Source organism: Channa argus, chromosome 7 (assembly GCF_033026475.1).
Source record: "Channa argus isolate prfri chromosome 7, Channa argus male v1.0, whole genome shotgun sequence".
In the NCBI taxonomy this organism is placed as follows: Eukaryota; Metazoa; Chordata; class Actinopteri; order Anabantiformes; family Channidae; genus Channa; species Channa argus.
The window spans coordinates 7,743,000-7,803,947 of NC_090203.1; the positions used below are offsets into that span (position 1 = coordinate 7,743,000).

The 60,948-nt window shown below is 38.4% G+C and overlaps 5 protein-coding genes across 8 annotated transcripts in view; 3 read left to right on the top strand and 2 right to left on the bottom strand.

The window, feature by feature from the left end:
• The window catches only part of rspo1 (R-spondin 1), a 17,444-nt gene extending 16,201 nt beyond the window's left edge, over window positions 1–1,243 (bottom strand). For 2 of the 3 annotated variants that reach the window (XM_067511548.1, XM_067511547.1), the window contains exon 1: window positions 792–1,243. The gene's annotated coding sequence lies outside the window, so the exon portion shown is untranslated. The remainder of the gene's footprint in view (window positions 1–791) is intronic. The other variant, XM_067511549.1, reaches the window with a different exon arrangement.
• A 28,295-nt stretch (window positions 1,244–29,538) lies between these two features.
• Window positions 29,539–38,577, top strand: gnl2 (G protein nucleolar 2). The gene is made up of 16 exons (XM_067509850.1): window positions 29,539–29,759; window positions 30,391–30,475; window positions 30,578–30,672; window positions 31,643–31,782; window positions 33,050–33,234; window positions 33,462–33,528; window positions 33,627–33,785; window positions 33,885–33,998; window positions 34,699–34,827; window positions 35,758–35,862; window positions 36,232–36,390; window positions 36,696–36,803; window positions 36,900–37,366; window positions 37,714–37,796; window positions 38,133–38,212; window positions 38,385–38,577. The coding sequence occupies exons 1-16, from the start codon at window positions 29,696–29,698 to the stop codon at window positions 38,526–38,528; spliced, it is 2,184 nt and encodes a 727-aa protein (XP_067365951.1). The 5' UTR covers window positions 29,539–29,695; the 3' UTR covers window positions 38,529–38,577.
• Window positions 38,562–41,954, bottom strand: dnali1 (dynein, axonemal, light intermediate chain 1). Its single transcript, XM_067509852.1, has 6 exons — window positions 41,667–41,954; window positions 41,104–41,240; window positions 40,853–41,022; window positions 40,586–40,764; window positions 40,175–40,339; window positions 38,562–40,084 (listed from the first exon to the last, which is right to left on the bottom strand). Exons 1-6 carry the CDS (start codon window positions 41,745–41,747, stop codon window positions 40,049–40,051), a joined length of 768 nt encoding a protein of 255 aa, XP_067365953.1. The 5' UTR covers window positions 41,748–41,954; the 3' UTR covers window positions 38,562–40,048.
• A 133-nt stretch (window positions 41,955–42,087) lies between these two features.
• snip1 (Smad nuclear interacting protein) lies at window positions 42,088–44,729 on the top strand. Its single transcript, XM_067509851.1, has 5 exons — window positions 42,088–42,214; window positions 42,295–42,497; window positions 42,713–42,842; window positions 43,094–43,635; window positions 43,831–44,729. Exons 2-5 carry the CDS (start codon window positions 42,331–42,333, stop codon window positions 44,081–44,083), a joined length of 1,092 nt encoding a protein of 363 aa, XP_067365952.1. The 5' UTR covers window positions 42,088–42,214; window positions 42,295–42,330; the 3' UTR covers window positions 44,084–44,729.
• Window positions 44,730–44,924: 195 nt separating this feature from the next.
• Window positions 44,925–60,040, top strand: si:ch211-1i11.3 (mitogen-activated protein kinase kinase kinase 5). 2 transcript variants are annotated; one of them, XM_067509848.1, is made up of 28 exons: window positions 44,937–45,467; window positions 45,592–45,737; window positions 47,837–48,024; window positions 48,209–48,377; window positions 48,810–48,916; window positions 49,103–49,273; window positions 49,812–49,924; window positions 50,287–50,446; window positions 50,663–50,813; window positions 51,063–51,167; window positions 51,476–51,525; window positions 52,006–52,101; window positions 52,781–52,865; window positions 53,232–53,365; window positions 53,877–54,004; window positions 54,413–54,549; window positions 54,677–54,782; window positions 54,906–55,063; window positions 55,286–55,487; window positions 55,617–55,785; window positions 56,131–56,293; window positions 56,568–56,753; window positions 56,873–56,978; window positions 57,197–57,443; window positions 57,690–57,796; window positions 59,021–59,109; window positions 59,219–59,295; window positions 59,455–60,040. In XM_067509848.1, exons 1-28 carry the CDS (start codon window positions 45,134–45,136, stop codon window positions 59,549–59,551), a joined length of 3,981 nt encoding a protein of 1,326 aa, XP_067365949.1. In that variant the 5' UTR covers window positions 44,937–45,133; the 3' UTR covers window positions 59,552–60,040. The 2 variants fall into 2 exon arrangements, with proteins under 2 accessions (XP_067365950.1, XP_067365949.1); XM_067509849.1 differs by lacking the exons at window positions 57,197–57,443; window positions 57,690–57,796; window positions 59,021–59,109; window positions 59,219–59,295; window positions 59,455–60,040 and having other exon boundaries at window positions 44,925–45,467; window positions 56,568–56,776.
• The last annotated feature ends 908 nt before the right edge of the window (window positions 60,041–60,948 follow it).

The following is a 60,948-nucleotide window of genomic DNA, read 5'->3' on the forward strand; positions in this document are numbered from 1 at the left end:
TTAGCTTTCTGAACTGAGTGGAGAAACACCAGGCTGCACCACCAGGGCACACACAGAAGCCTCGATGCTTTTTGGTAATCGCTTCCCCAGCTCTGCGGCTTAGAGAGTTCAGGAAGTGAGAGGTCAAATGTGCAGCTGAAACATACTAAACACTCGGAGAGGAGCGTCGCTGGCCACCCCCCTCCACACAAACCACCACCTGACACTGTTGTTTAACGTTTTCATCTAGGTTCAAAGCCCGCACAGCTCCAGCAGTCAGAGGGTTGATCCTGTACAGGTCAGCTGAACCAAGTTCAACACACCATGCTGGATTACAGCTGTTTGCATTGCGTTGCTCTTCAAGGAGACAGAAAATCTAGTGCAGATCCCTGTCTTTCCCCAGTCCTGCACCTCTGCTGTCACGTCAGTGTCCTGTTGTTTTTCCGAATCCCTCCCTGTCTGCCCATCACTTTGAAGCTGGGGAGGCTGATATTTATCCAGCTCCAGTGGATGACCAGAAGCTATAGTCTAACGTGTGTGTTTAATATTAAGTCTGGTATTATTTCACTCCTTTGCCTAAATAGTAACATTGGAAATCAAAGAATAACTTAGACTCTAGCTGTGTCTAAGTGAAAGTGTAGCTCAGAATCTAGTTTTTTAAAGGGGCAATGTTACTGGTTGCAAAATCATTAATCATTTAAATAATAATAACAATAAGTTTGGGATAGAATAAAGTAACTTTGACACAAACTAATTTGTAGATGCAGATTTGTTTTTTGAAAATCACTGTTAAAACAAAAAAGTGAGCCTACCTGTTGTTCGGAGTCCTTAAAGCAGTGCTGTTCATTGAGTGGTCGGGACTCGGTTTCCTTTTTTACAAGGGAAAATCCGTTACTTATTTGCTCACAAAAAAACTCCTCCTACAGGATACCCCCATGCAACTTTTCTGTCATCACTTAAAAAGACAGATAATTTCTCTTTTTTTCACATCTGTCACAATTTTGAGGCAACTCCCCTCGTAGGCGGTGGAGAGGATGCATAATGTTCAACGGATTAAAAAATGAATCCCTCCAATTAAATATTATGACTGTGCATGGAAAAATATGGATGTATGCCGCTGAAATTTGCCAGTCTGACTTTTTGGTCGTCTTCTGGAATAAGGAAGCGTGTGAAGCACTGAAACTCCCGCGAGTTGCTCTCTTTAAATCCACTTTGCTGCGTCGAGCCGCATCCAGCTCCGACAAGTAGAGTCACAAAACCGTGATATTTGCATCCAAACCCCAGAGCTGCCAGCGGGCCTTAGAGGCCCCACCCCCTCAAATTCTCACTGAGACATAAAAAACCTGCGCAGGAGTTGCTGTTAAACAGAGGTGTCTTAAGTGCTCAGTCTCTATATTCAACAGAAGTGTGAGGAGCTACTTCCCAGGGGAAAATACTGCATAATTATCCATAAAGCTTATCCTGTTAGGGGTCTCTGGGGGCTGGATCCGATCCCAGCGAGAGACGGCATACACCCTGGATATGTCATAAGTACAGGCTCTGAAATATGCTAAGAGTATAAAAGTACTCCAGTACAAAATATATTAGAACAGGACCGAAGTTAAAGCTGTCAGTAACATCTTATTCAGATTTATTTCACAATCTTTCAAATGTGGGGGGGAGTTTTCTCACATTATGCTCTTCCATGTGATCAGTTCATAATAACACAGCATCATTTAATAGCTGATTGTGTTTTTTAATACCAGTTCACATCTGCAAAAAATAGTCTAAAAGAAATGTTCACATTTTGTATACAAATTGCAGTTTTATTCACACTGTTATTTGTCCATTATGCTAGAAAACGGTGGGTTAAAAATGTCATTAATTATGAGACTATTATAAGATTTAAGTGACTGTGTTACTGCAGTACAAATTCTGAAATACTTTAAAGCAGAGGTGATGAACAGTCAAATGGTGACGGGATTTGCTTAACATCCAATTCTGTAAGTTATTAGTGTTGGATTCCATGGATTCCAGGCATTTTGCTTTTCAACGTGTTTATGGAGCCTATCATTTTACACGTTGTACCTCTTCTATCAGTTTATCCGTTCTAGTAGGGAATTACTTTGATTCACACATTTAAAGAAGATCATATGGAAATCTTCAGATCAATATAATCATGTTATGTTGTGTGCTTAGCCCTGCATGCAGCTAATAGTTTTTTCTTGTAATTATTATTTGTTTTTAAAGTGATGAATGCAAAACCTCCCATTGGAGCATCAGAAGAAATCTCCCCACACTGGGAAGGTAACTGACAAGTAGCACTTCTTAAGTGGCCAGTTGGACTTTATTCTTAAAGCATTTTTGAATCACTTTGATAGACCATTAAGTCATGAAGACATCCACTGACTGCCAAAGAGCCGACCCAGGAGAGCCCTAAAACAGAGCCAGACAGTCTTTTCGTATTAGTTGTAAGATGCTTATGCATGCAAATATCGCACAGCAGACTTTATTAAGGTCATAATTTCTGTCGTACCCTAAAAGCCAAGTGTAGTTATGGGCAATGTAATACCTCCAGGGTAGACTGCAGAGCAGCCAGTTTAAAGAGAGACCTGGGGATTAATGATGATTAATGATAGGTTTATGACTCCAACATTGTGACTGTGCAGAACAGTGAGAATGTCAGAAAAAGATATACAGACCTTCATCATATCCATCATCCAAAAATGAAAATAACACTACTGTCCCAAAAAAATATGAATCAAAAAGAGCAGAATTTAACGGCAGTGCAATCAGTCATGGTTTAAACTACACGCAACACAGTTTGTAAAATGTACATGACAGGTTTAGATTTCACATCTTGTCTCACACATGGGAAAACAAATCTCCAAAAGGATTGCAAAAGATCATCTTGTCTTTCTCAAAGATGAAGGGGAAAGATAATGATGCATATTTCATACTTTTCAGACTTTTACATTTTCTTCTAAAATGCAGACTGCCTCAAGAGCACAGAGGACCTTGACTTTCATTTCAATCAGTTGGTTTTCAGTCTTTTTAACTTTATGTTTGCTCTTTTCAGGAGGGACAATGTGCTAGGTAGCTTAATGTCAAAATGGTTTCTGGACTAAATTTAAGGGTCACAATTATATAAACCTAGTTGAAGCAGTAGAGATGAAAAAAAAAACTCCCGGTTAATAATGGAGGTTATTAGAATGCAATTGGCACAAGGGTTTGAGTCTCAATAGGTTCTTTCTGCAGAATGTGTTAGAAGTGTGCGGCTGAGTTAAACAGGATTTTTGCATATTTTGTATGTGTCCCATACCGTGCTGTAACATGTCACAGGCTCCTCATCCAGCAGCTCTTTACCACACTGAGTTCCCTTTCGACTGCCTGACAAAACCACAGTTGGGGTTTGCTCCAAAGTCAATTATCTCTCCAGTCATCTGTGCAGAAATCCTCATGGCTCCAGGCTATTGTGTCCAGAGTACACACTGTATCTCAGTTATCATACACACATACACTACGCTTTAATGACCTATCTTGAGATGCTTGAGATAAGTCTTTTCTTTGCGGGAGAAAGTTATTGAACGTGGTTTTGATCATGATAGAATTAAAGACTCTGAACAAAATATCAACAGAAATATACAGCAAATATACAAAGCAAAATTCAATTCTTAGGAAACTCAAAAGTATGAGGAAGGTACTGTGTGCACTTTCCAATGTAATATTTATTATCAAAGCTGAGTCTTTCACCAGCATTTCATCCTGTCGGCAGCTTTAAATCGAAATCAAATGTGCTGCATTATTATACAAGCAGTACCCACAGTCGCCAGCTGCCCTACTTCATCAAAATGACAGTCTGGGTAAAATTAAAATCTAACACTGGAGTGGTGTTTTCTTTTTTTAAGAATCAAAAAAATAGACACAATTTTGGATGTAACTCTTACAGCTCTCAGCTAATGTACATTTGATGTAAATGGATGAAAGAAGAGGAGCAGGCCCAGACGCAAAGTCAGTTTTGCTCTACACATTTTTCACAAAGCAAATAGTTCCACCGCAGCCTATGTTTATGTGATGTTGAATGTCTAACTAGGTGCTTATTGGACAGTAAAATTGCATTTTTGACTGAGATAAACCAGTTAGTCAGCAGATGTTTGTCACAGCAGACGGTTAAATATTGATATTTCTTTTAAAGCAAAACATGCAAGAAATAACAGATCAAGTCAGCCGCTTTATTAATAGGCTAGTTTATTCATATTATACATATTATATCAGCAAGAGAGAAAAAAAATGTTTTATAAGAAAAGGGTTAAAAATAGTCTAACATTCAAACAACATATACAGCTTGAGAAAAGAAGAAAAAAATTGGATCAGTAGTTTGTTTTTCTGTCGCTGTTTCCAGGATAACATCACCACTTTATTGGACTGTCAGAAGTACTAAAATAATGTCAGAAATCGCTGTGTTTGACATACAGCAGAAGACAGAAAACTTTCGTTTCAAAATTAGAGGGATAATCACTGCTATGCAACTTTACTGTAACTCTATAGGTAAACAAAAGGCATCTCCTGAGCTGTTGTTGCCTGTTGTTTATTGCATCACCAGTCGTCTTGTTTACTTCGTCCTTGCGAAGTGCAGACACAATAATCCACCCTGGCCAAACACACGGCATACCTGCCATGCCGATGATAGATGACATGTTATAAACTTAGATTCGATCTATGAACAGCTGGAGAGCACAAACAGGTCATTCATCTTCAGGAATGTTGAGATCAACTGTAAATGCGTACGATATGTGTATAGAGCATGCATTCTGTTAGCATATGGTTTGTTGCCTTCACACTTAGAATGGCCAAAAACATAAACACATTCTATTCTATTCATATTGTAGAGTCATGCTGAAAGTCATGCAAATAGACCGTGTTGGTCATTTATCCTCAGCTGGTACTTGTGCAGAGTTTATGAATGTGCATCAAAACTAGTTAGAACAGAAGCTCTTCAGAGAAAGCATCTTGCTTTTGTAATTGTAATGATTCATTACATTCTCCACTGTAGTTTGCTGGATAGATACAATTTAACAGAAAAAAGAAAACTCTTAGTCATTGACAGAATTGTTCACATTCACAACACAACCAGCACGAGACGTATTTAAGCAATAATAAAGGCATCCCTCAGAATTTATAGCTAACAGTTATATTACTGAATAGAAAGGAAGAAAATAATAAGAAAAAAAACATTGATGTGTTAAATGCAATTCTTGTATTTTCACGATGTGTTGCTGATTTATTAAGTGGCCAAGTGATTGTATAAAGACATTTTTACATAATCTTTAAACTGGTAAAACATGCCACAGTAATATTTTAGATTTGCCCACATACCTATATATTATGTATAGTTGAGTTTTAGTTACAAAATAATTCTGTATTTCCACCTTAGTGTATATTCTAATAACAATCAAGGCCATGTTTACTAAGAAAAGGCAAAGCTTCAATTTTTGGACCTGCGATACATTTCTGAGTGGTCCTAAACATCATGTTATTTATTAAATCAATTTTATTTAGCTAATCATCAGATCAATTTATTCAACATCAACACTATGATTGAGAACATTTAAATAAAAGACATCCTGTGAAGTAAATAAGAGATGTATGTGTAGCTCAAATGTTATGGGAAGCTGTTTCTTTGAAACTCTTCCCACTACTTGAAAATAAAGATTGATCACATTTGAAACAACGTGCCCAGGGAGTTAACTGTTGCCAACATGTGTTTGCCATATTGGTCTTCAAATGAACAACCGGAATATCACCTTATTTTTCTACACGCAAGACATGTGTTGTTGTCGTTGTTTTTTTTAAAGGATGTAGAATCCCGTCGCTCTTTACAGCAAAGGCTATATATTGTATACTGAAATAAATCTTAAAAAATTAATTCCAAGCCATTTCCATTTTTATAATTAAAACTTTGAAGGGATATCATTTTCATAGGGTGCACATTAAAAATAGGTTCAGTTCTTCTCACTGTATTTAAAGCTTTCAGTGTTTGAAAGATTTAAATTTAGGAAAAAATACATTTAGAAAGAATTAGGCCTTTATATAAAATTTGTATTCTTTTATTTGAAATACCCCCTCCTCTTGGCAGATATATACAGTAAACCTTTGGAGTTATTCTCAGACAATTTAAACCAGGTGAGCTGCATGTTCTAAGATTTCAACTGAGAGAAAAGCCCCAAAGTAAACAAATTAAATTTACTCACTACAAAGCATTCTAAATACTCATCTGCAATTTGATCTCTACTCCGTACGATTTGAATTACGGTAAAGATAAAGTTTTACTTTCAGGAGATTAGCCAAAGTTAGCTCAGAACAGGTGAGAGACAGAGTCATGTCATGAAAATTTGAGGCATAACATCCCTGAGCCAGAAAGCAAAAGAAGTCCGTAATGTACGAGGCTGCAGCAGATGTCTGAAGCCTCCAGATGTGGGACTTAGACATTGCAAACACTCTGTTTAAACTTCATAAAACTGGAGTGTCCTTGTTCATGCTGCAGTGAAATTTATAGACTTTTAGTTATAAAAGGTTTCGATCATAACCAGCCTCTTTCTGCAACATGCAGTGAGGTTGCCTTTCATCAATGTCTCTCAGTTCTTCATTTTTAGTGGCAGAGTTTCTCATCCTCTGTAGGATTCGCTCCATACTCGCGCACCGACGAGTAACAGAAAACAAACCGAAAAATGTTCCGGACAAGTTGCACAAAAACTACTGCATGAATGCATTCAAGTATTGCAGTAAAAATACATCATCTTAAATACAGATTTACCAGGTTGGATAACATGTCAGCTGTTGTCTTTCTTAATAAAACCCAGCCCACAGTTTGTTTGGGTGGACTAAACTGTACATTACATGCTTGAAGTATAAAATAGAAAAAGCAATTAATACTATTTTAAGGGTAAAAACAGTTAAAAGGAGAGTGAATAGTGGATTTCTATTTGCCATGTGGTCAGAAAAATGTCTTACTGACATTTTGACCAATGCGACACAGAGGAAAAAGAAGTAGGGGTGTCATCCACGTTATTTTTCAATTTTGATTCATTTTTTAATTAAAATGATCATTTTTCTGATACGCTATGTCTCACTTTGTCTGTACAACGTTATAACACACTGACTAACCACAAACCACTGAGGTCATTCAGTAAGAGGTGAGATGCTTCTCACATCCAGCAAGTGGCAGTAATGAAATGCCAGCTGTTATACAACCTTGAAAAAGAAGAAGAGTGACTGGGCATGTGCACTGGGCAGTCTCAATTCAAACCCTTTCTGAACTGGTTTTGGTGGTGAAATTTGACATTTGGAACATTTTCCTTTTCTGAATAGAAGAGGTAAGAGGACATTTGTTTTTCTTTTACCAGCACCCATGGTTCGCAATATATTTAGTGCTTGTGATTCACCATATTGTGTTTTTTGGGCATGATGCGCATGCTTAGAGAGGGGGGGGGGGGGGGGGGGGGTCTTAATCATGTGCTGGGTTCTTTTTGAAATGTTGATTTGAAAATTCACAGTTAAAGGCTAATACAATACTATGCAGTATTCTGAAATATATGGTTTCACAACAAAAATAAACTGATTTAGTTTTTGTTTTGAAATTAGTTTTGTTTTGTTTTATTGAGTCTCCAAGCAATTAAAATCCTCTACCTAAACCACAGTAAATATTCTGCAATTCATTTGATCAGTACAGTAGTGAAGTTTTTCCTCTGAATGAATTGTTCTTACATTTTATGCTTTAGCTTATGGCCAAATATCTGCACTCTTAACTTATGATAACTAACATTTTCAAAGCTGCCGTGCAAAAGTTGATCTTTGGATTTGTTCTTTCTTTTTTCTTTTTCTTTTTAATTAATTTTTTTTTATATAAAGGATTGAGATGCCACAGCTGATCAGAGGGCGGTTGAACAAGCCCTTGGCATTTAGAGCACTGAACAAGGTGATGCAGCCTTTACAGCACTGTCTTTCCTTAATAATGACGGGTGTAGAAGGGTGATATCACCAGAGTAACATCGCCAGTGCACGTGCAGTCCTAATGACTGTATGATATGCACCCAGCCTCAGTTATCCTCAGCTCATCCTTTAACAAGATGCTTAACCACACTGCAGCATCCGCTTCCCTACATTCCCTATGAGTACACCTTCTTTCTCTGTAACTGTCCAGTAGATTTTTCTAAAGTAATTTGACTAATGTACTTGTTTAAGCTCAACAGAGTTAAGTGGACTGGTTTTCGGAAATGGCTCACCATGCACATGTACAGTAGTCCTTCAGAGGAGAACTTTCCAGATAAGACGGTGTGCAGGTTATTTGTGGGACAAGAAATGTTGCTTAAGCTCTAAGTAAGATATTCAAAATGAATAGATATTAGCCTTGTCAGCTACAGTTGAATTTTGTTCAAAACTCCATTTTAGCAGGCCACATTTGGCATCTGCAATGCTAAGTTGAAATTCTCTTCTTTCTTTTTAAATAACTGACTCACAAAGTACGTGTTCATTTCTCAACGTGATACAAAATAACTAATTTGAATTGTCTGTTACGTTGCAGCATTCACAAGAGACGACAACTCAGAGTTTGACCACTCAGTCTTTTCACTACTATTCATTAACATATTAAAATCTAAAATGAAAATACAGATTGAGATTCAGGTTAATATTGAGTATCTTCACGCTGTTGTACGTGTTCCTGTCTTCACGATTCTATAATGCTCCCAAATCACTCATTCAGCCTATTGTGTGCATGTACTGTTTATTGAGTGGCTTGCCTGTTATACTTTAGAAACATTTATATTAAATAAAGACCTGAAAACACATTTAAACACATTTTAGCATCGTAGTTTTTGCAACTGTCCTGCTTGGCTTAGCTGTAGATGGATGAGTGTGCAGATGTGCAAGAGGTTATGGTTCACAAATAGGGTTAGGGTCTTATGCTTTAAATGTTACCCATATTTGACTTTATTACATGCTTTGTTTTTGTTAAACAATATAATGTGCTTATATCAAGAAGCAAGTACTTACATCAAAAACACTGGATCTCTTTAAAAAAGGAATCTAGCTAATTGGACTGTTTTTTATTCCTCACAGGCTTATGACATTAGAGAGATGTAAACAGCTGTCCTGTGGTGCCTCATTGTTTTCCTAAAAAAAAATGGTAGGGAATTCTTTTAAAGCGTGTTTGGTAAGTATCAAAGGTTTTAGTAGTTTTAAAAGTCTTACAAGGAAAATACAAAAGCTTGTTGCCTGGAAAATTGTAATTTTATGTTTTCGTCCTCCTTTTTACCTGCAGGATTCCGATGTCTTCACAGAATTAAACAGGTTACGTTTGGGATTAACCCAAACCATCAATTAATGCAGCTTTGAGGAGGTCTTGTTACTTATATATTGTAACAGGATGTAAAGGAATATTATAACCAGCCTTCCAGTTGCATTTATAATAGAAAAGTACAATACAAAGCATTTTTAGCTAGAATAACTGGGTGCACCTTTATCTGACTGACAAACCAAAGCCAAGGTCGAGGTATTTCGAGGTGAGCATGGCCATGGAGGTCAATGCAATAAACCTGCAGTTGTAGTCTGGCAGGTGCACAAGAAGATGATCTATATTAGTTGGTGCAACATTAAACAAGAGCTCTCAGTGATTTTATATTAAATTCATGAAGGCAGAGATAATCGCTGGTTAACATTTACCCCATTGATCATAAAAAGAAACATGAACCGACAAGTTGGCTGCTGACTGTTGCCGAGATTCCACACAGCGTCGTATCACTAAATCATTTTTTTCATTTTTATACCCTCCAGTATCCAGCTCGAAACAACACGCTAAGTCACTTTTAAATGACTGTTTATTTTATTTTATTCTCTCCCTTTATTTCCCTGACTCCATAAAGGTAAATTCCACTTTGCATGTGTCTGAATTTATAATCTTAATCTATATGGCATATGTAAGCACCTCGATCCCTGCTCATCTGAAATGATTTACACATATAAGTGGAGGATCTTGAAAATGTGACATGAGTTTTGTGTTGATAGTAAATGGATTAGGTTTGATGTGACATGCAGCCACTTTACAATGTAGTTCTATCTACCCATTAAACAAATACATAAGGTGAAATGTAAGCCTCTGAAAGTTAATGCAATCTCCCTACATGTTCAGTTTTGACTGATTTTACTGGGGATCAAACTAGAAATGCAAATATCTGTTAGTTGTCCAATAAAAAAACTGATCTGATCCAGTTTTCTTTGGATGAATGTGGTTTAAGGTTGGCTGCAGGCAGAACCATAAAGTAGTTTTCCCTCATCTTTGCTACAGCTGAAAATAAAAATCAAAAAAATTAAAGAGATAAAATGGTATATTTGCTACACTGCTTCCTTAATTTGTCTTTTTTTAGAGTTGTGCCAATATCTGCTGTAAATAATCAGACAAGTCAGAATTATCAGCACAGCTGTTACATGGTGTTTTGTTTTAGATTTGAACTGCCGCTTGATTAGCATTTGCATCACTGTAATTTATAACTATATCAAAAGGACTATAATACTTCCCTTTTCTCAGTAGTCAGTTGCCGGATTGTGTTTTTACTTTCGAAGTCATTATGTTCCACTCATTTTCCGTGTTATGTTTGCCTGATGCTGATCCTGTTTGTATGTTTTTGCTGATAGTGAATCTACTTGAACTGAGAAAAGAGACATTACCTTCTACTCATCTGTTGTTGAGTGTTTGCGTATCACATGTTCTTTATCAAACTTAATATGTTTGCAGGTTTTGTTCTAACTTTTGGAAACTGCCAAGGAAATCTAGATAAGATTACCTAAAAATTGTCAAGCAATGGGGCCAAAAACAACAAGAGTGCTCATGTAATGGATCACTGGAGTGAACAATAACTGTTTTCACTAAAATAGCAATTAAATACAGCACAAAATAGTATTTAAACATAACAAATAAAAACATAACAAACACAGCACACAGCAGTGCCTGCATAAAAAATACGTTAGGTGAAAAGGAAAACAAATTTTCAGTTTTACGGTCTATTGTTTTACATCAAATCATGACAATCACAATAACAGTTTCCTTAGTATTAATGACCACTTTCATAACTCGCTGAACAAGAACCATTTTTCCTTAAACATGTTACAAATAATGTTTTTATTTTTTATTTATTTTTTAACCCCATGACAGACTATTGGCATATTCACTGAGAATTGCTGGATGCACTTAATGCCAAATGCTATTGTTTCTTGATGTACCACAAATGGTGTGTCATGACAAAATTGTGTTTCCAGATAAAACAAAATTAACTGACCAATTTCACAGACACACACAGATCAAGTCTAGCCTAAGCGATCGCTCCGCTGAGTACAAGCCCTGCAGCTGAAAAGGATTTGTAATAACCAAATATATTTATTTTCTTCCTGTCAATAAAAATCCAGATGTTGTGCAGGAAAGCATCAACATCACAGTTTCATTCTTCAAAATGCATAGAATTCCTGATTTTTAATGATATGTCAAATATATATATATATATATATATATATATATATATATATATATATATATATATATATATATATATATATATATATATATATATATATATATATATATATATATATATATATATATATATATATATATATATATATATATATATATAGAAGTTAAAGAAGATAATAAAGTTCTTCTCGATTTGGCTTTGCCCTTATGAATTTCTCCACTCAACTTTTCCTGTTACTCCTCTTCTCCTCTGCTGTTCTTTCTCATCCCCTTTCCCTGCATGGTGCATGGATTACACAGGTCCAGTCATGCTTCTTCTCTCTGAGCAATATTGTTTATGTTTCACTCGACCGTGGTACGTCTCCCACAGATGTTCTGGAACTGTCCAGGGTGTTAATCACAAGTAATGTCCTCCGTGGTGTAAAAGAGCTTGCTGTCATTTCAGTCTCCTCCAAACCTCTGCATAAGGCTGGTGTGTTTTTCTCATTCCAGAGGCTAATGAGTTCATTAACACTTGAAACTGAAAAGGGAGCTCATAAAGTGTCTACATGTACTAGACGAAGGGGTTTAAGTACTGGCGTCATTTACTTTGACACGCAGAATATTTCTACCCAATTTTATGAGTAAAAAAAGTACAGCTTTTAAATACATTAAAAGTTGTTGTTGCTTTTGATTAAAAAAAAACATGACTCACATCCTTAATCAGTATTCGACATATAACTGTTAATCCGTGAGCGAATCATTGGCCACATGTGTGCTCCTTAATTATGGGACAATGTGAATAGAATCAGCATGTAGAATATGTTTATTAGATGTAACATTTTGCTTGAATATTTATTCAGACCAAGCAACAAATTTAAATTGTTACTGGAACGAGCAAAGTTACAACATACAAAGAGAAAAATGTGTAAAGGCTCCGAAAGAAAACAAGAAATCATATTTATTTATTTATTTGCTGATTTTTTTGGGGGTGCAGTATATGGGCACCCAATCTACTAAAAGAGTACTATTCGCGTAAACAGTAAGTCTATATAATAACATGTCATGGGCGTAATGCCATGAAAAATGTTGTAAGCTCATTAAGTCTTGTGCTGCTGTAGAAGCTGCAGTGCCACTTATCAAACAACACATTTCGCCTGTAGTTCTGACATTTAATAAGAAACATCCACAAAAATATTCTTTGTTTCAGTGTTTAGAGCTGGATAATTGGCTTATAGAGGTTTTCCGTCGAAGAGAAAAGCTTGTGAGATTTGTATAGAACTGCAGTGTTACAAGATTGCATGACCAGCAACGGACGAGAAAACAACTGAAGGCTGGAGTAAAGTTTTATTTAAAATCCCCAATGGTGCAGCTTGATGATGTCAGCACATAGATACTGGGGTTGTCTTGCGTGACTTCAGAAATTGCCATCAGTTATCTAACCTCCACCACTGTGTTAGCTTAAACAACAACCAGAAGCCCGAGGTCTGATGCTTGCCACGGTCCTTTGAGCCATGCCTGAAAAGCTGCTATCATTAGGGTTGAACTGGGATTCAGGGAACATTGAAGACAGACGTCATGGCTGTGGGTAATGTGGGAAAACATTGTGCATGCAACAGAAAGCTAAATGTATTTGCAGAGACATGCAATTTGTAAATAAGCTGCTGTGAAATGAATTTAAAATAAAATTAAAGTTCAAGAGAGTTGGAGATGTAGTCATATTTCCCCTAACTGTAATTTGGATCCTAAAACATCTGGAGGATTAAGGAATGTGATTTAACTTAATTCGAGAAAAGACCAAATCAAGCAGTCATTCCATGTCACCAAAATGTCTGCAACATCAGTGAAGATCACACGTCCATTGTTACCCGAATCCCAGTCAAGACATGCTCTGGTTTTATAGGACACTACTTTATTGCATGTGAAAATACATTTATTGAGAGATAACTCACAGCAGCACGCATCCGTATTGCAAATAACATTGACACTCAATAACCTTTTTTATAGGAGAAGATCCAGATGGAACCAATACATCTGCAGCTTTTCAATGTTTCCTGCTTTTCTCCTATTGTCACTATGTTGTGATAGAAAAGGTATCACTAATATGTATCAATTGAAATTAAATTGCCTAGAATTTAATATCTGGCAGTGGTTGTGGGGAGGATACTGTTGGTGTTTTCTTCAGGATTGAAAGCTTTATTTGTCTTTGAACAAAAAACATTTCATCTCTAAACATGTCTTCAGTTCCCACTTTAGCTGTAGCTATTCCGATCATTTTTCCAACTCTGACTTTTAAAATTTACATCGGCATCTTCTAAAATAATTGCTGTTTTTTAGGGGAGAACCCAGAAAAAAGTTGGCCTAATCCAATTTTAAAGCCCACACAGCACAGTGTGATGGAGAATGTCATCTTTCAGGTCGTTTGTTGAGGCTGACATGAGATGATTAAGGAGTGGGTAGTTTTTTCCACAGCCATATTAGTTCCATCTTCATCTGGTATTAAAAACAACTCAGCAGCAACATTTTTGTTTAAGACATAAACTGTTATTTTTAACATTAAGTCTTGACTTGCATATCAAAGCAACCATTGAACTGATTATGAATAAATTTAGTCTTTAATAGATTTAATAGATTTATCTTTCATTAAGTCTACAATTTCATGCAGTCTTTTCATCATCATCATCTATAGACATTTGTTGATGCAGTCATCTGACTTTGACAAATTCTCTTTTTTCCACATCCATGACCCTCATTCTAACAATCATCTTCAATCAATTTTTGATTTGTCCAGTAATTTAAAGCCAATGATCAAGCATGCTTTTGCATAAAATTATAAAGGCATGCATGAGTTATGGCCACAAATTAGAATGTTAGTTTTTATTTAATGCCAGCTAATTACATAAGCTGTCATTTCTTTCTATGTCAAGTCTCCAGAAATCTCCAGAAGTAGGGAAGGAAGCAGTATAATGTTTCTTCGTTTCTAAACTCAGCTGTTAATAATACAAAACACTTAGTCACTCTTTGTTGATAATGTGGTGATAAGGAATGAATAACAGTGATATAGAAATGGCCCCACTCATAAAGTTAGGCACTCTGCGCTTTGTTGAGAGTATCTGTGATTCGCACAAATGCTTTTCTCAGATTCGGGATGCAAATTTAAATTTGGGTTAAATTGCTTCTCTATTGTTGAGTAATTTTCGCCTTCCTGTCAGTTTCTTTGTTTTCTGTGCCCACTGATCATCACTGATATTATGCTGAGTTTTATGTTCCAACATGCTTGAGGAATAGCATTTGACATTCCAGCAGTTTTCAGCTGTTTCTGATTGTGCTTGTTAGTTTTCACTATATGGTGTTATTTCACTAGCGTTTCATATTCCTGCTGTGTGTGTAGAAATGCTCACATCGAATTATTTATATCAAATAGCCCACATGCCTTTTTAACACGGCAATCTTAAAACCCCATAAAATTGTATTGTGGTCTTTTTGTTGCAAATGCAACATCACTCAAATTCAAAATAGAAAACTCTGAAAGCAGACGTATATTTACAGTAGCCTATTGTTACAGTATGCAATCTATACGGCAACACGTTTCTTATTCTATGATTGAAATAGCGATCATGCGCTATACAATGTACCTGCATGCTGGATATACTTGACAACTTGTTAGGATTGGAAAGGACATAGAGGACACGCTCCAAAATAAACACACTTTTGTAAGCTAAGTCCTTTTTCTTGGTGGAGCCAGGAACAGATGTGTGGCTGATGAATCGAAACCACCTGAAACAACTGTTTTAGCCTTAGGTCAATGAATACACCTTTAAACATTTAAAACATCTGGGGCCAGATGCGTAAAACTTTGTTTCGATTTTATGGCTAAAACTGTGTACGCACAGAGATGGAACTATGGATACGCATGTGTTTTCACCAGATAAAGACGCACGTATGCCCGATTCAGTTTTATGAAAATGAACACACATGCACAAGCTTCATTCCCAATCCCACAATTTGCCATGAATGGAAATAAAAGCACCCTTAAAGTTTGCATATCAACAACTGTGCCCACTGCAAAAAGGTAGAAGACTGAGGATGAAGATTCAGAGGCCACAAAGATGTGGGCATATGTGGCACCTGTACCTCTGATTTATCACACGTACAACCACGACTTTGATAGATGCTAAATAATTGACTTATAGCATTCATGCTTTAAAAGACTTTACAAACTGTTCCTCTCCCTAATAACTACAGTATAACATACAAAAACAGAGTTATTATATATAGACATATACACTGTATGTGTATTATATATTTATAATGTATCTGTCTAGTATATAACTCCATATCTACTGCAACCCAATACAGCAACTCTTCCATGAATTTTACTTTTACAATGTTTATCAGTTTTTAAGTTAAAACTCAGAAAGCCTCCATGTCTCTATTATTGAAGTCAAAGGGGGTAGGGGTGCATCCTGGAGTGCATTATAAGAAGAGGAGTTTCTCAAGTTTGGCCCCTCTGTTAAAAATGAAATATATAAATATATGTTTATTTACATATTTATTTATTTATTTTTTATTTATGAGGTTTATCACCTGATCCCACCACATGAGCAGTTTCTCATTCTTTTGATCAAATTGAAAATACATCCTGCGCAAAATGTATTATACCGTTTCTCTGTTGATGTTCTTACTTCCCAAAACTTTTAATCATTAGATCATCCGAGAAGTTATTGCATGCAAATTGTTGTACTTGTACTGTCATAATCTGTCATGCATCTCCCATGAGAGAGACACCTCTGATGTGAGTGCCAGGCAGGTGGAGAGGGAGGAGGGAGGAGGGGACAATTGTGCTCAGGTACAGTACAACCATGCTCAGTGTGGGTATTACCTTATTGTTTTCTTACTTCTTAATGCTGTTCAATTCCTTGTACATCTATTGTCAGAAATTGAAGAAAAGTGGCTGAGATAAACTGTAATAAAGTGGATGGTCACACTAAGGGAAGAAGCGCTATTTACTCCACTTTAGAAACGGCCTGTAAGCTGTACATTTAAAAATATCAGTGTTTATGTGTATGTTTGTAATAACTAAAAAGAAATCCTCCATATGCTAATATTAACATGTCTCCTACACAAAAGATCTTTGGTAGCTAAAGTCATTTATGGTGCTAGTTTCCTGTAATACAGTAGGAGCTGTATGTTGGATATCTGAATGTGCAAGTGATTTAGTAAACAAGTGCTGCAAACGGCACGATCCACAAGCCCATATTTCACCCTACTGCTCAAAAATCGGACCTGATCACGTCTACTGCAAACATATGCGCCCTAGTGGTACAGTACTTTCCTAAACCTGCACAAGTTGCATGTGAGTTTGAAAGGACAGGGAGAAAAAATAAGAAGAGAGCAAAAAAAAATCTGACAAGATTTTGTTTCCCCCAAAGGTCTTGAGAGTAAGTTAAGCTGTCTACAAATTGCTCGCAGCCCAATAATTGAACTTAATGCCGCAGCAAAGACAGACCCTGTGGAGGATCAAATAACTGATTACTTAGGAAAGGAAAGTGGTGGTGCCAGTGAAGATTTGTAGAGGAACCAAAAGATCAGTTTGTGTAAGGAAAGATATGGCACACACTGGAAATTCCTCTAAATCAAATCTTGTGTGTTTGAAATTAAACTCTGAAACAATTATTCACAAAGGATGCCACCACTGTCTATAATAATTTAGTTGAATTAAGAACAAAGAAAAGTCTAATGCAAATAGTCACCTAAGAATGGTAATTTTAAGGGGAATTGAAGCGTCAGAAAGACTGAGGCACTGGAAGTCCTTTTGAAAAAGTAGCTGCTTATTTTTGGAGAGGTAAGAATTGTCTGCAGAGAACTGGGACAGTATTGAAATCCCACACTTGCACACAAAACATCAACAACATACAGGACACTGTTTGGTTTCTCCAAAATGTATTCCAGCTGTCTCAAATGGAACCAGTATTTTGTTGCTAAAGACAACATTTAATATCCTGTAACATGGATTTAATAGACTGCAAAAGCATTCTTATATGTCACATATGCAGACCTTTGACCCTGAGCTTCCTTTAGCACACATAGACTGTTGGGTGGTCAGTGTGGGTCAGTCCATTTTGTACTCCAGCTACTAATGTCTCCTCCTCATTGGACAAAACTGTTGTAGCCAGCTCTTGAATAAGTGTTTTCTCTTATTTAGTAGTTAGGTATGGACATTTTGTGGTGTTTCAATTTCCAGTGTGGTAAAAAAAAAATTTAAAATGACTGTGCTTCTTGGGGGAATTCATATATTTCCCATATACATATATTTCCCATGTACATATAGTTGTTTAAGTTAAGTTGTTGTTTCAGATTAAAAGAAAAAACAAATAAAGCCAAAAATGATTAAACCCAGGGTCGACAGAGCAAATGTAAAAGGCATTTTGGTTTTATTCTGCAGGAAGATACAACCGCAAAGGAGTACAAGCAGTGCAGGAAGAGAATACGATGGGTACACATTCCACAGAATCTCCTGTTCCACATTCCTACAGTGCAGGGAGGTGTAGTTCGCACATCCTATCTGCTTGCTCAATTTAAATATTTTATTGCGTTTTAAGTATTTCTTAATTTTTCTTCTCTAACCTTTCCAGCTGATCCCTTCCAGATGTGTTTTAAGTGGGAGCTGAATGGGCAAATATATGTTCACGCATGCGCACATACACAGACACACATATATCCTCTAAAGCTCATCCTTTTTTTAACAGCTTTCCTTCACCCGTCTTCATTACTGCTCAGACAGACATATTAAACATTAAAAATGACACACACGAATAAAAGGATGTGGGATTCGTGTTTTTTCACGTGTTCCATTTTATTTAAAAATTCTGTGGGAATCATAAATCACAAACTTGTTTTAGAGAAATGACAAAAATGAAGAGGAAGAGGGGAAAATGTTCCCTGCAGTAATTGACTGACCACAGATTCCACTGCTGGGCCAATCACTGTCACAATCAATGCAGACATGCTGTATCTTGAGCTATCACAGAAATTTTCAGCACTTAACTGCTGATGGGTTCTTTAAACAGTTTGTTGTAAACGGTCCTGGACCACATAAATGTGGGATATAGTGAATCTCAGTCACATCATCCCAAACATAAAAGACCTACACCCACAAAGGAATAGCTTTACTGGCAGCTGTATTTTAAAAATGTTATTTATTTAAATTGTTTTTTTTACTTATTTTTGGTTGTTTTTTTTTGGTCACAAGCAGTTTATTTTGTATATTGATATTATAAATGTACATGATTTTGCTCTTTTGCTCTCAAATTCCATTGGTTCATTCAAGTTTGGTGTTTTTCCAATATAATTTATTGTTTAAATGATCTGTCTGCTTTAAAATTATTCACTGACTATTGTATTAAAGAAAATACATTTACTGAATAATGCAATTTTAATAATGAATTTTGCATAATCCATTACTTTCCTTTTTTTACACGTGAGACTGAAAGGAACATCATTCAGTGAAGCAAGGCCATTATCGGCCCATATGCATGATTCAGTAGGTAGCATTCTACCTTCGAAACATGAGGTAGAGAGATGACAGGTAGTGGCTGTAGTAAATATTCGAGTGACTGATGAAAATTAGTGATAGAGAAAGTCTGCAGACGAAGAAGGTCAGAGTGGAACGGTGGGCATGAAAGCAGAGGATGTTCAAGCGTGAGCCAGCAGCAGCCACCCCTGATGTTTCGTGCCAAATCTTATCGATTTGAACTTAAAATGATTGTTCATCTGCATTCATTTCGTAACTGTGACAGCAACAGTTAGATGAATCATAGCACATGGTGAGAACTTGCTGAACCTCCTATTAGGAGTTAGAAGGTTGGTTACTAAATCAAATTTACGGTCTGATAGGTGTTAGTGATAAGCCATTGATAGTATTATTCCATCCAACCTGAGCGCAGCAATTTGTTGAACACAAACACAAAAGGTCTGTTTACTGGCACTTGCATCACTGTGCAGCATTATTGCTATTTTTACCAAAAAAGTGATCTACTCCAATGTTAAGTATCTTGTAAGTAGATTTTCATATGGTAATGGCTGCACCAAATTAAAAGCAGAGCTGGCTTGTGCTAATTTGTAGGGATAGGCTTAAGCAAACATAAAATACGATCATGTCAATCCCTGTAGGCCTTGGAATCCTAATCTTAATTTAAGCAATAATAAAACATAAAATGACAACATTATTACAATAGTCTGCAAGTATTAATATTTATTTATGTCAAAAATGTCAGGCAGGAAAAAAATCATTTCATGAATTGCATGAGATAGCCTGAAAGGCTAATCCGGGGGGCTTCAGAGTTTGTCACGGCATATTAGGAGTAAGTGGGAATTACTTAAAGGTTGAAAACCTATTAGGATAATCACGAAACAGATGGAAAGCGAATGTATGAATGTAGAGGTTCAACATAAGATACTGGGAAAACATGTGCAGATATGTTGAGCAGATGCTGTCTATAAACATCAATACCACACATTTTGTTGATCTTATATTTGCCTGCTAGCATATTGCATGACCACAAAGAATAAACACAGTCACAAATGTGTCAAAATTGCATCCAAGATTGGGAGACTGGAAAGAGTGATCTAAGGAATCTCACATCCATCTACACCAAATTTAATGATGCACAAATGATGGAATGTTTTTGAAAGTAGGTGAGGCATGAAAGAGACCATAAATAGGCTACCAGGCCCAGGGTTTGGGAAGGGTTCAATGTTACATTACCCCAGTGCAGAACAGCACAGGCGCAAACTGAGCGTCTCTCCTCTTCCTCGCGTCAGACAGAGCGATGTAAAAAGTTCAACATCACCAAAACCCATCGCAAAATTTATGGGACTCCCCACAGCAACACATTCAGCTTTTCGAATTCTTCCAACACATCACGCCAACACCTCAGACGCTGACTCATGTAGTTAATGGACACAAATCTTTAAAGAGCAGAACCTAATTTTCTCAGCTCAGCAGACCCAGGGAGTGGAGTCAATCACAAAGACGAGTGTGGAGAAGGAAAAATGGTAGCTGGAGGGCATAAGGACTACATGGGAACTAATAATCCCCTCACAATGGTCTGCACGTTTGGGTTCTGATCTGCACCACACAAGTCTCTATGGTCTGGGACATTCCTTCAGAGTCAGGTTTAGTTCCTCCTGGAGACACACAAGTTGGCTCTTTATCCCAGTTCCCTTTCAATATTTTAGATCTTATATAGCTCATGGCAGGGGATCAGCAGACTGACTGCTAATCATTTTCACAGCAATTTATAAGCAGTTCAGCACAAAGTAGTCATGTGGCTATTATTGGAGCATAATTATTTGTAAATTCTTTATAAAAATGTTTTCCTCATAATTAAGGCAAAAACGAATCTGCCTTCTCTTTAAAAGACTGTATTGCTATATTGCTAATCTGTCTGGATGCCAAAAAGTCGTCTGTGTCCTCAGGCCCGGATGCTTTGTCTGTGTAAATCATTGTTATTGCACATTTGTGGACAATACTCAAGCTCCAGCCAAGCATGACTAGGAATTTGTTTATGATGTTGATTGTATGTCACCACTGACTTGTTCTATAAAGAACAGAGGAGCTGTGACCTCCACAGTGTGGACCATAAAATAAACTTCAGAAAGCCTTAAAGGACTAACTCTACATTACACTGCTACACACAGATTTCAATAAGACCAAGTGTAATTTTAATTTCCAGAAATTATTCTTTTGACTAATGGTCTTTTTCCTGGTGAATTCAGAAAGCAGTGTCAATATTTCCTCAGTCGGCAAGCAGCACAATGAATTGTTAATAGCTTTCTGGACCAACTTCACTGTATGCACGGAAGACATTGCTTATTGACAGGCCCTTGCATATTTTTTAGGCATTTAGACCATATTTGGCCTTCGATTTACTATCCAGGACCTCATAAATTGGCACTGGCATGTCAAATATTTTCACCAATTGAGTAAGGGGCCGGTGGTAAAACATTTACTTCAGTGGAATCAGATAAAAATGATGCACGTTTCAGAAACACGGCACAGGATAAGTGGATAGTGTTATTTTTATCATCACCTTTGTAGTCGGAACAACAGCAGGTTCGCAGGCCCTTGACGACACTTTGGTAAACATGTCATAGAGCTATGTAAAAGGACGCCAATGAAGCCTCGCTGCTTTTTCTTGTCCTGTCTGGTTACAACAGGTTAGATACTGGAAAGTTAGTGTGGAAACTTACCCTGATACTCATTCTAACCTTCTCTCTCCTTTAATGGTAACATTTGAACCATAGTGACAATAATGTTTGCCAAGAGCACACTGTCGAAACAAACTGGAAAACAATCACATCTAGCAACAGCATGAAACATGGATCATTAAAAGACCTGAGCTAGTGGAAACAAGCATTGCGATGTCAGTTTCCATTAGTTATTTGTGAGAGTGCTAAGCATTTACTTCCGCTGGTGTTCAAAAAGACTTTGCGAAATGCACCCAATGGAAACAGACAAAAAAGAAACGGAGCTCTGACCCATCTCATCTTTACAGTTTGTGTAGACTGACTGCTTCCTGGATAAAAGTGTGTACATTTTTTAAATTAATAACTTTGTTACTGGATATTGTCCTTGCTAAAAAATGCTGAGCACATTTGTCCCACGTGTAAAGCAACAGGCAGCATGCACAAAACTCCGGTAAGAGGAAATCAGTATGTTGACTTTTAGAAAACCTTGATAAAGCACACAAAATAATTTTTTTGTGGTCATGTAAAGACTATGTACACTTCAGTCACGTGTAAAAAAATATCGCATGTATGCATGTGATACAGATTTGACATATTTCCAGACTGGGAACTCAATTTGAATCCCTTATTTTCTCTTTTTCTTTCCAACATTCAGCTTGAATGTAAGGAGTTGACCTCGGCCATTTGCACAGTCTCACTCACTGTGATTCAGCACCAAACGTATTAAGCCTTTTTTCTTGCACTGAGCACATATTTGCGTATGTTTGTTGTAGGGTAGAATAAGGCCTAGTGTTTCTGCCAAACCACACTACTGGCCCATGGATAGGAATTTAGAAACTAAATGGTCCAACATTTGACTTACTCTAGTTACATCCCAATGTGATTTGCAGTATTTTTCCATATTTTTTCACATTCACAGCATTTAATGCATTTAGGTAAAATTGCTCTTAGGTGCTGAGAAATTTAAAATGCAATTAATATATTTTTCTGTGAAATGTGACTATAAATTCTGAGTAAAAAATAAAACAATAATTTCCTAACATATGGAAACAACAAAAACAAAAGAAATGTGAGTATAAAGTGTGACTAATAATATTGCACTTATTACATTAGACATTAGTTCTTTTGCCCTTTCTGTGCCAGGTCCCAACTTTCATGGGGGTCCAGGAAGACCCACCAGGATGCTGAGGCCAAAGAGGCCAACTGTTTAGTAACCCACCTTATTCAACCCTAGCCTACTTAGACTGTGTCAGTATAAGGCTATGGGTCAATGAAGCCAAGCATTCCAGAGTTCTCAAAATTTGTCTTTGAACTCATCACTCATCTTCGTATATCTGAATGTGACAATGAATGCTTAGAAGCAAAGGAGGTTCCTCACTCAAAGAACCCGTGTTCTCACGAAGATCAGGGTGGCAATGAGAGGCGCAGTACTTCTGCTCCTTTTCCCAGAGCCTCTCATGCCTCTACAGGCCAAGTCCACTGCCAACAGAAGTTCCATGTGGTCTCCAGGCTTCCTTTGATCCTCACCAACCAGGGCCCTTTGGACAGATCAGTCAGTGTAATCACTTGTGTTTCAGAGCACTCAGGGGAAACAGTAGTGCTCCATTTCCCTTTCATGGCATGACCTCAGCAGTGGCAACCATAGCCTTGAGGTGACACAGACGTCTGTCCAAATAGGCTTCTCTGTTGTCCCTATCTAATTGAAAGGGCAGCAGATAAATGTTAGAGACAAGCTGCCTTGGTGAGCCACAGAAAAACAAGCATAGAGAGGAAAGAGGGGTGGTGGTGCCCAACTCCGGTGAACACTATTTCAATTCAAGTGGATAAAATTGCTGGCAAGAAGCTCCATGGCAAACAGCCCTTCTTAAACTTGCCACGCAAGGCTTATATTTAGCTGACCCTCTAAGTTTACATCATAGCCAAACCATAGTCCAGATACAGTACTCACACTCACAGTGTTCTAGAGGACTTGACCATATTTTCATGAACACAAGGTCAAGCTGGTGCTGTGGACCAGATGCACAGGCACGGTCCATAAAGAAGGCTGAAATCTATGGCAGCTCATCTTTGAACTGTAGAGCATGATGAGTGGGTTTGTCTTGGATGAGCTAGAAATAAACCTGATGCCAGCTTCTTTGAGCAAGTGCTCAGGCAGCAAGCAAACCGGTTGGGCACATCAAGGTTGTCGGTGGGGAGCATGCTTCCATTTTACTGAAGTTAGTGAGAAACTCTTTACACGCGTAATAATTATTTTATTGCTAACTTGTATTTTTTGTACATTTCAATAGGCATTTTCGGCCATGAGAAAAGGCTTCAACGTTTCTCCTCTCTTTCCTGAAGCATATGGGAGAGCTCTTTGTTGATGCTCCATTGCTAATGAAATCTTTAGACACAAGCCTGTCTCTGTTGGATCAGTCATGCACTGTGGTTTACCCTTACAGAGGCCCTTAACGTTGTTTCTTTAAAATCCCTTCAAATTGTGGTTATTTAGACCGTTTAGGCCTATTTCCCTGTAATAGTTTCCACATGTTTTGTAAGAGATATCAATCTTATCAGGCAAAACACTAACCAAAATTTGAAAAGAATTGTTTCAGGTAACCAAATGACTTCTTGTAAAACGTCATTTTTCCATAAACCACAGTTTACCACTGAAACTGAAGGGCACTGATTATACTAGTGGAAACTGACCTATAATCCAAGTTCACTGGGTGTACATGCTGCAGTGGACACAAAGAGAAATACCGTTTCACCTTATTGTGGCTTATCTCAACCAAAATGGTGGTTTACATGCCACAGATTAGCACTCATAAACATCATCCGTTAGAGGACTCAGTGAACACCTCCCATGGGTCCTTGCCAACAGATTATGCTATGATTTATGTGGTGTGAAACTTGTGGCCATGACAAGCCATAAACCAAATAAGTGGAAGATTTAGTTTTGGTGAAAATAAACACAGAACACATTAGTGAAACATATTCTGCTGAAAACAACAATTCCATCACTTCATCTCCAGGCAGAATATTCATTTGTTTTGAAATTTATGGTCAACATGTGTCATTATTCCCTCTTTTGCCTCTTTGTAATATGAAATCTGTCTAATCGCCTCTTGAAACTGGCAATAGCATCCCAATATATAAATGAAGTGGTAGGTGCAATCTGAAGACCTCACCTAGAAAGTGGAATCATGGACATAAAAGTTTACATCAGAACCTTAATATTTCCTAGCATATTAAAAAATGTCTGAGACATTACTCTGGGTGGCTGTGACAGCAGTAAATTCTTCTTATCTGTTGTTTTGGTAGTGAAGGGGGCCTGGTGGATCAGTGGTAGAGCATTGGGATGGGATGCGGAAGGCCAATGGCTCGAATCCCACCCCACCAGGCGTGGCCCTGTCCAGCCACCAAGGGCCACCCCAGTGCCGGTCCCAAGCCCGGACAAAATGGGAAGGTTGCGGAAGGAAGGGTATCCGATGCAAAAACATATGTCAGAGCAACGTGTGGAACACGTTCTTCTGTGGTGACCCCTAAAGGGACAAGCTGAAAGCCTTTTCATTTGTTGTTTTGGCAGTAGTGGTTTATCCATTTTCCACCCCTTTGGTCCAGAGTGAAGCATCTAAACAGCTCATAAATGGTTATCCACCAAGGTTTGTCCAAACATTTATATTCTCCAGAATATCCCAGAGTCCCAAATTGGCATTTGTGTAGAGAATCTGGTCAGGCTGCCATCTTGTGAGGTATGTGCTCAGTCTTGTACAGTAGTTATAATGGGCTACCTGCATACTTTTATCTTGTTTAGCCAAAAAAGTTGTTTAAATCATTGAAATGTGATGGAGATGAGCCACGCAAGGCTTGACGTCAACTTCACATTCATGTTAAAACAGTGATCATAATAAATATTATACCTGTTTTACATCAGCGAGTTGCAGAATGTTAACATGCTGGTGTACACAGCCACTAGCACGGCTGTAGCTACTGACTGGTTTCCACCTAAAATAGAATACAGGTTTTACTGTGTTTCTGCATTACCACACCCTTATTGTAGTAGTCACCCTGTCTAAAATGGCCTAGAGAAAACCTGATAAAATTGCTCGTGACACAATGGTGATTATTAGCCTCAGTTACACTATAAAGCAGTCTCAGCAGAAATATAGGCTTTAGTGCAAGCTATCGCAACAGTGAGGCCACAAATAGGAGAGCACTCTGTCAATTTTTCTCTTTTTGTTTAGTCAGGCCCACCAGAGGCTGCTCTCCGTCATCCAACTCGTGTTCCAAATTTGACTCAAAGCAGAGACTCGGCTCAAGTGAGCCCGGCTGAAATATTATCCACAAATGCACACACTGACATGAACAGTTATGGAGAGCTACGATGTACCGCCGCTGAGTTGTGAAGCAGCATCCGTCACACTGACCCCATATAACCTATTCCCATCTTAACGTGTGTTGTAGGTTTAAAAAAAAAACTTGAGTACCTCTACCCACTGAAATCCTCTGCATCTGTTCTCTATCACCAGGCTAATGTGGGATGTGGTTGTGAATATTTTTTTTAAAGCAAAATGTTTATAATTCCTGCCAGAGCACATTATAACCTCACTGAAACACACTGAGGAAGTAATAGCATAATTGAATTGCCTTGAATCTCTCGACTTTGGGGTGTTGTGGTTTTACAACCCGCTGTAAATTTGTTGTTGTGAGCTTGTTAGATTTTCACTGTTTTCCATTAAACAAAACCCATTTTAAACACAGTTCATTGTTTTTGTATTTTCCTCTTTTCTCCTATTTCTCACACAACTTTAATTATTTAGGATCAAAGCAACATATAGGGAGAGGATGTGTTTGTGTGGAAAGCCACTCTGTAACTCTAAAGCACTTTTTAATGACACCACATTTAAGCAGGTGTTATCCAGGTCAGATTTAAATGTTAAAAAATCTCCTCTCTTTTTGATGCCTTTTAAGCCATTAATCACTTAAAAAGAATGTGTCATTTTTTTCAAACAGTGGATATTTCATCATTTAACTTATTTTGGAATGAATGTCTTTAGCAGAATAAATAACATAAAATCTGTAAGACACATGCTGGGACTGCGGTAGGAATCTGTGCAAGGTTGTGTCATAACCTTATGAAATGCAGGTGTTCTAGTGCTAACTGCTGATGCCCTGTTCCTTAGAACTCCTGAGATGTCAGTCACAAACTGACGGGCTGAGTGGGTTTCTGCCTGAAAGATGGTTGCTGTGACCTCAGTGGTTGGCACGCCACATGGTTAGAAAGAAATAAACAAGCTCCACTTGCCACGCTCCACGGCTAGAAGACCAAAGGCAAGAGGCAAATGAGGGAAATTTTCACATCATCTGTCAGGTGTTCTCACTCCAGCACCCTTATTGGAGGCCAGAGAACATGCAGATCCTCTGATTTCAACCTTTTTCCTGTTATATGGGTCTATAAAATCTGGAACACAAGGGTGTGTTATGATATGAGAATGCTCCATAAATCTTCTATTCATTGTAGCAGTTTAATTTAGAGTGGCTTTTTATGAATTTTATATGTGTTCGAGAACAGAACAGAGTGGGTAACTTCTGATCCAGTGTATTTACAGAGTAAAAGCAACACAATATTAGTAAAAGTACTGTATTTTCTACTTTTCTAAGACCAAGCAAACAACTTCATTCTTTTTGTCAGAACATGCAGCCTCACATAAGCCCTGTATTTTTCCTCTTGTTCAGGGTATCAATTATAAATTGTGATCAGTCGGTCACATAGGAAGGGTCAGTCCTTGTCCTGTTACGTTCCCACACGTAATTTTTGAATAATAATTGTCGAGTCAGTTGGTTTCCTAAGTTGTGTTTTAAGTTGTGCCTAACTACACGCATTCATGCAAATCAAGGTCACGGGAAGTTCAGCCAACCAGTTGGTTCAGCAGCTGCAAAATATACAACCACTGAATACAGATGTGAGGACAGACAAAATATAGCCTACATTCATTCTGATGACAGAACACTGTAAACTGTGTTTAGTGCCTTTTCTAATTGAAGAGGATAACTAGTGTTAGCTTTTTAAGAGCGGAAACTAAATTTCCTCTGCAACAAATATTATCCTCATTTTGGTCTTTTGCTACAAAGTAATTTGGTGCTGAGAACAACAGTTTCAAACAGGCTCTCATAAAGATTTCTGAAACAACTGAAGAGCAAGGATGATAATTTATTGTGTGCCAAAGACAACGTGTACCAGGTGCAAAAAGACCAGAAAGGCCAAGAGGTTAGTTAAGTTGAAAATAACATTTAAAGATGAAGATGGTAAGAAACAGGCAATAAACAACCTGTGTCTGTAACTACAACTGTAACAGTTTAGGTTTAAAGCTTGGGCTGATATATAAGGGATTTACCGATGTTTATTTCTTTCTCATCTCCATGAATAGGCTTTGTAATAAAAACTTTTATGTTGTAAATGTATATGTTAAAATTACAAGAAATGTTTAGATTGAACCTAAACAGATTCTTCAGTTTCTTCTGCTTGGATTTCCTTCTACTTAGAGTTTAGCTAAAGCATAAATGCCACATTCTCAATTAAAAAAAAACAAACATTAATTGCAGTGGATCGCTGATGCAGTAAGCTCCAATTTCATCTGTATAAAAGTGAATAAATGGTCTCTCTGCTATACAACACCTCAGACCAGAAAAGAAAAACAGGGAAACGACATCTGTATTTGTAAAAGCGGTGCCATGGCCCCGTTTGTAAAATCCATTATTTTAGCCTAAATATAATTCAGCCACAAAACTTCAATATCATACAAAACATTTTTTTTAATTTTGAGTGCTGTGCCTCTGGTAACCTTCAAATCGAAACAGCAGCCACTCAATTTATATAGGGTGAACGTCAGTATGGTCAGTATGATGGACCATGGATACTCAACAGGGCATATGGCATTTGGTTAATAGAAACTATGTTGCACCCTCTTCTGGGATAAATAGCGTATAGCAATGCAATATCCACCTACAATCTAGATTGTTTAGAATTTTTTTTTTCCAACTTGTGCATATTTCAAAATTAAAGGTTTCCATTTATGAATTTTTGAGAAACTATTTCTAAACGATACATTTATGAAGTTCTAGAATTGTTAGAATTTAGAATAATACAATTGAAAAAATGTTATTATTACCATTTGGCATCTTGCACGTCTTCTCAGATGTCTCAGTTGAAAGCTAAAATAAAAAAATATATATAAAAAGAGACACTTAGTAAAGGAATGATTTGATTTCCTCTTGCAAACTATTGCAAAATAGTGGCTGAAGGTACAGAGAGCTAAAATGTTTCTTGCAATCTAATATTATGAGTGGAAGATGAATGCTGCTTGATAAGTTTGCAAAAATATGAGGGAAATTTGTTTAGAATGTTTTATAGATTAAAATATGCTGACTCCACAAAGAGAGAATCTGCATTTTTCTAAAATGAATAACTTTAGTTTTAGTTACTTCTCTGTGTTTCAACATTTTGCATAACAGAAAGAAATTCATCAACCTAAAGCCATCTAACGTCGTTTTTAACTTTGGTTGTCACAGTGTCATAAGTCTCATAAGCTTTATTTGTTTTATTAGAAGTAATTTATGTTATTTATTGATCACTAATTTGGCTTTGTCTGCATTCAATAGGCTGCAAGATTGAGGTGAATGACCTGGAGGTGTAGAATATTAAATACCTATTATAGCTTATGAAGTCCATGTGTTATTATACAACACATATAACATTTAAATACATTATAGAACACAGAACACAGACAGCCTTTTCCACATGTGTACACTGGAGCTCTTTGATTGGTTTTTGTCGCCGTCGCTTCCTTGATGACGTCCTTCTTCCTTCGCTCTACAACACGTGTATGGTGTCGAGCTGAAGGGAAAAAATAGCTATTTAACTCAACTTACGGACACTTTTGTGTTGTCACTGTTTTGTTTTTGTTTTTTTGTCTGTAGAGGACTGTGCCAACTAAGCCGTCAAAAATGGTGAAGCCTCGGTTTAAGGGGAAAAGCTCGATAAACCCCTCTTCTTCCAGCAGCAATCCGGGTGAGCTAACTTTTCATTAGCTACACTGTTTGTTTACAGCTAATGCTAATTGACGCTAGCCTGATGATACTATGTCCTGGAAAAGGCATTTGTTGATTATTTTCCTTAGCTAAATTAGACTAGTGGCTAGCGCGGCATGTCCAAATGAATCTCTAAACTCTGGTGGCTAAGTATTAAGTGCTGTTACGTCCGACCTTTAAATTTGACACTGAACTTTTTGGTGACTTTTTCATTAACTAATTGTTCAGAAGATCTGAAAAACGCTGCTTAGTCATAATATATTTGCTGAAAGTGCTCTAATGTTCATTGAAAAGGGAATATAGGCTCAGTTCCCAGTTTATTAGGTACACTTAGCTAAAACTAAGGCTGTCTAATAAAAGTGCTCTACAGTGAATTCTATAGCCATGCTGTAAAGTTCAGAGTTTTGTGGAAACAGAATATTAGAAAAACTTAGTATATGGAATACAATATGACGCTACAGTTTAAAATATTACCTGAAAATCCAATTATCATATTCACCATAAAGTGAACACTTGTAAAGTTTACACCATAACAGCAATAATAATTCTAACTATAATATTAATAGTCATAGTTACATTTTTGAACTGATGACTTTACATGTCTTTCACAGATCGACCCAAAGGTGCTGGGGGGAACAATATGAGGGACAGAGCAACTATCAAGCGTCTGAATATGTACAGACAAAAGCAGAGATGGTAATTGAGTAGCTTTGTGAGCTGCTGAGTGGCAGAATTTCTAAGTGTGATATATAACAGTAAGTGCCAATCACCACACTGACCCAAATCCTTTACTTCTAGTAACGACCGTGGAAAAGTCATCAAACCTTTACAGTTCCAATCCACAGTGGCTCCAGGGACTGTAGCCAGAGTTGAACCTAACATCAAATGGTTTAGTAAGTACACTCGCTTATGGTTCAAACACTGAGTATTTGTTATACTGGTACATGTCGACGTTAATTGTTTTTGCTGTTTTTCTTTATAGAGAGCACAGTGGTAGCAATTAAGCTCCATTTAATTGTTTTAAGGGGGTTTCTTTCCATGCTGACATTAACAAACCCTGACCATGTTAGTAGTATTTAATATTTCAACAGCTCTGTGCTAAATTGCTACAGTTACTACAAAATGATACAATAGTCTTTTACACTACCAATGTGACCACATTACTAACAATCGTTATTAAATGTTTTAGCCCCGGTGATAGATGGATGGATAACTAGAACAGTGCAGAGTGAAAACATTTGCTTGTTTGTTCTTTCCTTCCACTGTCTCGGTTGACTAACAAGTTGTTAAGCAGGTGCTTTTTAAGCCTGCGCACAACTTACTTCTATTATTTTATTTCAATCCATGTTTTTATATCCCAGATGCTTATAATTTTGGATGATTTGCTAGCATTCCTTTTGACAAGGAAAACAACAGTAACCAGAGTTACAGGTCATGCAATTGGCAAAATAGACACTGGATTTTAGGAACAACTCCAATACGCCCAATGACGTAAACAATTCATATAAGTGCAAGTCCTGGAGTTTACAAGTCCAGGATGCAGCTGCTAATCTCTTGGCCTTTTTGAAGAGGAATCATCTGACACACCACCATCAAGTTCAAGATCCCTGTGACCACTTTTATACCCTGCATGGTTGGGCATCTGTCTACATTCGAGATCTATATCCTACCTTATCATCAATCATGTCATCAGTTGTTCTCTAAGGTCCCTTGAGAAAGGCAGTGCGTTTGAAATTCTGGCTTCTAAACTCTGGAACTCTCTCCACTTGGAATTGAACATTATTCAGAGCAGATGTCACAAACGTTTTTAATGTGATGTTCGATATGATATCTATACTAGGTCACGCATTCCCTGTATTACAGCAAATACCCGTGTGATCAAGCAGTCATCTCTCCAGAAGTTCCAGGAAGAGATGGGAGCCATACAGAAGGATCCTTATCGTGTAGTGATGAGACAAAGCAAACTGCCCATGTCCCTCTTGCATGATAGAGTCAAAGCCCATGTAAGTAGAAGGGACATTACCCTGTTATTACAAAAAATTTTAACAATGATAGATTTTTTTTACTTTTTTATTTTTTGTCTCTCTTAGAGGTTGTATAAAGCTTCTTGTGGCTAAATGATTGTGTCTCCATAAGGCATATCCATTATTTGTGTGTATTAACACTGTTTTCCTCAGTGGCTTGTTTCAGGGAAATGTTTTGACGTGAGATAAACATGAGGCCTCACTTTAATCCACCGGTTATTCTCACTCTGGCCCATGGTGACCCTGAACATGCTGGCATTGGGCTCGGTATGAGAGAATTGCCTTCTGCCAGGCTTAAAATTTTTCCACTCTGACCAGCACAGTTCCAAATAGCATGCAGTTCTTCTTGTTCTTTTCCAGTGTAGCATTGGGTCAGTTACAGTGTTTTTATTTTATTTTTATTTTTTTATTCATGATGGATGATCCCTCACGCAATTGACCAGTGGGTGTTGAAGCATCTCTAAATAATTATTTCTTCTGGTTTTATGTTTATTTATCATAGGGAAGATTTAAGAAAAGTGTGTGAAAAGGTTTTTTTGTTCCTTTCCTGGTGGTGTGCTCTTCCACTATAAATATAATTATAAAATCATGATGTTTACTAATTTGGTAAAATATTCTTGTTCAGTTTGGACATCTGAATGTTGAGTGGTCAATGTAAGGGGATCCGGTAAAGTGAAATTCTTTCCCAAGACTTTGTGGATTGGTAAGATTTAGAAAAGAAATAGAAGGCCCCAGAGATAACTTTGCAGCAGTCAAGCAAACCAAAGCAATTAAAAGCATAGTTTTCTTTTTTACAAAAGTTATGAGCTATTTTTTCCACCACTTATTATTGCAGTTTTGCAACAAGGTACGGGTTTGAGAACAGGTACAGGTACGTACAAATGAGACTTGTGCTCTCGTTGGTCAAATACTTTAATCATCCTGTAAATGAAAAGACTAAGAAAATATGCAACACAGCCTGGAAATTGTTAGGAGATATTTGGCAGTTTTTTAAATTTCCTAACATAATGTGTAACTTTATTCATTTTAATGTAGGTGCCTACTCCACACTAAATAAGCACAGTGAAGATGAATTTGATAGGAAAACAGTTATTCGATTTAAGCTTTGTATTATCACATAATTTATAAATGTTGTGTAGAACATACCTTAAGAATTGACTTTCTCAAACAGAGAACATTTGAACTAGTGCTGTTTTAAAAAAATGGTCAAAGCTGTAACACTAGTCTGATCACTTTTTTTCACCAGAACTCTAAAGTGCACATTCTTGACACAGAGGCTTTTGAGACCACATTTGGCCCTAAGGCTCAGAGGAAAAGGCCCAGTCTCATGGTGGGGGATGTGAAGGACCTTGTAGAACAAGCTGAGGCCTCAGCCCTGAGCTACACTGCTGACAATGACAAAGACCTGGTGACTGAAGACACAGGGGTTCGGTGAGACTGTCAATAGCGAACAGGACATGCTACATTTGATAGAGTGTGATGTTTACGTTTCTCAGTGTACTGTCCTTTGTCTTTCTCTTCGTCTCATCTCCTTCCAATTTGAATGATATAATCACAAGTTTTTAGCCAGACAAAGGATGTGCAACTAACCCCTTCTAACCACTGTAAGAGGATTGACCCCAACAGTTTTTTTTTTGTTGTTGTTGTTTTTTTAACAGAGAGGAAGTACGCGAGGAAATCTTTAAGAAGGGTCAGTCTAAGAGGATCTGGGGAGAACTTTACAAGGTCTCATTTCCATCCTGCTCTCAATAATGTGCAATATACTGTAGCTTAGATTTAGTACGTTTTTCAGGATTTACTCTAAAGTCCTGACTGTTCAACAGGTGATTGACTCATCAGATGTCATCATTCAAGTGCTAGATGCCCGCGATCCAATGGGAACGCGTTCACAGAACATAGAGAAATACCTAAAGAAGGAGAAATCCTGGAAACATCTGATCTTTGTGCTGAACAAGTGTGACCTCATCCCCACCTGGGTCACGGTAAGATATTTACAACATATTCATTTTAGCTAAGAGCGGTTGTTAAATTATATGACTTTTATATGACTTTGCTTTTGTCCTCACTCACTTTTGTATTAGAAACGGTGGGTAGCTGTTCTTTCCCAAGAGTACCCGACTCTGGCTTTCCATGCCAGCCTCACCAACTCCTTTGGTAAAGGTTCACTCATCCAGCTGCTCAGGCAGTTTGGCAAGGTAAGCAGATGCCTTAAAATTTTAAATAAAATATCTTTGATATGTCAAGAGCTGAAACCAGTTACTAACAAATACACACACCACACCATTATGCTGCTTGTCTCATTATATTTATTTAAATATTATTTTATGATTTAATTAAATCTATAATGTAAAATCAGCTGCATTTTCTTTAAAAAGTTTTTTTACATTAGCAATAAGCAATCCTGCAATTCAGTAAATAGGATAAAACCTAAAATGTTTTTTGTAAACTTGAACGTGAACAAATAGCTGTGGAATGAAGTCTGTTTCTGTAAATGTGAAAAAAATTTAAAATATTTTAAAATCAAGTGTTTTATATTTGAATAAAAGTAGTTTTAGAGGGTTTTTATGAGATTGGCACAGAAAAACGTATGTTCTTTTTCTTTTCATGAGCTAACGGATGAAAAAACTTTTCCAAAATAACTTAGAAAAGGAATAATGCCCTATATCTTATGTTAGGGGTTTTTCCATCTTTCTTTTAGTCGTGTCCACATAAAAACCACTTTAAAATATCAGTTGGTATGAGTTTTGAACAACTGTATTGTATTTCTGGAGCAGTGTCAAGTCCACTTGTATTATTGCTAACAGAGCTCCATCTAAAGTTGGCTCCATGCACGGAGAATAGTCTGTTGTTTAGAAAAAAACAACACTCTGAATTCATTTTTTTTCTCTCCCACAGCTCCACACAGACAAGAAACAGATAAGTGTGGGTTTCATAGGCTACCCCAATGTGGGAAAGAGCTCAGTCATCAACACATTGCGGTCTAAGAAGGTCTGCAATGTGGCACCCATTGCTGGAGAAACAAAGGTAATGTGCATGTGATGTGCAAGAAATCCACTAGCAAAGGAAAGTCTGTCAAGATACAGGACCTGTAACACACCATTGCTGATTTCTTAATGGGATCCATCACAACATAATGGACATGTGTCCCAGAAACATGTCAAAGGCGTTGACTGTAGAAGATAGAAACAAACACAGTATGCAAGTGTATCTGGTGTTTAAAAAGTGTGTGGATCAAAGAGGAGGAAAAGAACTTTGATTCAGTGTGAAGGTGATGTAAGGTAAAAAGATGTATGTTAGTTTTCCTGACTCAGTAATTATTGATAGCTACAGCAGCAGAAAGAGTTGGCTCCATGTTCTAAACTATATAACTGAAAATCTAAGTGCAGACTGAGCCAAGAGAAAGAACAACCGTTTTTATCCTTAATTTCCTCTCTCTTGGGCTGCTTATCCTTTTTGGAAACAAACAAGGTTCTGAAAACCCAATTGTACAAAGAAGGGGCAAGGGGCATGAAAAGGGAAATATGTGGCCTCTCAGAGCTGCCAGATTTGTGAACTTTGACCATAATAGAGGGGAGACTTTTTTGCACACCTATCCAATGAATCTGATGGGCCTGTGGCCAGAATTCCAGATTTCCTTGACTTTGATTCTCATCACATACTCAACACAATCTACTGAGAGAAAACAAACTTGGGATCTGCTGTGATGCCCATTCCCCATTGATTATGGGAGTAGCTACTTTAAACACCCTCAACCTGATGAACCAGAACCTTGCTGCTCTTTAGTTTCCAGTTTCAATAGCCTTTGCTTTACCAAAGACAAATTAATTTTGTATTTTGCTACTTCACTCATCACAATAACTCATCTTTTTATATTTATAAATACCAACAAGGTAAAATACATTTTACATGGAAAGCTGAAATGATCTCATGATGCAGATATGATTTCTACCTTAGGTGTGGCAGTACATCACTTTGATGAGGCGCATCTTCCTCATTGACTGCCCTGGTGTTGTCTACCCTTCAGAAGACAGTGAATCAGATATTGTCTTGAAAGGAGTGGTAAGTCTGTCTTTATTTTTCACCCTCGTGTACATCTGTTACACACTTAAACATCTGTACACAATACAAGCTCCTCAACAGCAGTGAAAAACAGCAGCATCTAAAAATCTGCCTGCCCACAGTGTCCCACTTAACTGTCAACTGGTAAAGTGGAACTTGCACAGCTACTGAGTAACTGGAGTGCAATTGAGGACTTTTTAAAGAGGATTCGGCTTTAAAATGCTAATGCCTGGATATTTAAAGAGATTTTCTGTATATATTTTCACCATAACATATGTAACATGTAGACACTGATGTCCCTGTAACAATACACTTGAACGTTAATATTTTGTATGCCTTATTTATCTATTTTCTTTATTTGTCACCAAGGTTCAAGTGGAAAAGATCAGGAACCCAGAAGAGCACATTGGGGCAGTACTGGAGCGGGCCAAACCAGAATATATACAGAAGACCTACCGCATCCCTACTTGGAACTCCCCTGAAGACTTTCTTGAGAAGCTGGCATTTCGTACTGGGAAACTTCTGAAGGTTTAAATGTTTCTCTTTTTATTTTCTTTTTAGCAGGATGTTCAGACTGTTTTTAATCCCTTTTACTGGTTTTATAAAAATCAGCCATAAAAAACACAAGTTCATCCACAGTGGATCATTTGTCCGCATGTTTATTTGGCACAGTTTTTACGCCAGATGCCCTTCCTGACATGACCCTCCCGGTTTCTCTTGTTATCTGCTGATACACTGTATATTACATGCTACACTTTCAGTTAAATAGCAAAGTGTATGTGAACCACTATGTTAAAATCTTAAATGAGCAGTATTTTCTTGGTATTGTGCAGGGCGGTGAGCCAGATCTCACCACAGTCTCCAAAATGGTGTTGAACGATTGGCAGAGGGGGCGTATCCCATTCTTTGTGAAACCCCCTGGACCTGAGGGGGATCCAGAGGTACGAGTAGAATTATTAACCTTTTGTTTTTACAAAATTAAAAAAAACAACCTTTTCTACAAAAACCTGTGTATATACTACTGTTTTTTTTTTTAGGAAAAGGAGCTATTGGCCATTGAAGGACCCTCAGAGGCATTGGAAAAAGTGGAGGAGGAACAGCCAAATGATCCAGATGCTACCTCAGAGGAACACAAGGAACAGCAGGAGAGACAGAAGGAGCAGGTCAAGAAGATTCTGACTAATGTGCGACAGAACTTCGGCAAGATCAATGTGGCACCTGAGTTTAGCGAGGAGGACTTAGTTCCTGTGGAGATGCCTGACCTGGACATGTGTGACTTCTCTGGCTCTGATAATGAGGACGATAGTGAGGAAGAGCAAGATGGAGAGAAAGACGAGACCACTGTTGAACTAGCAGAAGGAGAAACAGAGTCTACAACTCCTCAAACGGGCAAAGCAAAGAGCAACAAGAGTTCACGTGAGGTGATCCGAGAGCTGGATGAGAAGATCTCTAAGTACAAGCAGTTCCTGGACCGGGCCAAATCCAAACGCTTCTCTGAAATCCGGTTAGTCTGCTCTCACCCAGACCTCTATTACAAATGTACTTTTCTCTCAATGCTTCTATCCAGGAGAATAACATGAAGTTGGCAGGCAGAGTGATGGTATGCATTTCAGGTGGTCTGTGCTAACCAGCCCCCCAGGTTTTTACTGTCTGATTCATTGTGTGTTTTCATGGCTTTTGAATGTATTTTTTAAACTGCATCCTTTCTTGTTAAAGACTCAAAACATTCAAATATCTGTTTTATAGTTGCACGGCTTAATTTAACTACTGTTCAGATCAGACCATCAGATCACAAACGTAGTAAACTGTTAGCTTTGTTCGCTAATGATGTGCTTCTTTCTGTTTGGACAGGATCCCTAAGGCACTTTCTGAAAAAGCATTCACAGACATCAAGACTAAACAAGCGGCAGCAGCTAAGCAAGAACAAAAGAAAGGTAGTTAATATGTTTATTAAGACTTTATGTGGTGTTGAACAAGAAGTTATTTTGGGATGTGTATTTGGTTTGGTTGTGATCTAAATAACCCCCCCACCTCCAAGTTCCTGGTTCAATCCTGGTTCCTTCAACCAAAAAAACAAATTAAAAGCACACAAGCTTACTGGCCTGTTACTGATATGCATTTTTTTTTCACAGCTTGACACAACAATACATAATTAATGAACATTACAGTGTTTACCTGCAGCCATACAAATATTTTATGGCCAGGTCAGGTTGACATTGAGATCAAGTGAAGCGCTGACATCAGTTTTCTTAATCACTGTTTGAATTCAGCTGCAAACCAGAAGAACAAGAAAAGGAAAGCTGAGGAGGATGAAGAGTCTGCCCAGTCGTACAGTCTGACCTCCAAACAGGTATGTGTTTGTTCTCTCTAATGTCTAACAGGCCAATTTCTCTGGATAGTCACAGAAGATTGATGTCTATTCCTCTTACTGATGTAACAGGAATGAAGATGAAAGCTCTGGTGTTTTTAGCCAAATATTTATCAGTTGTTTTCTGCCCCTTTCTCTTTGTCCATCTCTACAGAGAAGAGCAATGGACCGTGCTAACAAGACAAAGAAAGTTGGCGTACGCTATTATGATACACACAATGTGAAGAACAAGAACAAGAACAGAAAGGCTCCAGCATCAACCTCAGAAGGGCAAAAGGCAAAAAGATCAAAGCGCTAGAGTGGAGTATCTAAAATACAACCTGTTTAATAAATCTTTATTTAAATAAGCCAAACTGTGTTTTTATTGAAAACGTAGAGGTGATAAAAGTTGGATTGAAAACTGTTGCTTTATCAATTAACCACTGGCAGCCTTGTCTCAGAAAAATGTCAAAATTATGAGCTTCCTTTATTAAATCAAACAAAACCCTTAGACTTTCTGTAAAAAGTACCATAACCAAGGGTGTTTATAGTGTAAAAAAAATCTCCACAAAGCTTAACTAAGAAATTTCCCTGATCCACTGAAATGAAAGGGGAAAAAATATTAGTCCTCTGAACATTATTGGTAAATAGTGTAACCTTTCTGGCTCCCAACTGACAACAATCACTTATGATGGTTCCCAACTAGAACTGCACATGTATCTTAAGCAATCTTAGCCCATTCTTCAATGACAAATTGTTCCTGCTCATCCAAATTGCATGGTCTTTGAGCATGGGCATTTACCTTGAGCCCACCATCATTTCTCAATAGTACAATCTGGACTCAGATCTGGCTGCAGATTTCTTTACCTCATCCTTTTAAAATGTCAGCATAGTCTTCTTCCTTTAGGATCCCATGCAACTAAACAATGTTCCCTGTGCCTGAAGCAGCATTATGCTGCTGAGGAACAGGGAAAGGCACATAAATAAGTGGGAACTCTGATTATAGGGTTAAAGGCCTCTTCCTTCCTTCAACCAAACAAAAACAGCATCCATGTGCCCAAACAGCTCAGGTTTGGTGTTATCGGACCACACGAACGACTTGTTTCAATTGTTTACAGGACTACTCCAGGCTAGCTTTCATATGCTATGCAGTGGAGTTTTTCTTCGGTGATGATCTCGAAGCTCACCACAATGTAGAATCTTCTTCACAACAATCTTCCTTAAAACATCCGGTCCAGAAGAGGTCAGTTTAGCAACAATCATATTGGCAGAGATCCTTGTTAACATCTCTATTTTCCTCCTCTCCAATGTTTTTGAAATCAGGCACATGTCAACGCTGTCCAATTTTGTTTGCTTGTGCATTGCAATGATGCAATGTACAGCTGTCCCTCTCAGTCAAGTGTATTTTATGTTTGACCACTCGATTTGGTATGAAGCAAACCTGAACATTTATTTTACGTTCCAAAATGTACCAAATAAGGGCCGTAACATGGATGAATGTTTTACTATATAAAGTTATATAAATAATAAAACATCAGGCAGAGTTTTATGGAAATGTTCCATAGTTCCTTAGATCTTAATCATTATGACCTTAACCTAATTTTGCTTTAGAAACTGTCTTTCTTCTTTGACTCTTTCGGTTTTTGAATGGCACTTTATTCATCACCAATTTAACATTCAGACACAGTATTTAGCTGCGACTTATTAACTTTTAAAGCTTTTTTCACCTTTTTCACCATTATTCTTTAATTATACCTAGTTTAGTTAATACTAATTGATTAAGAAAAATGACAAATAGTTTTATATTGTGTACTTAGAACACTCAATATTCACTTGAAATTACTTCTTTGGTGTAATGATCCCTTCCAGTTGTGTCTGAAAAGAAGAATAAGCTGATCGTTAGACAGTTGCTATTGATTACTTGATCTAAAGGAGACATGTTTGTATGTAACATTGAAACCTCACCTTGAGTTGCTGGTTGGTTCTTTTCAAGAACTGAATCTCCTCCGTGTGCTTCTTTTCCTCTACCTGACGTCTTTCATTTTCTCTCTTTTCAATTGCATCGCATTTAGCTTTCTGTTCACTCAGTTGTTTCTTCAGCTCTTGTATCTCATTCTCTGTGTCAGAAATCTAGGTAGGTAGCAAGAAAATCACTTATAAGTAACAGACATGGACAGTGCTGCAGACAGACAGTGCTGCCATCCTCAATTTTACGGCAACTCTGAAAGCAAAATAGTGCTCTCTGTTGGACATTCAACTGAAAAACATCTATATAATTCCCGAGGCAGATTATTGCTCACTGTTGCAAAAATGTTAAGTTTTTCTGATTCATTCATCCTGAGGAGTGGTAAGAAATAAATAACTTAATGCCCTTACTCTTTTCTCCATGTCAGCCTTGCCCTGCTCAGCCTGCAGTGCTTTCCTGATACCAAAAGCCACACTGCTTTCATACAGTGTCTGGTAGGCAGCAATTGTCATTTGAATCTCATTTCTGACGCGCAACAGTAACAGACCCCTTTCAGCACAGTTGATGGTCACCTGTCTGATTAGCTCATCTTAAAGAAAAAGAAAAAGCTGTATGTTCATCCATTGTGGTATCTACAGTGACCAAAGTGATCACCATCATCTGAGCATTCGCCTCACCAAAGCACTGGGAATACAGCTCCCTCCGTATTGGGCAGATTCCTGTTTCTCTGGCTTGCCTTTGTTGCAGCTTTACGTCAAGGAGTTCCTCTAGGTGAACAACATCTGTTCTTGTACAAGGTACACTGGAAACTTGCTGCACCCACAGCTGGTTCCCGTCCGTCCATTCCCTGCCACCAAACATTTGAGATTAATGACAAAGTTGGATGACCCTGTAAAGCAATTTACTGTAGGTAGAGGAAAATGTATACCTGGGTGGAAGGATGGCATTCAGGATTTCCTCATTTTCTTGCCTGTTGGTGTCAGTTGAGGTTGTTTTTGATTTAGGAGGTGGTGGAATAGGGGTAGAGTCTGGAGATTGCTGATGGCTAATTCTCAGTGGTCGTCCCTGCATTCAAATGTATTTTATGTTACACATTGTTGTATGTAGTTAATATTTTCAAACAGCTGGATACCTCTATGTCCAGGGCTAAAAAAAAGACCTTTTAAGAACCTAAACAGTGTATAAAGGTTTTTAAATAATAGGACACTGTGGTGGGAACTACTACAGGCCAGAATTTAACATAAGATATATTGATTTCTTTTTTTATTTAATTTTTTATTAAATTATTTTTGGAACAATCCTCTTATAACAAATTTCAAAAGTCCCCCAAACCGTCGCACAGTAGGTTAAACAAAACATCCCCAGCAGCAGCTACCACCTTAAAATAAAAATATACTGCATCCCGTTTTTATTAGGTAACTAATGCGTTTTGTTTTTTGTTTTTTCCTGTCCCGGCGCAACGTGAAGCTCCATTAAACTTGGTGGACTCACCTTCGGTGATTTTCTGTCTGTGCTTTTGCTGATCAAAACCGGGCTGTCGTATTTCAGGAGAGATTCCCCTGGTGAAGACATTGTGTTTAAATCCGGTAGTTGGGTTTAACTAACTAAAATATCACTGCTCATGTGGATCAAAACCTTGGTGCATAGTGTTTGCGTTGGCATAGCAACATGCCAACAGCACGTGTTCCATTTTTGTTTGACCCCGTGGGACCAGCAGTTCGGTTCACCTTTACTACTGTAGCAGTATTTTTAGTAACTCTTTAAAATTGTATTATCTCGCTATCTCGTTTTCTGTGTCGGCGGGTTTCCATTGTGTGTGCGTTGTTTTATTACATGGTTCGACTTACAACGTGCCTTTAAGCAACGTTTTTGTTACACAAATTAAAGCTATATGTGTCGGAGCAATTAAAAACGCGTTTGCTTGAGCTGCTCTATGAAGATGCAATCGTAGCGGAACTACAGCGAGGCGAGGAAAATGCCGAGATAAATTGTCGGCGTACAGCGGAAAACGGAAGTGTGGGTTCTCAGCACAACAGCCTGTAAGTTTGTAATTGCTACATTTTTTTTAGTTTGTCTTTGTCTGTTATACGCCTTTGTGTGATCGGTAATGTTTGTTTAGTCGCATTACAGGCTGAGTCTGTATAATTACTCAAGTATGGCCAAAGAAAAGCGACACAGGAAAAAGGAATCCCCGGAGCGGGAGCCCAAAGTTAAGGTAAAACAAGAGAAACTGAGCCCTGTTAACGCTAAGCCACAGAGATCACGCCGTTCGAGGTCGAGGTCCATCGACAACTCAAGTCCACAGAGAAGAAGAACGAGCAGGTATCGACATTACTGACATCATATTGTATTGGTATTGTCACATTTTTTGTGTTTAACTTAACAGGTGTAAAATAAAGGATTTGGCACCGCGTCCTTATCAGAAAAAGATAGTTTTGTCTGATGGGGTTTAATATACATAGCTACGGCCTGTCCACCATAACAGTAAAAATGAGTTATGTTAAAGCATTTAAGAGTCTTCTGGTTTCGTCATGTAGGTCTCCTCCCAGAACAAGGGACCGCTCATCAGGCAGAAGAGCTACATCCCCCGCCAGAAGAGGCAGCAGATCGCCCAGAAACCGGAGGAGTCGCAGCCCCCAACGTGGTGTTGATGTCAAAATAAAGCGGGTAATTTTGTTTCAGTGGCACAATGGTATATCAGTTTTTGTTTTTGTCACCCAAAAATTGGAGACCATTACTTAGCCACATTTCAGTCTTTGACTGACTCAGTTTGACTGTATGAATGTATTTATAGTCTTAGTTTAAATTGATTTTTTTACATTCTATGTAATAGTACTAACTGTATAAAATTACAACCGTGCAAGTTTCTCCTGGATTAATAAAAGTCTTTCTTCAACTGTATTCCAAATGTTTTAAAGGAGCGGGATGAGCCTCGGGCCAGTGGTGATGAGAGAAGGCGAAGAAACGACCAGCCAGAGGAGAGGCGGAGCAGATGGGAATCAGACAGGCCACGGGAGAGAGTCCGTGGTGGAAACAGACACGCAGAACGAGATGCACTTTCCTCCCAACAAGCTGAGCGACAGCAGCACGATGAGCGGCGCAGGGAAAACCGACAGAGGCGTGAAGAAAACCAAGAACATGATTTCGGGCAGTCTGAAGGAGAGGGAAGTGGCTCAAATGATCCTACTGTTGAGAAGGAGATGCCTAACTTTGAATTGTCAGGGGCACTCACAGAAGATACCAACACATTCCGAGGGGTGGTGATTAAGTACAACGAGCCACTGGAGGCTCGCATCCCGAAGCGAAGATGGCGACTGTACCCTTTCAAAAATGATGAACCCCTTCCAGTCATGTATATTCACAGACAGAGTGCCTATTTGCTGGGGCGGCAGAGAAAAATTGCGGATATTCCCATTGACCACCCATCCTGCTCCAAGCAGCATGCAGTATTTCAGTATAGGTAACGTTACCTTAGGTCTTTTGCTTTACTATATTAACCACTTTAATCGGCACAATTTCAAAAAGCACTACATATCCTGTATTTACACGTGTATATATATTTTTATTTGATTTGTTTTGACCAGTGTGATAAATGATGCCAACAATTACATTGTATTACAAAACCATATCTTCCTTTCTGTCTTTATATCTCCAGACTTGTGGAGTTTACGCGTGCAGATGGTACCACTGGCCGCAGGGTAAGGCCTTACATCATTGACCTGGGTTCTAGCAACGGCACCTACCTGAACAACCAGCGCATCGATCCCCAGCGCTATTATGAGCTCAGAGAAAAAGATGTTCTCAAGTTTGGCTTCAGTAGCCGTGAATATGTTCTCCTCCACGAATTTTCAGATACAAGCGAGGTGGATGCCAAGCAGGAAGAGGAAGACGAGGGCCTTGATGAGTAAATCATCCCCATAAACAAGATTAAGTTTCTTCAGGTTAAATTCTTAGATTTTTCAGAGTTCAACAGGTAGAAGATTCTGCAGGGAATGGAACCATGGATTGAACTGGTAAATGTGGAACGAAATGTTTAAATAAAGGAACAAGACTGCTTTGTATATTCTGTAAGTAAAGAACTATTGCTTGAACCTGCCACAACTGTCTCCACGAAGACTTCCTTTTCTCAGGTTGTTTGTTTAATGTCTATGTGATGCATGACCATCTCTCATCTGACATTAAAAAGTGCTCAGTGCCAGATAAAGGTATCTTGAGGAACGCTATAGTTAATTATATATTTGGATCACAGCAATGTATAAAATATGGACTAATTTCTTGTCCAAGCCCCGACTGTATATGTCTGTGTACATGAAAATGATGAATGTCATGTTTAATAAGCATTGCTTGTTGTCAGAGTAAACCTACATATGACTTTTAATATTTCCTTTTTTGCTTTGTAGTGCAGGGAAACTAGATTATGCTGTTGTGCTATTTCTTGCAACAATCCAGTGTGAATTGAGACACTTCCACCTTTATTTTTGCGTGTTGATAGGCCAACAGCGCAGCCATAGTAAATTTCCATTTTTGTACTGTAAATAAAGAAGAAAATTTCAATTGTGGCAATATTTTTAATGGAGACACCTCATCAGTTTTGTGCCCCCCCCCAAAAAAATACATACTAAAAGGTATATTTTGCGCATTAAAATTTATTTACAACGATGTTTTTAAGCATGTTGTTTTTTCCAGAAATGTAATGTATTTGAGTGATATTATTCTCAGCAGAGGTCATGCGAGAGTCGGGCTGTGTTGCCAGTTTCAGTCTCAAAATGTCAGCGGGCGGAGCAGGACAGGAGGGCGGGTCGACCGGAGAAGAGTACCAGGAATGTCAGTGGATATGTCGCACGAGCGGAGGCGGCGACGCACCTGGGGAATTACAAGAACGAGTAACTGTGCTCTTGAGTTTTGAAAGTAGGTTGAGGCATGCATGACTTTCGGGCAACGGAACATTAAAGCAAAAGATGTACACGACCGAGCGCAGGCGAATGAGTCTGCACGAGAAGAGGAAAGATCCAGTGTGGGTGGCGGCTGGAAGTTTATGGCAGGATCCTCTGGCAATCGAGTTGAGCGACAATGGCTCGGCTAAACAGGTCGTCTCTCCTCGCAGTCGGACCCGAGCGCTGTCCGTGGCGTACATTGTGAACGTGGGCGCATCGGTGCCGCAGACCGAAGGAAACTTATCACTGAAGTGTCTAAAGGAAGCCTGCGCAGACGCAAACGCCGTGTTCAAAACTATCCCGAATGAAAGAATATCACTGGGGAGCACAGACGTCCTGGATAGTTTCTACAACGCAGGCAAGTGCAGGCATGCTTTTACTTCAAGGGAAGGAGGGGAAGCGGGGGTTGTTTGGATAACATGTTGACGCAGCAATACGCCAATTACGCGCATTGACCCACCCTGTTCACCCCACCCCCACAGATGTAGCAGTGGTCGAGATGAGTGACACTTTCTGCCAGCCCTCCCTCTTCTATCACCTTGGAGTGAGGGAGAGTTTTAGTATGACCAATAACATAATACTGTACTGCTACAAGCAAGATGGTGATCTAACGTTACAGGCTGTGAAGGTAACCGAAGAGCAACACATACTACTTCACTTCATTTTTTTTCTATTTTTATTTTACTTCACTGTATGACATTTAGTGTGGACGGCAAAGTAAGAATTTCATTTTGCAGGGAAACATGCTTTTTGTCTGTGCATAGGACAATAAACACTTTGAATCTTGAATCTTGAATTTACTGTAATATTTGTAATAAATTAAAAGTGGGGAAAGCGACCCCAGGCTCTCAACAGCCAGGGCCTCCAAAGCCATTAAGAAAGTACTTCATCAGAAGTTTAAATAATTGCTAAGCACTTCAGTGTAATAGGAACTGACATGAAAATTCAACACGTGCTGTACTGGGGCCAAAATGTGTGACCACAGTGCAATTCATGCATACAGTGCCAATCATAGTAGTTCGCTGATTAGAAGAACCAAATTCATGACCGGCTGAATTTGAGGTTACAACAGTGTATACACTGTCCTCTGATACAGCCATGTTAGGTACAGTAAATGTACGTTAGTATGCTTAGTATTCCTCTGCATGTCCCCTGATGTTTGGGATCGTTATCTTGCTGTAGAATGAACTTGCAGTCAGTGAGCTTTGAGGTATTTGCTTGACCTTGAGTAGATGGGGGTGTGTTAATACCTGTCAAAATTAATTCTGCTCCTGCCATCAGTAGTTATATTATCAGTGAAATTATATGAGCTTGGGGCATAACAGAGCCACTTCGGAGTTAACCTAACTAATACTTGGTCACTTTGTGTTTGTAGCTAACTAGTAGTTTGCACTTTGCAGTATAGTGCCTCTGTATTTGATGAAACCTTCGGTGAACAGTGGTCAGTGACACATCCAAGGTGTTGTCCGAGCCCCGTCTTGGCAATTTTAATTATGTTTTGGAGAGAATTCTTTCATCTTCAGCTGTGCAGGTCTTCTTTGGCCCTTTAATTATGTAAACCTAATAACAAGCCTAAGGTTTGGCCAACCTCTCTAACAGTTTTGTTCTAGTTTCTCCGTTTTTCATAAGAAACAACAAATCAGCCGCTTTCGGCTTGTCCCTACAGGGGTCACCATAGCGAAACGTGTTCCGCAGATTGCTTTAGCACGAGTTTTTACGCCGGATGCCATTCCATTTTATCCGCACTCGGGACTGGCATCTGGGTGGCCCTTGGTGGCTGGGTGCCTTCTGGAACCCAACCCCACCCAGCTCTACCACTGAGCCACCAGGCCCCCTCCGTGATTGACCCACTGTTGGAAAAGAAAATGCTGCTACAGGTGCTGAGAGTTCTCTTATACCTGTATAAACTGGGCAACTAAACGCACCTGAGCAGCTGCTAACACCTCTGAAGCCATGCCCCCCAAATAATGTGGTGCCTTGAACCTTGAATTATGTAATATATCTGCTGTAGTTTCTTTATGATATAGTCAAAATGTTTGTTAAAATAAATAAATAAATAAATCAGAGAGTATTTATTGTAATCATATGTGACTTTTTTCTTTTCTTGTTAAGAATGCTAAAATGTGTCTTTGTCCTCCAACATTATAGAGGCCACAGTGTATATATTTATGACTGCATCAACTTCTAGTTTTAAGACACTATTGTTCCCATCAAAACTCGGGTTCTAATAACACAGATGTTGGGGTTTTGGGCCAAAAGGGGCACACATTTAGGGCACCCATGCATGCTGTTTCCTTGGTTGCAAATAAATATAATTTTCTCCACCAACCAATTAATAATTTGGTGTAAAAAATGTAAGATAACACTAAAAAATACCCATCAGTGTTTCACAGACCTAAATGGGATCTTTAGTGCAAAATCGAAAGTTTAAAATGTAAAGACATTGAATTTACAATAATAGAAAAAACATCGAAAAAAGCAAGCTGCAACTAGAGAATGTTTAAATCTTATAAATTAAAAACTATAACAAATTATAATTCAATGTCCTGTATAAAAGGGTTTGATGAAGGAGGTGTTCTGTCTGTGACATAAGCCTAAGATGATTTGAAACTGGGAGTCAAAAAGTTGTGTTATCAAGTATGAAAAGCCAAACAACTGTTGTTGCTGATGTTTCAGCCCCCTCGAGTGTGTGTTTTCCTCTATGATGCATGTATTGTCTTCCTCCAGGAGCAGTGTGGAAGTTACACATTCATCCCTTACATAGTGTCGCCTCAAGGTAAAGTCTTTGCCTGTGATGCCACTATAATGACTGGTATTCAAGAGTTGATGCAGCCTAGTTTCCCGCTGGAACCCCTGCTTACTCCACTGGTGGAGACACTGGTGGATCTGCTCAACAACGTGCACATTCAGTCCAGGTCAGATATAAACTCCACGTCTCTGTCCATCATAATGTGCTTTCTTAAAAAGATTATCATTTCAAATTACACATGCATTTGCTTGCACCATAACAAACAACTTCCTCCATTTTTGACCTCACTTAGTTGGTTTATTACCGACTCTGATTGTGTTAAATGTTATATTGCCTCTTTATGGTGACAGCGAATACTTCCGAGAGTCCATCAGGCAGGAGATTCGTATGGCCCGGGAGCGGTTCAGTGGCCAAGCCCTGAGTGAGGAGTTGAGCCACATCCAAAAACGCCTGGACAGCGTGGAGCTGCTGAGCCCTGATATTGTTATGAATCTGCTGTTGTCATACAGGGACAATCAGGTATGTGTGTGTGTCTGTGTTTCAAAATGATCTACAAAAATGTGGTGTGGGTGTGTGTAGGGCTGCAAACTGTGGTCCTTTACATGTAGATTGTTTTTTTCTTTGTGAATTGTGTAAATAAACAGTAGAATTACTCTATTTAAACAAAGTGCTAAATCTTTAATTTGATATTAGATAACGGTAAAACATGCAAATATGTTTGTTTGGAGATGTAGAACCAAATGTTTGGCATTTTGATTGAATAAATTATTTCTTTTAATAATGGTTGACTACATGTGGGTTCAATTATTGGATTAATCAAATAACAGTTAAAGTCTGAATAGATCTATTTTGGCTACAGTCAGTATGACTGATTATTTACCCTAAACGTAGACATATAAAATATCACCTGCTTTGAAATGTGAGCATTAATAATTCTGCTTTTTTTCTCAGGACTATGATGCCATAATCAAACTGGTGGAGACTCTGAACAACCTGCCCATGTGTCTAGTAGCAGGACATCAGAATATCCAGTTTCATTACATTTTTGCTCTTAACAGGTACTACGATTGAAATTTAACTTACAAGAAAGCACCTTTGAAAAGTTATAATCTAAGCCTGATTTTCCCTTAGTCTTTTGAGGAGTTCCGATTCAGAAGCCGTAATTGGCCTTTTATGTCTAAAAGATAAAAATGTCCTTGTCAAAGTTGCATCACACCTGATATGATTCAATTTTCTCATGCCAGGAGGAATCACCCTGGAGATCGTGCAAAGGCTTTGAAGGCAATTTTGCCTATTGTGGAGTCAGGCGAGAATGTGGCATCAGACGTCTACTGTCTGTGTGGACGGATCTACAAAGATATGTTTATGAGCTCTGGGTTCACTGATCTGGACAGCAGAGATCGAGCCTGCTATTGGTGCGAACATTACCAGTTTGTGTGTTTGTCAGTCTAGTCATGAGAGCCTTTTCACACCTAATGAGAAAGGTAGCATTACGCCATGACACACTAAACCAACGTTAAAGAACTAGTGGTGACAAAGACAAACTGATTTGACGTTTTGTCGTAGCTGACAAGTGAGACTTGAAAACAATGCGAAGACGTTCTGCACTTGCAGGAGAAGAAGAGAAAGCAGTAGACTTGAGACCACGCACACAGGCTACCATTTTGTCTTACCATTTTCACACCACTATCACCACAGTTTAAAACCTCTTTTAAATGAAGACGTGTCCAATAAGATGTTACACCGATTCAGCTTGCTGAATCGACACACCGCAAAAACCATGCCAATGCATGTTTGTTGGTAGCCCAACGTTAGCTGATTGACGGCTTGGTGTGTCATGGCCCTTTTTGGATTTGAGCTGCAGTTTATTTAGATTATAACTCTGTTATTTTCATCCCTTTCTATTGGTGTAGTACTATATTTAGTCAGTCCTGTCTTTATATTGTTTGTCAGGTATGGAAAAGCTTTTGAGACAGAGCCAACTCTTCATTCCGGTCTCAACAATGTGGTCCTCATGATGGCAGCCGGTCATGAATTTGGTTCTTCTATGGAGCTGCGCAAAATAGGTGATTTTGGATACAAACACCTGCTTTGATTATTTGGAGGCAATGCAAGTTCATGGTCTGCAGGTTTAGTGTGTCATGTCATTTAAACTACAGGCATGCATTGCATCATGTTGGTGGGGTAATACAACATACAATTTACATTTGTATGGACATAGCTCACAGTATACAAATTATACAAAAATATATTTTGTACACTTAGTACATATTAGTGTTTAGAATTCATGTTCCAATTAGTATCATTGAAGTACATCTCTATTCACTGATGAATGCCCATAGTGTGTGTGCACATAATAGTCTTACACTGTAAGTCATCAATCAGGGATCTGGTTATTGAATTGATTTGCTCGGTTTTTGCTGTTTAGGTGTAACTATAAGCAGTCTGCTCGGTAGGAAGGGTACCTTAGAGAAGATGAAAGACTACTGGGATGTCGGCTTCTACCTTGGAGCAAACATTTTAGTTAATGAGCACAAGAAAGTCATTGAGGCCTCTGAGAAACTCTACAAGCTCAAGGCTCCTGTCTGGTGAGTCCTAAGAACCAATTCCTTATTATTAACAAATTATGCAGATCAGGGGTTTTAATCATTATCAGGTGTCTGTTACTAGAGTAAGTTTATAATGATTGCTGCTTTCATTGAAAACCTCTAAAATACCTGTGGATTAGAGAACATTTACAGTGAATCTTTTCTTCTTTCTATATTCATTGGATTGAATCTGTGAGGTTTGAATCTCTATTTCAGGTTTGTGGCATCCATTATGGAAACGTACATCCTTTACGGTCAATTTGCCAAGCTGCCTGAAGTGGAACCTGCTAAACAGGATACCATGGACTTTTGGATGAAACTGTTTTTGCAGACCTGCAAACCAACTGTGTCCACAGAGCACTGCCCTGTAAGACAACACAGTCACCTTAATAAAAACATTGACAATAATCAGAAAACTCATATTCTGTGGGAGTTAGCATTTGTTAAATGGAACCCAGCTGTGTGTAGTTTGATCGTAAGCTTGAGATAGAATACAATACTTGATGGAATGATATGGCAAGGAGATAATGGAAAAACTGTTTTGATTTCTCAGTATAAATGAAACTTGTGGCTAATGTAAAGTATCATTATGTCAATTTAAATTGCTGTGTTTCAGGTGCTCATTCTGGAGCCTAGTAAAGTCCTTCAACCAGCTATTGTGTGTGTGAATGAGGAGGACGAAAATCACACTGTGCAGCTGAAACACATCACACACTTAAAGGTGCAGACCCACTGTGCTCCCACCCCGTGCAACATATCTGTCTCTGATTACCTGCCATCCCTAAACAGCACAGAATTTGCATAAGAGGAGGAGACGCTTTTTGAACGCTGATTTACGGTCCAGTACAAGTTTAATCTAGTTCATCTGTAGGTGGTGTGTTCTTTGAGTTTTAATGCGTAAAAGAAAGACCCAGTACCTCACTTTACCTTACCTCGTACCCCAGAACATGATAATGAAACCTGCTCGCGTGCTATTAGCAGACAAACAGACTGCTTTCCTGGTGTTTAATTACATCTTTGATTCTACAGAAAGGATTACACCAGTGGACTTTCCCAGCCTCTGCAATTCGGGGAGTGAGGTAAAGTAGATTCCAGCATGTGCTAACATCTCTAAAATGCATGCTCTCATTACTGGGTGTGTTTAGACCTGCAGCAAAGACAGTTCACCCAAAACAGACAGGTTTTCTGAGAAATCCCGGCTCATATTTTTATTTCTTCAATATAGGGTCAGGGTTTGTTTCTTTGTAGCTGGATGGGTTTTTGTTGTTTTCTCTGTGGCTGCTAAATCTAGTATCACTCTGACACCAGTGTGGGCAGTTGTATCACTCAAAACAGTCAGTAGCTGTGAGAAGCACCTTTGTCAGGATTTATTAAATAATTCAATCCCCCCAATTTTTTTTACCTAAAGCCAAAATTTTGTGTTCAGCAGAACTCCATTTCTTTACCGTTTTTGACACAACCTTGCATTTTTCTAAACAGATAGCTAACAAACTAAAACAATTTGATTTAATGAGTCAGATTTGTTTGATTTTTTTACATTTCTTCTTCTCCTTCAAAAGTATTTCAAAGATTGATGAGCGGAGTTGCTTCCTGTATGTTCACTACAACTCAGATGACTTCCAGCTCTTCTTCCCCTCTGAGCTTCACTGTAAAGGGTGAGTAACTAATGAGCTGGCGAAGATACAACAGCGGCAGAGCATGTGTGTACATTTGTGTGTTAGGCACTGCGCATGATGCAGTGAGCAACTGATTAGCTACATAGAGATAAACAGGCAGGCACTACAGGGTGCAGGAAAATAATCAGGGTTAACCAGACAAATACACAAACTAGTTTTGCAGACTGAGTCTAGTCATTAATGTGAAAAAAAACTGTGATGTAATTTCACTATATATGAATCACATTTCCTTCAGCAGTCTCCAAAATCCCCTTAAGACACAGTTTTTCCCTCTCAAATCAAAAATCAGTTGACACATGAAAAAGGTTTCTTTTAATAATAGTGATATTGTATGTAGCACCAGAGATTCCTGTTTGCTGACCAGGCAAAGACCTTACCTTTCTCTACTTTACTATAAAGGAAGGAAAATCAATGGTTGATGGTCCTCAAAGCATTTTTAAAATTTCTTCCTGATACCACATAAACAAGACACTGTTTGCTGTAGACCGTTTCCACTGGAGCCATATTCTTCCAAAGAAACTGAAGAAAATTTGAAACTCTCTGCATGACTACATACCACTTCTTGTTACTTATACTGGTATATATTTGCTCAGGTTAAATATTTAATTAAGAGCATTAATGAAGCGAATTAATGTTTATTATGCTGTTGTCTTACTAGTTTCTGTGAGCTGGTGAACTCTCTGCTTCAGCAGGCAGAAGACCGTGTACAAGATCTGGACCATTTAACTGAGGAAATACCAGAGGTCAGTTGTACTTAGTTAAATTCTCTGGCATGCAGTGTTCCCTATTTTAGGTCTTGCTTGCCTATAAAAAACAAAAAGTATAAAAACAAGTGCAGTTTTTTTTACTTCTTATTATGAAAAATGTAATTCTAAACAACAGAAACATTCTTATAGCATAGTGTCAGATTTTCCGCAGCTGTGTGTGTGTGTGGGTGTGTAAACGACAAAAACATCATTATATAACCATGTTTTTATGTCAGATGTCTCAGCACGAAAGATTTTTTCTTCTTTCAGTTTTAATGTTTCTGTCTGTTGACCTCTGACTGCTTGTGATATTCCCCATAATTTTATGTACTCATTTGTGCCATCTTGACCTTGTTTTTATAGTACATCTATGAGAACACTGAGAATGGTGACAAGGTGGTTCTGGGTAAAGGGACGTATGGTGTGGTTTACGCTGGGAGGGACCTGAGCAACCAAGTACGCATTGCCATCAAAGAGATCCCTGAGAAGGACAGCACGTACGCAACAATTCCATTTTCATTTTCTATTTTCTGTTTTAAAAAAAATATATTTTCATCCTTGGCTGGGAAACTCTAAGCGGCAGTTTTACATCACGTGAATGTATGATAGCCTTAATGCAATTGCAATGGATTTTGCAGCAATCACAGTCACAGACATTCTCTGGATCACTACCAGTGCTCTTTAGGAATCTGAGGGAGTTGGATGATTGTTTTAACATGTCACTCTTTGTTATCACTGTATAATCTGCAAAAAGATCTTTAACATGTCCTACAGTGTTATTTGGAAATGAGAGGTTCTGCCAGAGAAATGTGATATTCAGATCACTTTTAAAGCATTCTGGATCATGCATTGGTTTTGACCAATAAACAGTTTATTTTCCGAATTGGTGAACAAGGTTTGACCTTGTTCACCAATGTTGAACATTTTCATACCCAGTAATTATCAATTAAGCTACACTGCCCCTTTAAACTTAAGAACACATCTAACTTTTATTCCCGTGTCTCCCAGGTACTCACAGCCCCTCCATGAGGAGATAGCTCTACACAAGAGGCTGAAACACAGGAATATTGTCCAGTACCTGGGCTCTGTCAGTCAGGATGGCTTCATTAAGATCTTCATGGAAGAAGTACCAGGAGGTGTGGATTATGAATATAAACTTATTATACTTTTAACAGCATTTATAAACTGCAAAGATCCATAGAAAATGGCTCTTCATTGATGACAATTTACATTAACCTAGTTTGGTTTAAAAAGTGTGTCAGTCTAGAATGTAGTATAATGGTGTCTTTTTTGTTGTATTCATATACATTCACATCTTCTTGTGCATTTACTGAAGCCTATTATTGCAAATTATTAGGAAGCCCTGCTACCCAACGCATGTCCTTTTTAATGACAGTGCATTTATTAAGATACAAGGAAGTTAGCATTTGTCTAATGTGCATGTGTGATTATGTAATGTCTACTGGAAGCCAGTTCTGAGGAAGTGGGTGGTTCCAAAAACATCCTGCTCGCAGTCTTATGAAATTTTACATTCCCACCTGCAGGAAGTTTGTCATCTCTCCTGCGCTCTAAATGGGGTCCCCTAAAAGACAATGAAGCTACCATCATCTTCTACACCAAACAGATTCTTGAGGGTCTCAAATACCTTCATGACAATCAGATAGTCCACAGAGACATTAAGGTGAGCAGAGCACCCTGGAACTCTATGGTAGCTTGACAATAAATTCTTTATTTTTTATTTTTATTTTTTAAACACACAATCTTAAAGAAGGTATAAATATTGTATTTTGAATATATATTTGCTGCAGGGTGACAATGTATTGATAAACACCTATAGTGGAGTGCTAAAGATCTCGGACTTTGGAACATCCAAACGTTTGGCAGGGATCAATCCCTGTACTGAGACATTTACTGGTGAGAAAGACTTTGTCTTGTTTCACACATTTTATTTAGTTAACTTTAATGTAAATATATATTGTACTATTGTATTTCTTAAGTAATAGCAATTCACAATTATGATTATTTTTATTTCTTTAGGAACTCTCCAGTACATGGCCCCAGAGATTATAGACCAAGGACCACGGGGTTATGGGAAGCCAGCTGATATCTGGTCCCTTGGATGCACCATCATAGAAATGGCAACAGGCAAAACACCCTTTCATGAGCTGGGAAGTCCTCAGGCAGCCATGTTCAAGGTAAAGGCAGGAAAGTTGCGCTTTAGGTCGATAGTGTTTTCATAAAATTACAAATGGTGGTTGACTGAAGGATTTTAATTATTAAATCAGTGGCAAAGAATATTTATAGATTTTAAATCCCCAAATTACAAATCCTAAAAACCTTGACAATATCCTAACATTTCTATCGTTACATATTGTTAAGCATCTAGTCCTCAGTCTGACATATAAAATCCCATCAAGGTAGGGATGTTTAAGATCCACCCCACGGTTCCAGAGTGCATGTCAGACCATGCAAAGGGCTTCATCATGAAATGTTTCGTGCCGAACCCGGACAACAGAGCCACTGCTGAAGAATTGCTGACAGAAACTTTCCTAAGGTTCTCCCCCAAGAAGAAGGTCAAGGCACCACAGGAATCAGAACAAAAAGACTCCCTGTCTGCTGGTGAGTGTTTCACTTCTGCTGCACCTGCTCTAACACCTGTATGGTGTTGTTATAAAATGTGCTAGATGTCAGAGATTAGGAACAATACCAGTTTACAGTATCTAACCACAATCTCACTGGGGTTTGCAGCTGACTATCAGCGCAGTCTGTCTGTACCCATTTCCATCCTTGTGGAGGACACTGATTCATACTCTTCTTCAATCGACCTGTCTGCTTCCCTGGACCTCAGGAGGCCACAGTCCACCCTCGGAGCACATGAAATTTCAGAGAGCCCACCCAGCTCCAGCAGCTTCCTACCGTGAGTTACAGTTCTACTTAACAGAAGGTAAAAGTGTTATAATTACTGCATCATCTACAGTTCCACAGGATCTTACATCAGTAGCAAACCACAGTGAAGTTTCAGTCACTCTGGCGAGACTGCATCCTGTTTGGGTGCAAAAAGGGCAAACATGCCACAGTCAGTAGTCAAACTTGCAATACTTAATAGCTTTTAAATCACACACGAATAACTGAAATTTATGTCTTCTGTTAATTTACTGGGATATTCACTTTGATATATACAGTAGACTATATACAACAATTGTTTTTTATTCTTTGTATTTTGATGCGATTAATTGTCAATTCATTCTTACCTTCTGGCCAGAATACCAGAGGATTCTACAGACATGAGCAGTCCAGCCACAACCATGGAGAGTACTGGTCTTTTCATGCTGAGGAAGGACAGTGAAAGGCGAGCTACACTGCACAGAATTCTCACGAACTCCATCAGTCATGTTATCTTCAATATACAAGACTCTGTGCCTCAGGTGTGTGAAGACGTGTCACAACATTGGCTCAAAGCATAGTGTGGTTACCCCTCACAGGCTTAACCCACAGCCTTAACTAAGGGGAACTAGTGTGAGAGGTAAATTAAAATGGACCTTTTGTTAATGTTGCAATTAATTTCACACTTAAAAATTGTCAATTGGTTTATCCCCAATCCAAGTGAAGCGCAATTGCGGTTAAGGACGTCTTTCAGTATTATCAGACTGAAATCAATGAAAGTACCCTCGTGCTCACTTTTTTTCTGTCTGTTAAAAGCATGATGAGGAATCATCACTCACTGCAGACCACATCACCAAGCTCATTATTTGCCTGCGAGACAACATCCGATCCCCAGACAGGAAACAGCTCACCAGTGGCCTGTTGGCCCTTCGTGCTGCTCTGTTTGCTGCCAGAGTGCCTCTGAACAGCCTGCAGGCGGTGCTGTTCAGCTTCCAAGATTCAGTGAGTCACTTTCTCACACACTGGTAATTACACTGCTGTCAGCTTTAGGTTTAGTGAACAGCTCCTTAAGTCAACATCACTTTTTCACAATCTTCTTGAACTAAATGTTCCGTACATAGGTGAAGAAGGTGTTGAAGCAGCAGCAAGTGAAACCTCATTGGATGTTTGCTCTGGACAATCTGCTGAGGCAGTCAGTACAGGAGGCCATAACTGTACTGCTACCAGGTAGAGATTTATTGTATGCTGTCACATTCAGTAGTTTAGCTTAAGTGTTTGTAGTGACAAGCAGATATTGAAGGATAAGTGAGATTGTGGCAGGAGCATTAACAATTCTTGCTCTCATTGCATATCCAGTGCATGTCTTTTCAATTTATTTACTTTTTTGATTACTTTTCTGCAAATGTTGGTTGTTTATTCACTGTCTATGCCCCACCCCCTCCCAGAACTGAAGCTCCAGCTGCAGTCCTCATTTGAGATTGAGGACAGCACTCCTGAGGACCAGTCATCTGACCTGGACACTCCTGTAGTTCTTGACCCTGACCAGAGGGAGGCATCAGCAGACACGCAGCGGCTGGCACCCATAAACGAGACCTTGTCCTCAGCTGGCCCCTTCTCCCCTACAGACGTTATCCTTAACAGCAACTGTCCCCTCAGCGAGGAGCTAAGAGCTCTACGACGAGAGACCAAAAGGTAGAATTCAGCCCTCTTCTTCCATGTGATGCTTCTTTGTTGTGCTGCCTTTTCTGTTTCGACTGTGAGTAAAAATGTTAGCTTTTTGGGGAAATTTTTGTTATTTTCACGGCTGCATAAAATAACATTCATAATTACCATGTCTGCTGTGAAAGAAGTGTCTGTCATCTCTATTAGGCATTGATTTGATAATAATGTCGATAGGCACTGCTTTCTGCTGAGTGATGATAACCATTTGTGTTTCAGGCTGCTGAGTCAGCTGAGCGACAAAGAGAGAGAGTTCCAGGAGCTCTTGAGGTACTCTGTCTGGAGCAAACAGGAGAAGATAGATGGACTGAGAAAAACAGCAAAAGGTAGTTTTTTTTCTTACATCCATTAAGATTGCACTATAATTATAGATGTTAGTGTAGGTTGATAGTCTGTCTTGTTGTCCTGCACTGAGTCATTCAAAATAAATAAGTAGAAATAAATATGAGGCAATGTTGGCTGAAATATTATAGAATAATTTTGTCATTCCTTCTCTAAAAAAGTTGTGTCTGACTAAACTTGTGCATTGACTATCATATACGAGGTGCTGAACAGATTAAAAAAAGAAAGACGGTTACTGCAGAGGCCGCGATAGTTCTTTATAACAGTTTGGGAGAGGATTGAAGATCATCTTCAAGTACCTACTATCTGCTTACCTTTAATAAAATAAATGAGACTCACTTAGAGTTCACTTGGAAGAAAACAGGACTCTACATTTCAGAGCCTCCTGGACTCCCAAAGAATACAATTTGGAAATCTATAAGGAAGCATAAGTTCAGACATTTTTGATAAGTTCTTACAGTAGAATCACATGAAGTTGCTTTTAAACTTTCTTCCAGTCTACCAGTTGCTTTAGCTCAAGTTTGTCCAAACTTATGTAGAATTTGAAGTGGAAAAGTTAAAAGTTAAAGAGATAAAGTTTACAACTAACTAGAACTGTAAGATGTGTATTAACAGTGCTTGGGACTGTTGTACACATTTGCACCTTTCATTCGTTTCCTTTGTATTATTCCTATGTTGCCTGTATCTTGTTTACTGTTGAACAAACTGTGTTGTTTCTAGTGTGTTACCATACTTGGTCAATAAAGCTGATTCTATTCTCCTCAGTACAGAGAGCTGGTAAAAAAAAAATCCGGGAATCAGTTTAGGACTGAGTTATTAAGAGCTCAGTCTAGCTGATGATTAGTCGCACAGGCTGCAGCATGACCAGTGTTACATCAATGCACCAAGCCCTCTTAGTTTAATCACCACACTCAGTGATTCTCATCACTGTTTCTTAACACTTGTGCCAGTCGATCTCTACCACACCTCAGCTTCAGGCTCAGGATTCTGCCTGACTGGTTTCTGTCTGAGGCGTAGACCACTGGATCGTTAGCAATTGTGCTCAAACTTGACTTGTCAGTTTACATAATCATTATTTATTCTGACTGTGGAAACATGTTGTGTTTGTTTTTGTGTGTGCATGTGCGTGTGTGTGTGTGTGTGTGTGTTAACATCAAAATCATGTCACAACAATCATCCTGAATGGTTGTAATCTTTGTACTTTATAGATTCTTCACAGAAAAGCTCTAATCCAGAAGTGAAGGATTTGGTGCGCTGGCTCAAGTCTATCCCTGTAGATCAAAACACCATTGATAAGGTAAATGCAACAGTAGCTCACCTTCCTTTTTTTTTTTTAACTCCTGAGGCTGGTTGGTATTAGTCATCCATCCACTGTTAACCCACACCTGTTTTATCCTACGCTCTAGTTGCTCTCTCACGAGTTCACCTTGGATTGTCTTCTCTACATGGCCTGCAGGGATGACTTGACTTACTGTGGGATCAGGTGAGCTCTTCACACACATCACACTCACACAATCTGACCATGTAGCAAGGAACTACCGTAATGGTCATTATTTTGAGTTATATCAGAAAGCCCCCTTTGGTGTTTAGGACGTCTTATTTGCATCCTTGGATTTACATCTGTGTAATATTGCTGTTTCAGAGGTGGCATGCTGTGTCGAATCTGGGCAGCCATCACAGCTCACAGGAAGACTCAGCTCAACACGCACAACGAGGACAGTGAGGACACGCTGCTTTAATGGCCACTGATGTTGTGCATCAAAGGACAGATTTATTGACAGGCTGGTCCTGTGTTCTTTAGAGCAATGGAGGCAGAATATAACTGATGTTGCAGGGAACTAATGTAAAGCAGTAGAGATTTTGAACCTTGGAGAACTGTGAATGTATTTGTTAGGTACAAATATCTACTCGTATTGCATATAAGGCAGAATGTAGAAACCTTTACTGACAAGCTTGATCTTGCCATCATGGTTTTTTTTTTGTTTTTTTTTACTTTAGCCATGGGGTACAATTCTGTCTGCAGACTGACTAGGTTAGTGCTATTTTAATGGTACTGTATCCTCTAATGACACTGTTTTACTATGGTTTACTTGCAGAAAACATAGCCAGACTTAAGCTATTAACTCTAATGTATTTAAACAATGACTGCATTCTGGGGAAAAGGGATTATTTGTACTTCACACTGTTGAAACTCATTTTAAAAAATAAACATTGAATCTCTCAGATGAGCTTGTTATCTGGATGTGGCCATTTGTTTGTAAGAGAGGGATCCTTGGGAGAGGGACTTCAACTGGAAGTGGTAATGAAGTGGTGAACAGTCTTTTAGTTCCATATTTCCTCATCTGTTTTCATAGTGTTGACATCTCCTGAGAAACAGCAGCACACGTCAGTGTCTGTCTGTGTGTTGTTAACTACTCTTCTGAGTAGGTCTGCCTGTTTGGGTTTTAGACACTGAAGGTGAGGAATGTTTTGTCTGATAAATTGTATTGTCTAGACACTACTCACTTGTTCAAGATAGCGTTTATTCTAAATATGTGCGTTTAGAGTTTAGAATTTGGGATTGAGTCAAATGAGAAATGGAAATTTAAGTTGTATTGCCATGTTGGCATTAGAAGGTTAGGGGGAAAAACTTATTTTGCTCATAAGCATTTTTTGTATCTTCTTTGTCATTATTGCCTACTATTCTAGGCAATAATATTCCTGTGTTAGACCATTGTTTTGATAAGCTTCACAGAGACTTGTTAAATGCCGTATGTGTGTCTGCTCCAATGCCCTGTGTATAGCCTATGATGTCACTTGAAGACTGGGCTTGGCTGCTAAAAACCTCACAGTACAAAGTCAGCTCACAGATATGAGTGCTTTGTTTTAAACAATTGGCTGCAAATGTAATTGAAAGGATACTTGCATTGTTTTAACATTGTCCTGCTTGGCCAGTTTTGCTAATGAAATATTGCGAAAATACACAATTATTGAAAATAGTTTTAGTTAAATGTACAATGTCCCGTATCTTACATACTTTCAAGCAAGAAATTAAAACCAGCTGCTTGTGAGTGAGTTTAATTGTAATTTCCATGGAATAATAACCTGCATCCACATGGCTCTGTTGCACAAGCTCACATGCACATTTATTCTATTT

Coding starts and splice junctions, on each gene's coding strand:
- gnl2 (XM_067509850.1), top strand. CDS start 29,696: ATGGTGAAGCCTCGGTTTAAGGGGAAAAGCTCGATAAACCCCTCTTCT. Junction 30,476..30,577: donor TACAGACAAAAGCAGAGATG/GTAATTGAGTAG, acceptor CTTTACTTCTAG/TAACGACCGTGGAAAAGTCA. Junction 34,828..35,757: donor CCATTGCTGGAGAAACAAAG/GTAATGTGCATG, acceptor TTTCTACCTTAG/GTGTGGCAGTACATCACTTT.
- dnali1 (XM_067509852.1), bottom strand. CDS start 41,747: ATGTCTTCACCAGGGGAATCTCTCCTGAAATACGACAGCCCGGTTTTG. Junction 41,023..41,103: donor AATGCCATCCTTCCACCCAG/GTATACATTTTC, acceptor GTTTGGTGGCAG/GGAATGGACGGACGGGAACC. Junction 40,340..40,585: donor AGGCTGACATGGAGAAAAGA/GTAAGGGCATTA, acceptor CTACCTACCTAG/ATTTCTGACACAGAGAATGA.
- snip1 (XM_067509851.1), top strand. CDS start 42,331: ATGGCCAAAGAAAAGCGACACAGGAAAAAGGAATCCCCGGAGCGGGAG. Junction 42,498..42,712: donor CAGAGAAGAAGAACGAGCAG/GTATCGACATTA, acceptor TTCGTCATGTAG/GTCTCCTCCCAGAACAAGGG. Junction 42,843..43,093: donor TTGATGTCAAAATAAAGCGG/GTAATTTTGTTT, acceptor AATGTTTTAAAG/GAGCGGGATGAGCCTCGGGC.
- si:ch211-1i11.3 (XM_067509848.1), top strand. CDS start 45,134: ATGTACACGACCGAGCGCAGGCGAATGAGTCTGCACGAGAAGAGGAAA. Junction 51,168..51,475: donor AACACATCACACACTTAAAG/GTGCAGACCCAC, acceptor TTGATTCTACAG/AAAGGATTACACCAGTGGAC. Junction 55,064..55,285: donor CTCAGGCAGCCATGTTCAAG/GTAAAGGCAGGA, acceptor AATCCCATCAAG/GTAGGGATGTTTAAGATCCA.